The following is a 72089-nucleotide window of genomic DNA, read 5'->3' on the forward strand; positions in this document are numbered from 1 at the left end:
AGCACAGCCATCATTACTACCCCCCCGCCGCCGTGCCCCGGCTCCTCAGCGTTGTTTGATTCCGTCCCGGAGCCTGCGCTGTTATGTTATCCCGTGGCCAGGCACACTTAGCGCTGCCCATCTTCTGACATCATTTGGTGTCAGGCTGGCTGCGCCTGTGCGGCCGCGCTGGCCGAGAGCCCGCCTCGCAGTGTCTTCTGATGTAATCCCACTGGGGGCCTGGGATCCATGGCCATGCGCAGTGCATATCCTCGCCTCTCACTCCCCTCCCTACGGCTTCTTTTTCAGACTGTGCGGTGTCACGGCCGTGGCATGCTATTAGGGACCAGCTGACACCGAACAGTCTGAAGAAGCCATAGGGAGATGAGTGAGAGGTGGAGGTTCAGATATGCACTGCGCATGTCCATAGATCCCAGGCCCCCAGTGGGATTAAATCAGAAGACACTGTGAGGCGGGCTCTCGGCCAGCGTGGCCGCACAGGCGCAGCCAGCCTGACACCAAATGATGCCAGAAGACGGGCAGCGCTAAGTGTGCCTGGCCACGGGATAACATAACAGCGCAGGCTCCGGGACGGAATCAAACAACGCTGAGGAGCCGGGGCGCGGCGCCGGGGGGGTAGGAATGACGGCTGTGCTGCGTCATATTACGAAGGAAAGTCCCACCTCCGGGACGGTTTTACGGTATCAGTGGACACATTTTATAAGTGTTAAGTTTTGCGTGTGCAAGGAGCAAAACCAAAATAGCTACCTTTTTCCTTGTGCAGCATTACTGCTGCACAAGGTGGCTCTTTCAGTAACAAACGCCTTGGGGGGGGGGGGACAGATTCCCTTACATTTCAGTTGTTGTGTCAGCGTGGCGGTCGCATGACACATTGCCGGCTACACAGCTGGGGATCAGCTGACGTTACTGAAACCCAATAACACTGGGTCGTATGTTTTGACTGTGCAGACAGCACATCTGAGCCTCAACTGGCGGTGTTGGAGCCCAGGAATTTAAGTTCAGGTGGTAGAAAGATGAACACAACAGGAGACCTGGATAACGTATACAGTGACCTAATTATTTAATCAGGAGGAGGAGTGGCAAATTCCTGCGAGATCCAGGCCTTGTTCATTTTCAGGAAAGTAAGCCGGTCAACGTTATCGGAGGATAGTCGCATGCGACGGTCAGTTAGTACACCACCTGCAGCACTAAAGACACGTTCCGATAATACACTGGCCGCAGGGCAAGACAGCACCTCCAATGCATACTGGCTTAGCTCTGGCCATGTATCCAGCTTTGAGACCCAAAACTTGAAAGGGGAAGAGCCGTCTGGGAGTACAGCAAGAGGGCAAGACATGTAGTCTGTCACCATCTGACGGAACCGTTGCCTCCTGCTGACTGGAGCCGTCTGTGATGGTGTAGACTTTTGTGGCGGGCACAGAAAACTGTGCCACAGTTCGGCCATACTGGTCTTGCCTTGGGCAGAGGCACTGCTTCTGCTCCCTCTTTGTGCAGAGCCTCCACCACTGCCTGGACGCACTGAGCTGCTTTGGAATGCACTAGCAGCACTTCTCTCAGTTGGAATGGAGAAGATGATGGAACTGACCAGTGTGTCTTGGTACTCCCGCATTTTTCGCTCCCGGTTCAACGGTGTGATGAGGCTTTCTACGTTGTCCCGGTAGCGAGGATCGAGGAGGGTGAACACCCAATAATCAGACATGTTGAGAATGTGGTCGATGCGGCGGTCGTTTCTCAGGCACTGCAGCATGTAATCCACCATGTGCTGCAGACTGCCAACTGCCCAAGAAACGCTGTCCCCAGCTGGAGGCGTGATCTCTGCCCGCTCGTCATCACCCCACCCTCGCTGTACACACTGAGTACTGGACAATTCGGGAACTCCCTCCTCTGGACGGATGTCTTCCTCCTCCATTGACTCCTCCTCATCCTCCTCACAAACTGTCCCCTGCCTACGCGTTTGTGAGGAACCACGTGGCGCTGACTGTCCAGAAGATGATGGAAGTGGTGAATCCTCATCCTCCACCTCTTCCACAACATCATCCCTTAGCGCTTGCAGTGATTTTTCAAGCAGGCAGATAAGGGGGACAGTCATGCTGACTAGTGCATCATCTGCACTCGCCATCCGCGTGGAATAATCAAAGGGACGCAAAACCTGGCAGACATCCTTCATAGTGGCCCACTCTGTGGTTGTGAAGTCTGTACGGCGCTGACTGCGACTTTTTTGCGCCTGATACAGCTGGTACTCCATTACAGCTTGCTGCTGCTCACACAACCGCTCCAACATATGTAACGTGGAATTCCACCTGGTAGGTAGGTCACATATGATGCGATGTTCCGGCAGGCGGTGTCGGCGCTGCAGAGCCGCAATGCGCGCTTTTGCCGTGCTGGAACGCCGCAAGTGAGCACACTCTAGGCGGACCTTGTGCAGCAGTGCATCAAGATCCGGATAGTCCCTCAAAAAACTCTGCACGACCAAATTGAGCACATGTGCCAGACATGGGATGTGAGTGAGGTTGCCGAGGCCCAGGGCTGCCACCAGATTTCGGCCATTATCACACACTACCATGCCTGGCTGGAGATTCGCTGGCTCAAACCACACATCGCTCTCCTGCTTGATGGCATTCCAGAGCTCCTGCGCTGTGTGGCTACGATTCCCCAAAAAAATTAATTTCAAGACGGCCTGTTGACGTTTGGCCACGGCTGTGCTCATGTCGGTCGTAACAGGTACACGTTCATCACGGGTCCATGTGGAGGTGGACTGTGACGGCTCCTGCAGCGATGATTCTGAGGAACTGGTGTAAGAGGAGGAGTCAATGCGTACAGAATGGATTCCTGCAATCCTTGGAGTGGGCAGGACACGTCCTGCGCCACTCGCACGGTCTGTACCCGGCTCAACGACATTAACCCAATGGGCAGTGAGGGAAAGGTATCGCCCCTGTCCATGTTGACTGGTCCACGCATCGGTGGTGAGGTGGACCTTGCTACTGACGGCGTTCAGTAGCGCGTGTTTTATGTGTCCCTCCACATGCTTGTGCAGGGCAGGGACGGCTTGCCTGCTGAAGTAAAAGCGGCTGGGCACACTGTACTGTGGGACTGCCAATGACATCAAGTCACGGAAGCTGTCAGTCTCCACCAGCCTGAATGACAGCATTTCCAGTGACAGAAGTTTGGCAATGCCTGCAGTCAGAGCCTGTGCTCGTGGGTGGTTTGACGAGAAAGGCCGCCTTTTCTCCCATGCCTGTACTACCGATGGCTGTAGACTGGGCTGGGAGTGTGTGGTTGACTGGGAAAGTGGTGCTGCGGGTGGAATGACAGCGGGTCTCTGGACAACAGGGCCAGAGGTTCTTCCACGGCGATCCTGGGAGGAAGCCGAACCAGCTGCGTGTGAGCTAGAGGAAGAGGCAACACGAGCTGAAGAGGTGGTAGCTGCCGCTGTTGGTTGGCCTAGCTCTTCAGTGTGTTTGTCTAACTCCGCCGGGTGCCTGTTGCGCACATGTTTCCACATGTTGGAGGTATTGAGGTTGGCGACTTTTTGACCTCTTTTGATTTTTTGATGACACACCTTGCATCTGACATAGCAAATGTCATCTGCAACTGTGTCAAAAAAGGACCAGGCACTGCAAGTCTTGGGAGCCCCCCTTTTGACTTTTGGAAGAGACATGCTCCTTACGGGTGCCAAAGCGGAGGCTGCAGGATCCGCAGTCTTCCCCCTCCCTCTCCCTCTTTGGGCCGTACGGGGAATCTCTTCCTCAGAGCTGCTCCCACCACCTTCCTGTCCCTGACGCCAAGATGGGTCAAGGACCTCATCATCTACACTACCCTCTGCCCCCAACTGCTCCTCCTGGGTAGTCTCAGCAGCAGAGCACGCACCAGTAAGTGGCACCTGAGTGTCATCATCAGCTGATGCGGCCTGCGAGGTGGTGACCGGAGCCACTGGCCCACCCGCCTCTTCAGAGGAAGACAGAAAAAGCTGTTGGGCATCACTGCACCCTGCCTCTTCTTCCATTTCTCCAATGCTGCTTGGCTGGCCCCCTGTTTCCAAGCCAAGAGATGATTCAGAGAACAGAAGTAGAGACTGCTCCTGTCCTGGGATCTCTGTCTGCCTGGGCAATTTTGCAGGTGGTGAAGAGACAGATGGCTGCTCTCCAGTGCTCTGTGTCTGAGAGGATGTGGCACTAATGGAAGTTGATGCATTAGCTGCCATCCATCCCACAACGGCTTCAATTTGGTCTTCACGCAGCAGCGGTGTACGGCGCTCGGCGACAAAGCTGCGCATGAACGACTGTTCCCTTGTGAAAGTGGGTGCTGATGACTCACCGGTGCCCGCAGCAGGCACAGAATCCCCACGTCCCCTCCCTGCTCCGCGCCCACGCCCACGCCCACGTGCCTTACTCACTGCCTTCTTCATCTTGGTTGACTGATAAAGATAAGCAGAAAAGTACTAACGGCTTTGTGTGCTTATTCCTGAGCAACTCCTCCTAACAGGTATAAGACACACTAATTTTCTAAAGTGTGGACTAGACTTGAATATGAGCTAATGTGGCCTACACAAATGTAAAGTGGTGTAACTGGTGTGTTTGGTGAACTTTATTATTTATTTATTTTTTTGGGGCTGAACTGACAACGGATAGAGCTGCAATCACACGGAGACCGTGCAGACAGCCGTAAACGGCGCTGCAAGGCCCAAAAACCCTCCTCTACTTTATCCTATGTAGTGTTTTTCCACAAATTAGCTGGAGACGGGTGGAAAGACACTAATAGGATTTTTTAAAATAAATTAGCAGCAGACTACACTACTTTGAAAAAAAAGAAAATTGATTTGGCGGTATGACGCAGTGAAAAACCCTGAGCTGCAGACAACCAGGCTACGGCTGCTCACAGACTACAGGGCGAGCTGCAGTCACACGGAGACCGTGCAGACAGCCGTAAACGGCGCTGCAAGGCCCAAAAACCCTCCTCTACTTTATCCTATGTAGTGTTTTTCCACAAATTAGCTGGAGACGGGTGGAAAGACACTAATAGGATTTTTTAAAATAAATTAGCAGCAGACTACACTACTTTGAAAAAAAAGAAAATTGATTTGGCGGTATGACGCAGTGAAAAACCCTGAGCTGGAGACAACCAGGCTATAGCTGCTCACAGATTACAGGGCGAGCTGCAGTCACACGGAGACCGTGCAGACAGCCGTAAACGGCGCTGCAAGGCCCAAAAACCCTCCTCTACTTTATCCTATGTAGTGTTTTTCCACAAATTAGCTGGAGACGGGTGGAAAGACACTAATAGGAATTTTTGGAAAAAATGTGCAGCAGCCTGCACTACTTCAAAAAAAAAAAAAAAAAGGACAGTATGAGGCAATGAACCACCCTCCCTGAACTGAATACAACCAGCTATGGATGGCCTATGTGGCTGCACTCAGACTAGAGAGTGGGCTGCACTCACACACACACACAGAGAGACCTTGCAGATCGCTGTGAAAACAGCGCTACAAGGCAAAAGGAAGGTGAATAGTAGGTGAACACAGCGGTTGCTAAATTAGCCTTTGGAAAGCACAAAGAAGCAAATCGCTATCTCTAAACTGTCCCTCAGTCAGCAAACAGCGTCCTGTCACTAACTGAATTCACAGCAGAGTGATCGCAAAATGGCGCCAGCGACTTTTAAACTGCATCATGACATCATTTCAGCAGCCAATCACAGCCTTGCCAGTAGTTTCATGCCCTCCATGCTAAACAGGATGTGCCCACACTTGGAATCTTTCTCATTGGCTGAATTTCTGAATTTTGAATCATTGAACTTCCGATTCCGGTATCCGATACGCGCCAAGTATCGGAATCCCGGTATCGGAATTCCGATACCGCTAGTATCGGCCGATACCCGATACTTGCGGTATCGGAATGCTCAACACTAATTGTAAGTATTTTTTTATGAATGTGATAAACCAAAGGGATTATTGGAAGCTACTGGTAACCAATGAAAAACTGTAACGGGGTCACTGGTTATTATTTGCTGCTGATAATAGTAATATCTTCATATGTGGCAGTCGGGATGGCCGCATTTTTAGACACTAGGACCTTCGTGAAACTGCTACCTCTCCAGTCCTGATAGCTACACTCAGGAAATAGCTATTAGGGCACGTTCACATGTTCAGTATTTGATCAGTACTTTACATCAGTATTTGTAAGGCAAAATCAGAGGAAAAGTATAATAGAAACACGTCACCACTTCTGTATTTTTCGCCCACTCCTGGTTTTGGCTTACAAATACTGATGTAGCCTAAGGCTACATTTAATCTGCGTGACATGTCCAAGTGCTCTATATTTTTTTTCAGACACTAAACTGACCTATAGCGTTTCATTGATCCATACATATATCGATTTAAAAAACGGGTCCGTGTCTTCGGTCCGTGAGATCCAGGGCAGGTCCTATTCTCATCCAATTTGGGGATCAGACTCGGCCATCAAAGTCTACGGAGATCTATGTAATACGGATGACACACTCAGAGAATTTAGAGTTCCATCCGACTTCAATCCTTTTTCAATTATTTTTTTTAATTTAAAGTAGCAGTCTGGAGGCATTTAAAAGACATTGTCAGTGGTGGACATCCCTTTTAAGTATGGGTTTACACTGTGGATTTAGCACTCTTGCATCAAATCCTAAAAATGAGTGTTTAGGAAAGAAAACACAGATGCAGATGTCCGCTCACGAAAACTTATGCAGAAAATTCCTAAGAATTAATTCCCCAAAGATTTCCACCCACCCATGAGAACTTTTACATTTACGAAAAGTTTTTTTAAAAAAATTAAATAAAAGGGAAGTATCAAATTCTACAAGAGTGAATATGATGGTGCAGGACCAGTTTCATGGTGCTCAACAGGGTGGCGACAAACAAAGAAATATCAACTTTGATTCTCTTTTTGTGAAGGTTGGACAACAACCAATATTGCTTCCATTATAGCTTTTTAGCACAGAAAAGCTTTGATTCTGCACTTAAAAATAAAACTTTTTTTTTGCATGCGATTGTTCCGGTTCGCCTATAGAGAAAAAATGCACACAAAAAACGCACATTTCGACAGTATCTTAAACTTCATAATGGGCAGGTGTTTTCATGACATCGCATCCACTTTTCTTGAAGTGGTAAGCGCACCATACATGGTATTTAAGCACAACGAAGATACTCTATTAGCACATGAGTGTGCTCGGATATCACTTTATCTGAGCATGTTCACTTATCACGCAATCAAATAGTGATGGCATACCTTAAAGAAAAGCAATCATCAGAAATTGACCTATTGTTTAAATCAGATTTTTGTGCTATTTTTTTCCGTTTTTGTCAATGTTTTTTCTTCCCATATCACAATCGGTATTAAAAATTAAAATTTGAGGTCTTTCAATCTGTTCTTCACATTTTTCGCTTGAACTTTTTTTTTTAAGCTCTAACTTTCTGTTCTTTCCAGATATCCTGTCTCTGATGATAAGGAGGCGACTGAAAGCTCTTCTCGAAAGGACAGAAGTCTAAAAATGGAGCCCAGTATCCATTAATTATAATATAATAATAATAATAATTTTTATTTATATAGCGCCAACATATTCCGCAGCGCTTTACAACTTATAGAGGGGACTTGTACAGACAATAGACATTACAGCATAACAGAAATCACAGTTCAAAACAGATACCAGGAGGAATGAGGGCCCTGCTGCTCGCAAGCTTACAACCTATGAGGAAAAGGGGAGACACGAGAGGTGGATGGTAACAATTGCTTTAGTTATTTGGACCAGCCATAGTGTAAGGCTCGGGTGTTCATGTAAAGCTGCATGAACCAGTTAACAGCCTAAGTATGTAGCAGTACAGACACAGAGTGCTATTAACTGCATAAAGTGTATGAGAACATGATGCGAGGAACCTGATTGTGTTTTTTTTTTTTTTTTTAAATAGGCCACACAGGTATAGTTAGGTTAATGCGTTGAGGCGGTAGGCCAGTCTGAACAAATGCGTTTTTAGGGCACGCTTAAAACTGTGGGGATTGGGGATTAATCGTATTAACCTGGGTAGTGCATTCCAAAGAATCGGCGCAGCACGTGTAAAGTCTTGGAGACGGGAATGGGAGGTTCTGATTATTGAGGATGCTAACCTGAGGTCATTAGCGGAGCGGAGGGCACGGGTAGGGTGGTAGACTGAGACCAGAGAGGAGATGTAGGGTGGTGCTGAGCCATGGAGTGCTTTGTGGATGAGGGTAGTAGTTTTGTACTGGATTCTGGAGTGGCTGGGTAGCCAGTGTAATGACTGGCACAAGGTAGAGGCATCGGTGTAACGGTTGGTGAGGAATATGATCCTGGCAGCAGCATTCAGGACAGATTGGAGCGGGGAGAGTTTGGTAAGAGGGAGGCCGATTTGTAGAGAGTTACAATAGTCCAGACGAGAATGAATAAGTGAGACAGCAAGAGTTTTTGCAGAGTCGAAAGTAAGAATAGGGCGAATTCTAGAAATGTTTTTGAGATGCAGATAAGAAGAGCGAGCCAATGATCGGATGTGGGGGGTGAATGAAAGCTCGGAATCAAGGATGACCCCAAGGCAGCGGGCATGTTGCTTTGGAGTAATGATGGAACCGCACACGGAGATGGCAATGTCAGGCAAAGGTAGGTTAGTAGAGGGAGAGAACACAAGGAGTTCAGTTTTTGACAGGTTCAGTTTCAGATAGAGGGAGGACATGATGTTAGAGACAGAGGTAAGACAATTACTGGTGTTTTCTAAGAAGGTCGGAGTGAAAGCAGGAGAAGAGGTGTATAATTGGGTGTCGTCAGCATAGAGATGGTACTGGAAACCAAATCTACTGATTGTTTGTCCAATAGGGGCAGTATACAAAGAGAAGAGGAGGGGGCCTAGGACTGATCCTTGAGGAACCCCAACAGTAAGGGGAAGGTGAGAGGAGGAGGAACCAGCAAAACATACAGTGAAGGATCGGTCAGAGAGATAGGAGGAGAACCAAGAGAGAACGGTGTCCTTGATGCCGATGGAGCGGAGCATAGTGAGGAGGAGCTGATGATCCACAGTGTCGAATGCTGCGGAGAGATCCAAGAGAATTAGCATGGAGTAGTGACCATTAGATTTAGATCCATTGTGAAAAACAGCAAGATTACCAATTTTGCTTTTTTAATGAAGTCGTAATTAAGACAAGGAAACATTGTAAAATATGTTTTAAAAATACGAGTGACATCAAAATTTGATTTAACCAATAGGTCATTTTCTGACGATAGCTTATCTTTAAGGATCGGCCCGTTTGGGGCAACTATATTGGACACCTATCTTTCCCAGAGACCCTTAGAATTATAAAATAGTTGACTACAATAATTCATATTTCAAGGTTTTTGGATATATATCTGTGATGGTTTTTTTTTCTATATTTGATGATATATCAGATATTTCCATACTTTTTTCTGTAATGTCTACAATCGTGGCCACAAGTTTTGAGGCTGACGCAAATTTTGATTTTCACACAGATTGCTGCTTCAGTTTTTATAATGGCAATTTGCATTATCTCAATATTATGAACAGTGACCAACTGAATGGCATAAAATTGTAAAATGAGCTTAGGGTACTGTCACACAGTGCAATTTTGATCGCTACGACGGCACGATTCGTGACGTCGCAGCGTCGTATGATTACACTGGTCAACAGCATTTTTGGTGCCAAAGATATTTCATCGAATTTAGGGTATTTTTGGGGTGCTGATTCTGAATATGTCATCAGTTTTGCCAGATTGGCTCAAGTTTTTGAGATTTTTGGTATCTTATTTATAGCACTTGTTGGTAAATGCGACGCATCATCTCATTAATTTCTTTGGATTAGTACTTGAACTGAGCAGTTCTCAATATAGTTTTGTGTTAATTAGTGTTCTAAAAGTTTGTTCATAGCTTGATTTTTGCACTAACTTTATGTTGTTGTCTGTTTTCCAGTGAAAAGCATGAACTCATCAAGAAGAAGTTGTCTTAACGATCCAGACTCATTCTGTTACATTTGTGGTGAATACACACTGCCAAAACATAGAAGAAACATAACAGACTTCGTAAAAAAAGTGTATTTTGCCTATTTTGGGGTTATGCTTGGGGACCAAGACAAGTTTTGGGCACCACACATAGTGTGCAAAGCATGTATCGAATTATTACGAAAATGGAGCAAAGGACAAAGAAAAAGCTTCAAATTTGGTGTTCCAATGGTGTGGAGAGAGCCAAAAAATCATCATGATGACTGTTATTTCTGTGCAGTGCAAGTGCAAGGATTCAATAAGCATAAGAAACGAAAATGGGAGTAACATGGAATCTGCAAGAAGGCCTGTCCCTCATTGTGAAGATGTGCCTGTACCTGTGTTTACCATAAATAACAGTCATCATGATGATTTTTTGGCTCTCTCCACACCATTGGAACACCAAATTTGAAGCTTTTTCTTTGTCCTTTGCTCAATTTTCATAATAATTCGATACATGGTTTGCACACTATGTGTGGTGCCCAAAACGTGTCTTGGTCCCCAAGCATAACCCCAAAATAGGCAAAATACACTTTTTTTACGAAGTCTGTTATGTTTCTTCTATGTTTTGGCAGTGTGTATTCACCACAAATGTAACAGAATGAGTCTGGATCGTTAAGACAACTTCTTCTTGATGAGTTCATGCTTTTCACTGGAAAACAGACAACAACATAAAGTTAGTGCAAAAATCAAGCTATGAACAAACTTTTAGAACACTAATTAACACAAAACTATATTGAGAACTGCTCAGTTCAAGTACTAATCCAAAGAAATTAATGAGATGATGCGTCGCATTTACCAACAAGTGCTATAAATAAGATACCAAAAATCTCAAAAACTTGAGCCAATCTGGCAAAACTGATGACATATTCAGAATCAGCACCCCAAAAATACCCCAAATTCATTAAAATATTTTGGACACCAGAAAAAATTTTTTTTTTTGTTGACCTGTGTTATCGCTCCAGCGTCGTAGACTGCGGTCACACTGTGCAATCACGGCGCTGGAGCGATGCCGAAGTCCCCGGGTAACCAGGGTAAACATCGGGTTACTAAGCGCAGAGCCGCGCTTAGTAACCCGATGTTTACCCTGGTTACCAGCGTAAACGTAAAAAAAAACAAACAGTACATACTCACATTCCGGTGTCTGTCCCCCGGCGTTCTGCTTCTCTGCACTGTGTAAGCACCATAGCCGGAAAGCACAGCGGTGACGTCACCTCACCGCGTCACCGCTGTGCTCGCTTTCCGGCCGGCAGGCGCTCACAGTGCAGAGAAGCTGAGACGCCGGAGGACAGACACCGGAATGTGAGTATGTACTGTTTGTTTTTTTTACGTTTACGCTGGTAACCAGGGTAAACATCGGGTTACTAAGCGCGGCCCTGCGCTTAGTTACCCGATGTTTACCCTGGTTACAAGCGAACACATCGCTGGATCGCTGTCACACACAACGATCCAGCGATGTCAGCGGGTGATCAAGCGACGAAAGAAAGTTCCAAACGATCTGCTACGACGTACGATTCTCAGCAGGGTCCCTGATCGCTGCTGCGTGTCAGACACTGCGATATCGTATGGATATCGCTAGAACGTTACGAATCGTACCGTCGTAGCGATGAAAATGGCACTGTGTGACAGTACCCTTAATTGAAAACCTAATCACAAAAAAAACATTTCCACTGAATTTCAGCTCTTCCACAAGATCACCTGCTTATATCATTTTAGTGATCTTGTTAGCTCAGGAGAAAGTGTTAACAAGTACAAGACATCTGATATTATTCAGTCATGCTGATTGAATTATAAGAGCAGACTGGTTGCTTAAAAAGTAGGCTGGTGCTTGAAATAATTGTCTTCTTCTGTTAACCATGGCTATCTCCAAGGAAATATGTGCAGATATGCTTTGCATCTAAAAGGTTTTATAGTAAAGGACATTGCCCATAAATCAACCATCAAGAGCTTCAAAAAGGGAGGTTGCTGTGAAGAATGCTTCATTGAGCCCAAGAAAGTTCCACAAGTGCCAGGAACCTCTCCTAAAGAGGAATCAGTTACTGGATTGGTTCAACACCTGTGCAGAGTTTGCTAAGGCATGACGTCAGGCAGGTGTCAGTGCAACTGCAAACAGTGAAGCGAAGGCTTTCGGAACCTTCCTGGAGTCAATAAGAGCAGTAAAGAAGCCAGTTTTATCTAAGAATAAAATCAAGCACAGACTAACATTCTGCAGTAAGTACAGGGATTCAACAGCAGAGGGCTGGGGTAAACTCATTTTCTCCAATGAAGCCCCCTTCAGACTATTTGGGACATTTGGAAAAATGATGGAGAAGAAAAGCTAAGGGCTACCATGAGTCCTGTGTCATGCTAACAGTAAAGCATCCTGAGATCATTCATGTGTGAGGGCTTTTCATTCATGGATGTGGCTCCCTCACAATTTTGGCCCCTGAGAGAGGTCCAAAGGCCTCTCTGCCACCAGCATTATTAATAGCACATGTTAAGTTCTTGCCTTTAGTTGCACCATTTTGACAGCAATTCCCATTACTAACACCTAAAGAACAGTTAGAGACAAACTGTAATTTAGGTTATTGACCAACTGAAAAGTTACATTTCGATATGTTTTTATTCAGTTGATCTTGAAGATATGTGTATATCAGCTATCCTAAGACAAGTACCTCCTACCAATGTCGCAGTGACACCAATTCTTTGCCCCTAGTGCAGGGGTCCCCAACCTGTGGCTCACGAGCCCATGATGTGTGGCTTGCAACTGTCTGACAGCTTGATGCTTAGCACCAGTTCTAGCAAGAGCTAAGAAGAGCTGGTTTCCAGATGGTGACTTTTATGAGAAGCTAGGCACAGAAGAGAAGATCTGGATGAACACATACTGGCCTTAGGGGTTTATAGATCATTTAAGAATGGTACCCTGGAGACAGGATGATACTACATGTCATAGCCGGTGCTTGAAGCTGGATGCAGTGGGAGGACTTGATGCAGGAATACTGAGTGAGGGTAATGCTGGAACCCCTGGCTTGGTGTGATTTCATTGGAAAAGCATTGTTTGCCATTGTACCAGTAATGGGGGCTCTGGGTGTCAGTACTGTGAGGGGGGCAGGAGCTGGATGTGGCTCGCGATCCTCTCTCAGAGCTGAATATGGCTTTCAAGATCAGAAAAATTGGGGACCACTGCCCTAGTGTTTAAGATGGCCCAATTGTCTATTTGACAGATGCAAAGACACCGAAATTTAAACAGCATGTGGTAGGTGGGGGTTCCGCTACAGATTGTGCTTTAGGGTCCAAAAAGATTCCAGTTGCTGATCTGCACTTGTCAGTAAAGTCCCTGTTACGTTTTTGCAAGTGCAATAAAACTAGAATTACCTGCTCTGCTCCCTTTTGGCTGGTTTCCATAAAAATGTCTTTCATATTCAATAAATCAGAATCAGAATGTCAGAACTCAACCATAAATCCTCAAGAAAAATTTGATAATACATGTATCCATTGTGCAGTTTGTGAAGACAGAGACGGACAGGGGAGGGGCGATCAGACTTTTTTTAATTTCTAGATTACCACATATTTTACACAGATGTAAATTCCATAGACCTGGCATTTGTTCTTTCTATGCACAAAGACGCTTTGTCTTGGACACTTTAGACATTTTAAGCTTCAAAAAGTTTTATAAAGGTTATTTTTCATAACTCCTCAAATTATGCTGAGGAACTTATATCATGGATATATATTTTATTTTTAATAAAATGGGATAGTTGACACATCCGTTAACTATCAATTGGACCCACCTAGTGTTAGGGCTAGCGGAACGCACCAAATAATAAGAAAGATAGAGTAAGGTGCGTTCGCAGCCCGGGGTCCACCGTGCAGAGATGGAACCTGCTGCCAAGTAATGACGGACTATATGGCGGTACAATGTGGATACACACACGAGACTGGTGAGTGCTTTGGCGTTCCACTACTATTGTTTCTACGATGGATTACTTGTTTCCACGCTAGCACCTCCGGTCTCTTGCCATATATTTTGGTATCTTCTGACACATTCCATATTGCTGTGCTTTTATGTCAAGTTGAGCTGTGCTGCTCCTGTTTCTGTTTATTCTCCTGCTACATTGTTGATATAAGCACGCACGCTCCTTCTGAAGCCAGCGTGGTTTTTTAGACTGTCAGTTTAATTGTGCGTTAAACACACATCATGGAACCAGAATCGGCACCTGTGAGAGGCAGTTTACAAGCCGGCCGGGAGGACGCTATAAATTATTTTAATGAGTGCGAACAAACGGACGAAGTGCACATGCTCAGCACAAAGTTTTTGGAACATAAATTAATCAATCTCTCGGAGAGAGAGATAAGACTGTTTTGGACGAATAACTCGCTACAGTCCTATGTGGACAATAAGCGGGTTCCTAGAGGTCTACGTGTTTGGAAAGATATCTCTCACCACAGTGGTGATGCATCGTTCAAAAATGAATGGGAACAGATCATGTTGAAATGTTCTGAGGATTTATTAAAACTGGTATTAAAATCTAACATGCAAAATTATGAATCACTCAATGCAGACATTCTGAAAACACAAACCGAGTTGCGCACTAGACTGTCTGATATCCAATGGACTGCCTTTAACAAAAAATTGGACTCGAGGCTTATTTTAATACAAGCCGATACCAAACAGAGGAAAAGGGACAAGTTTGTGCGGGACAAAAACGACTATGAGTCCGGCAATGTATTTACCTGGGGGAAAATGTTAAGAGAAAATCGCATTAGACAAACCCCAGGGGTTAACACCAGACAACGGAAACGAAATCAGAATAAGAAGAGAAATTCTTTTCAACAAAGTAAGAGAGACTACTTAACTACCGAGTCGGACTCAAGTTTAAGTGATGGTACTTCCATGAATCCTGAATCCTCGGAAGACGTTTCTCTTGATAATCAGACTATCACCCCGGTCCCTTTAGGAGGAAGACACGGAGGGGCAAACGGAAATCCCGGTCCAGAATGGCGACGCAAGAGAAAATGGGTATCGTGGAGACAGGAACGTTATTAAACACCTCTGATGACGACTTGGTGGTTAATCTGACGCCTCGGGTGTTAGACTCTGTCCAATTGTCTTTACTAGCTAAAGGCTTGAATTTTTGTGTACCTAATAATTTTGATTTCGTTTCTTTCCAAATTGATTTATTTAAAGCCACCAGAAAAATGCACCTGTATAAATTCTTTAAATCCAATACGATGACATCAGCATCCCTAGAAGGAGAACGTCCCTGCAAGGTAGGACCTCTGGGTTTTATGGCGAATGCTCAGGAAGATGTTTTGGCTGATGTATTTGAGGATGCCAGATGTCTACTCAGTCTGAATAATCCGGCAATAGATGATGAGATATCTATACACCAGGATAATACTCCGTTTTTAGGTGGTGTTCCCTCTTCCTTCATGCCCCCTACTTCTCCGGGCAACATGATTGATCTATTTGAAACTCTTGTCTTAAAAGACATGGAAGCCTTAGTATACAAACAGGCTCCTTCTAATTTAACTTCTGAAGAATCTAAGGCCCTGAAAGATATGGCAGGTTGGAGTGATGTTATCTTCCGCCCTGCTGATAAGGGCGGCAAGACTGTCCTGTTGCCCAGAGAAGTTTACATAGCTGAAGCTGTACGGCAATTATCAGACAATTCTATATATTCGAAGTTACAAAGCGACCCTACCATAAAATTTAAGGGGGAATTATGCACCTTTCTTAGGAAGGCAGTGGAAAATGGAATCATTTCCCAAAGGAAAGCTGAGAAGTTGCTTCCCAGCTTTCCGACTAAACCTCATTGGTACTACCTTCCCAAAATCCACAAATCTCTCACATCTCCCCCAGGGAGACCTATTGTAGCGGGTATAGGTTCTCTCACAGAACCTTTATCCCAATACATAGATTGGCTCCTACGCCCTTTGCTGGTTAATGTCCCGTCTTACATCAAGGACACAAATTCTTTCCTGAGCCTAATACAGGGTTTCGAGTGGCGGCCGGGGCTCTCCATGGCTTCCATTGATGTGGTCAGCCTATATACCAATATCCCTCAGAGACTTGGAGTAGACACCATAAGACGCATTCTGCGCACTACTGACAAAAGCCAGGGATATATTGATTTTGTGTGTGAGGGTTTAGACTTCATACTCACACACAATGTCTTTACTTTTGCAGATAATTGGTATAGGCAGACCACCGGGACTGCCATGGGGACCCCGGTCGCATGCACGTTCGCGAACCTGTATATGGCTGTTTTCGAGGAGGATTATTTTTATTCGGGCAAAAATGGTTTCTTGAAACACATCCAATTTTTTGTGAGATTTGTGGATGATCTATTTGTGATATGGGATGGTACAGAAACTGAATTTGTTTCTTTTGTTACCTATCTTAATGATTGCAATACGATGGGTTTGTCATTTACCTATAACTTCGGGGGGTCTAGTCTTGATTTTTTAGACGTTTCGGTTGAAGCGTCAATGGATGGTTTAAGGACCTCTGTCTTTAGAAAACCAACTGCGGTTAATTCACTTTTACACTACAAGAGTTTTCATCCTTACCACACTAAGAGGTCTTTGCCGTACAGCCAGCTAGTAAGGACTCGTCGCACCAATAATACACAGGAGGGCTATAACAAACAATCCATGGAGCTCCTAAATAGATTTTCAGAAAGAGGGTACCCCCAGCATTTACTGGAGTCAGCGGTGAGTCGCGTCGAGGCCGGTACGTCGTCCCCCTCTCCCCAGACCTCTGCCGGCCCCGGACAGCGATTCACTTTTTGTTTTCAATATAGCCCACTAGACCGGGAGGTGAGATCCGTGATCCGTAAACACTGGCATGTCCTGGAAAGAGATAGAGAACTTGCAGACAAAACCACAGGGGGCCCATTAGTCTCTACGAGACGAAGTACTCGTCTTAGAGACATTTTGGTTCAGAATCGACTAACCAATAATCATGGTACTTGGCTGGAACGTTCTGTCCCCAAAGGCAACTTTCGTTGCGGCCACTGTCGATATTGTCGGTTTCACATTACAGGCCAAATTATTAACATCGGCCCCGTTACACATACTGTGCAGCAATTCATCTCCTGCAAGACAGATTATGTAGTTTACGTTCTGTTCTGTCCTTGCAGGAGATTTTACATCGGTAAAACCATCCGTAAATTACATATACGGTTCAGAGAACATCTGAAATCGATTTCATCAGGGAAAGGTGTCCCCAGACTTATCCAGCACGTTAAAGAGCAACATGGTGGAAACCCTGAGGTGTTAACCTTTGCAGGGGTGGAAAGAGTTTCACTCCCAATTCAGGGAGGCGATCTCCATAAAATATTATTGTGCACTGAGGCCAAATGGATCATGCGCACCCGAGCCATGGGCCCAGCTGGGATGAATGATAGGATAGACATGTCCATTTTTCTGTGAGGCTTTTTTGATACAAGGAGACACTTACTCCTTTTATGGTGTTATTCTTTCCTCTTTGTATATATTTGTTTGTGTTATGTTTTTTCGCTGGTGTTGTTTCGCTTTTAAGCAGTCATGTTTTGCAATAGTGATTTATATATTGTGGATGTCTTTCTTTCCTCAACAGAGTCTTTTGAGACGTTTGAACGTCATATATATAAAAAAGAGAAAACAACAAAACAGAAAAAAGAAAAAAGACGCTTCACATGATGTTTATATGCTTGACTATTGGCGTTGCATGAGAGAGATATAGACTCGGATATGGTCTGATTCTGATATTTAACTTATTTCCCCGTAGACATTTATATATGTTCTTTGATACACTTTTGTGCTGTAGACATGGTTTTACTTTGTTTTTAATCACACTATGCACTTTTCGTTGGTCAGGTGGGAATTTGACACAGGTGGTTATTGATTATACTCACCTATGTATACTGGCGTCATTTCCTCCCTGACTTAGACCCGTTGAAGCGCTGTTACTGGGCGCGAAACGGCCGTCGTCTTGTCCGTAGCACTCCTGCACTTTATCCGTCCTCCCTGTGTGCCGTGAAGATGATTTATGTATGAAGCAATAAAGCATTTCTAAACTGCGAGACTGGTGAGTGCTTTGGCGTTCCACTACTATTGTTTCTACACACACGGGTTAACTTCACCCTGTGTGAAGGAAGCGAACCCTGTTGCGTCACAGGGCCGCGGTACCGCACCAAGAGAGCAAGCAAGGAGTCTCAGAACTCAATCCCAAGACACAGGATTTGAGTTCATATAGACCTCTTGCGCTCGACACCGCAACTGGGGTGTCAGAGTGAAAGAAATAATAATAAAGATGCACGAGAGTGCGTGCGGTGCCGCACTGGCGAACGCCACTAACCACCCAGGCTTGGGTCAGGAAAGCGCTGTAAAAGCGCACGGCGCCGCACTGGCGGTCACAGCAGTTAGACGCTGTATCGTGTGTCACGTGCTGATGGCTAAGTCGGGCGCTAGATAGCAATCATCCACCGTACGCGAGCAGTCATACACAATGGAGGGGATAATTAATGAACGACTTTCACACATCAACACACACACGTTTACACGTTTACACTAGCGCATGGCCGTGCGGTCATGCGAAGCTTATATAGCTGCAGCATGAACAGGACCTTCCAAAAAAGGAGCAATGGGAAGCTGCCACAGAAGTTGAGCACCTTCAGGACCTTCCTGGAGGACCAATGGGATCTGCTGCAGTATCTGAGCATGTGACCCTCGATCTCCAACGGGAGATCTTGCCCTGGGCATGCTCAGAAGGGGAAAAGCAGGACTTCCAAAAGCGTCTGCTCGCCGCTGCCCAGCACTGGCTTCAATGGCAGAAGCTGGAAAAGCAGTAGTAACCCTATGCACAGAGTGGGACTGAGCAATACGCTGGGACCGACGTCTCTGCTGAGCAGACTCCGCTGCGGCTGGAGAAGAATGAGAGACTGCAGCAGACATGGTTCGAGATTCCCCCTGTGCAGCGATGGGAACTCAACTCCCAACACCTAGAATCACATCTCTGAGCTGTCCTCATATAGGTGGCCTTTCCATGTCAAACAGATCGCAGAAAAAAGGCCATACTTAACAATACCTGATCACTATGTAGGAGTCACACAAGCCAAGGTGTTCAGTGACCATAGTCACCAGTGAGAGGGGTTCCTGTGGGTTTGTGTGTGATATTATTTCCTTCAGATTTATCCCACACAGGCCTCATACCCTCATTTAATACAGAAGCCCCAGATGTAAAGCAATTGCAAGAAAGAATTCAGTCCACTATAAAAATAAAGGGAACTTTGCTGGTGGAACTGGTGAGACATATGTAATAATTTTTATTTATATAGCGCCATCATATTCCGCAGCGCTTTACAACTTATAGAGGGGACTTGTACAGACAATAGACATTACAGCATAACAGAAATCACAGTTCAAAATAGATACCAGGAGGAATGAGGGCCCTGCTCGCAAGCTTACAAACTATGAGGAAAAGGGGAGACACGAGAGGTGGTACAGTAAGTAGCAGGTACAAAGGTTGTTGTTCTCATCTTCTGGTTTACACAGAGGCAGAGACATAGCCGTCACAAGTGGTGTGGTACATCACTTGTTAGTAACAACATGCCTGACTTGAAAATTACATTCAACTAACTGTCCTTCACCCACCACAACACACTTCCATGTGGTTCCCGTGCTCTGGCCTGGCAAGTCTTGTTTTTCTTCAGTAAGACTTTGAGGTCTGGCCTACACATTGCCTTTTCAGACCCACTTGGTCTGTGCTATCTCAGGGTTCCCATAAACCCACACCTATACCTCCTTGGCCTCCTGGCCGTACCCACTGCAGCTGAACTCTCCTTCCTTGTCTGTTCAACTTCCCAGGATCCAGGATGTTCTGGCCGTAATAAAATCCAAACTACTACTTTATCCAGTAGAACTACAGGGCTTGTTGCCTCAGAAAACCTTCTCCTTGCACTCGCACCCAAATACGCGGCCTAGTTTGTCAAACTCACTCTTTACACTTTACTTCTAATTGCTGACTCCCTCGTACTAGGAGGTATCACTCTCCTTACTCCCAAAAATAGGTACCCAAAGTGATGCTAATAAGAACTACAGCTTGTTCCAATAAAAACATTCAACAGATCAATAGAAGAAAGCAAAAAACTTTATGGCAAATATGATTTTTGTTCCAATTAAAAGTGCAAAAGTAGCAAAGTATGAAATAAACTATATTTCATATTTATCTCTGCAATTTAAATGCCCTGTAGAGAAATAAATAAATCATGTTATTTATACTGTGTGTTGCTTGCTTTAAAAAAGACAAATAACTACAGGTGATTTGCTGTTTTTTCTTTCCAACCCACAGAACAAAAGAATGAAGTTAATGAATTATACGTAACCCCAAATGGGGATGTTGACAAATGGTCAACAGGAAGATAAAAAAGTTATGGCTGTTAGAATGCTTAAAGAAAAAAAAAATGAAAGCAAGACATAGATCTGTATTCTAAACGCTCCCAAATATAAGGGTAATGTTCATATTTGATTTAAGTGCCTTGTTTGGGTTTTTATATTCATAATAATGTATGTGCATATTTGTTGTCCAAGAAAAAGTTGCTCTTATCCAAAAATGAGCTCCACACCAGTCCATGGCCTTTGTTTGGGGTGGGGCTGGGTTGCTACCCTACACACAACCTCTAGATGGGTGTGGAGCTTTTTTTTGGAAGAAAACACCCATAGTTCTCTAGTCCTAGACAACTTAAAACTGACCACTAGTGATGAACGAGTATACTCATTGCTTGGGTTTTTCGGAGCACGCTCGGGTGGTCTCCGAGTATTTGTGAGTGCTCGGAGATTTAGTTTTCGTCACCGCAGCTGAATGATTTACAGCTGCTAGACAGCTTGAAAACATGTGGGGATTCCCTAGCAACCAGGCAACCCCCACATGTACTCAGGCTGGCTAGTAGCTGTAAATCATGCAGCTGCATCAACAAAAACTAAATCTCCGAGCACTTACAAATACTCGGAGACCACCCGAGCGTGCTCAGGAAAACCCGAGCAACAAGTATACTCGCTCATCACTACCGACCACATATATAGCAGCTAGTAGCATTCTCTAATTGGAGAGACGTGGCTCCTTTAAACAAAGTAGTCCAACTTGATAAAAATCGACAAAAAGACAGCGTCCAAGGAAAAGGCAAGAACCATATATTCTGCCTAATACATCATTGCCATATTTTGACCTAGTGTTGGTCTTGATCAACCCATTTAAGCTGCTCACAGGCATGAGAAAACCGTTGGTTATAACTTACAATTAGGTTTTTCCTACTTGTTGGCCAATATTTGGACATAATCTCCACTATGTGAGAGTTATTTTGTCCATCTGAAGGTTATTTGCAAATAGGCAATTTGTAAGTTTTCAAGGGTTTTGAAAGAGAACCCACTAGGAGGTTTCATTTTGCATCAGATGACCCTTGTCAACAACAAAAAAGTTCTGTGAAACAAGTGGTTGATCACCTGGTCTTGTCTTTGGGTATCTTTACTCTCTAGGAGAGTCCCCATAACACTCTTTGCCACCATCAAAAGGTGTAGAAACCTTTTGATGGTGGCGATACACTCTAGATATACTAGAGACCTGCTATCTTGAACGGTGGAGTATTCCATATATACTGTATTGTATATATAACTTGTGGCTACTTTCTGCCCTTGAAGAGAAGTTCAGGAGTATGGGAGTACCCACTAGATTAGCCTTCTGCTAAACTCACCTGGTGAGGTGGATCTCCTCAGTCTCAGGTCCGGGTGGGCACACGGACCCGGGCTTTGATGCAGCAAGCAAGAAGACATGTGAGCTGCGAGGACTTGGCATACAAAGGAATCTCAGGAGCAGAAGGATGGGTGAAGTGGAACCCTGCAGGGATGGAAGCAAGATAAAGCACATTATGCACAGAAGGTGAGGAACACCAAACATAGAAGCATATGTGTCTTAATGAGCCTTAAATAGGCCTAAGGAGATGTCATTAATCCACTGTGGGCAACATGCAAAAGCTAACGTGGAGCACAACAGAGGGAAGTGGACCCAAGGGAAGGAAGCAGAGCCTAGGATACCAGGGACAGGTGTGTAACACATTCTCATTGTAACAAACACCTCATTACCAAAAGTCTATGCATTTAAGTTTATTTATGTATTTTACTTATGTAGCACCATCATATCCACAACACTTCATCATCATCACTGTCCCCCTTGGAGCTCACAATCTAAATTTGCTATCGGCGTGTATTTAGAGTGTGGGAGGAATTCCAAAACAAACTCCTTGTAGATGTTGTGTTTGTTGGGATTTGAACCTAGAATCCCAGCACTGCAAAGCAGTAATGCTAACCACTGAGCCACCGATGGAGGGTTTGATAGCTGACTATTATACATTGTTCTTTGGTTAATCCTACTGATGAAGTCAGTGTTGACAGACAGAAGTGACTGACCCAATGATCGATGGTTCCAGTGGAAGACATATTTTTTAGATTAGTATAGGAAAATCATAAAGACCATAAGCGAGTTAAGATAATTTTGCTATCTGTAATTCTTCCATGTGTGTCTTTGTGTATTAAGATGTAATACTGAGTATGGAGGAAGAATCTACATAGGGATCTTTAATGGTCCAAGAGAATTTCAGAGAGAGGGTGCAGCAAGGAATAAGTGGGCGAGAGTAACAAGAGGTTACGGAGTCCTTGGACGGGTGTGAAAGGAACCTTTGGAGCCGAATATGAAGATGTATGGGAAATTTTACCTTACATTAAATAATTCTCCCTTTCATCGCCCACTTTGCTATGTCTATCCCATCTCATCAGTTTGCAGATTTGCTACTCTTATGAATGACTCTGTGTCTGGAGTCTTGAGACCGCAGTACATAACTGCAGAATGTATCATTGACCAGATCAGTATTATGAATGGGCGTGCAATGGTTGAGTAAAGCACATCACGGAATCCTATTCCAGTGTCGCAAACTGAGGAATGTTATTACAGAGCTGTGTACAGAAAATGCAAAGGAATTATTTGTATTTGTGCCCTATAAAATATACTTACATTTTACATTCTGATCCATAAGAGCTTTCTATTTATATTTCCTACCATACAAATGTTTACTGCACTTATTAGCACATTCTCGGATGAGTCCCCAAAACAGGAAACCGGACATGCCGTAAAATTTCCATGCTCAGTGTTCGGCACTGGACACGGTACGAACCCCGATCTTTCTGGTTTGGGTTCGCTCATCCCTAATAATAATGAATGTGTTTCCATTTATTGCACCTTCAAAATCACCCGTTTGAGAGCCGTAGTAAACTTCCTCCATTTAACAGTGTATCAGAGTTCTCCCCTATCAGTAGTGCCATCAGACTAATATGTGCCTTCTATAACAATGGCCTCCAGCCTGACATGCTACAGTAATAAGACAAACTTAGAAATTAGGCAGATTTCATAATAAGAACCTTAATTCAATAAAAAAAAGTACATGTAATCCAATAGAAAATTACTCTGCATTCCTGTAAGTGTCCCAGCACAAGAACTGCTCAGGGCTCTGCAAAAAAGCTGACACCAACTAGACCTTCTCGACCAAAGAACATTAAACCCTTAAAGCAAATTTAGAGATGATTGAATCTGTGTTCCTGGTTGATGCGACAATGTCTTTGTCCCAGCACTTGATTTAAAATTACAGTAATTTCTTAAATTTTTGGAAAGCTGTTATTCATTTGTCATTCCACCTACATAATTAGAAATCGGCAGTTAATAGTTGCAAAACAAGATCATTTTTGAACTGTAAAAGTATTGGTAGCTTTTGAATATAGACATCAATTCACAATCCCAAATTAAATATTATACAAGTATCACATATCTGCTGGATGGATCGATTTGGGTAACCCTGTTTCACCCTTGTCTGTAAAACCAATCGCAGGAGGAATCAAATGAAGCGGCAGATTGCGCATGTGTCCTGCTGCTCCATTCAGGACTTTGACATTAACAAAGACAAGTTCAATGATTCAAAAGGGGATGTTCTCCAGCAACACAGGAAAGTAGTTAAAACGTAACCTATCTTCTGATTGGATTAAAAAAAATTCAGAATGTGCACAAAATAAAAAAGTTCCAGAATGCGAACACTTTTTAGGTAGAAAATCTGGAAGCCAAACCAGTGCACTCTCTGTGCTCCTTTTGGTGCTGTAAAATATCCCCTTTTGGACCACTAAGAGCTATTTGACCTAGAAGCCAAAGAAGTGCACATTCTATACTCCTTTGATGCTGTAGAACATCACCTTTCGGACCACTGAGAGCTATGTGACCTGGAAGCCAAACAAGTGCACTCTCTGTGCTCCTTTGGTGCTGTAGAACATCCGCCTTTTGGACCACTGAGAGCTTTGTGACCTGGAAGCCAAACCAGTGCACTCTCTGTGCTCCTTTGGTGCTGTAGAACATCCGCCTTTTGGACCATTGAGAGCTATGTGACCTGGAAGCCAAACCAGTGCACTCTCTGTGCTCCTTTGGTGCTATAGAACATCCGCCTTTTGGACCACTGAGAGCTATGTGACCTGGAAGCCAAACCAGTGCACTCTCTGTGCTCCTTTGGTGCTATAGAACATCCGCCTTTTGGACCAATGAGAGCTATGTGACCTGGAAGCCAAACCAGTGCACTCTCTGTGCTCCTTTGGTGCTGTAGAACATCCACCTTTTGGACCACTGAGAGCTATGTGACCTGGAAGCCAAACCAGTGCACTCTCTGTGCTCCTTTGGTGCTGAAGAACATCTGCCTTTTGGACCACTGAGAGCTATGTGACCTGGAAGCCAAACCAGTGCACTCTCTGTGCTTCTTTGGTGCTGTAGTACATCTACCTTTTGGACCAATGAGAGCTATGTGACCTGGAAGCCAAACCAGTGCACACTCTGTGCTTTTTTGGTGCTGTAGAACATCCGTCTTTTGACCACTGAGAGCTATTTGATCTGGATACCAGTGCACACTCTGTGCACCACACCCAGACCACAGACTGTCTACCTTGGAAGTTTCCTGGGATACTTATCGCTAACACATAAGTGATAACTGATAAGCTCAAATGACATTTTTATTTTATGCACTAACGAAGACAGTTGAGCACCTCATTGTCCTTGTTGAGACTTCCAACGGGGATGTAATAATTATAGGGGATAACTCAGGAGACTGTTTGCGTGGAACAAGACAACTACAGGACACAGTTTTATAAGTGGTGAAGTCTATATTATCACTCTCTGCACCTATTCAAACAGGTGCAGAGAGAAACTCAAGTCCACAACACTTGGTGCAAATAATAAACGCAGCTTAGCAGTCTATAGGAAACTTCAGAGGAAAATGCAATCAAGCAGAAAGTCTATGAAGCATAGTTATTCTTGAGGATACTTGACACGAATAAATCCTTGTCTTAGTCCAGGCACAGATAGATATGCTTATTAGGCAGTTCAAATCATATCTTAGCTCAACCAGGGAGGCCTGATTAATAGTCTCAGGTCATTGCAAAGCAGCAACAGCTTACATGTCCAGCAAATGCAGATGGAAGTAAACACGAGCAGCAGATGAAGGAGGATTACTGGAAACTTGTGTATGCAGCAGGAACTCAGAGCAGAGTAGCAGGATCACCACACAGGTTCACAGGAGCAGGTGTATAGCCAGGGAGTAATCAGAGTTCAGGAGCTGGTTGCAAGGAAGAATACTCTAGCACAGACTGAAGGCTGGGGTGGAGTTTTATAGCAGGAAGACACAGTGCACATGAGACCAAAGACGCCATCTTGAAAAAGGGCAGTAATGCACAAAAGGTAAAAAATGAGTCCTGACAGGGGATGCTGGAACTCCAACAATTTTAAGATTAGGGAACTTGCATACACCACTTTCTCCTAGTTCTCCCCTTGTGGCAAGTCATCCAGGCCACTCCATTAATCCAGGATTACTAAGGCTAGCTAAGCACAGTACTGTGGTCGATTATTTTCAACAGTGTCTCAGACTTGAATAAAGTGGAGTTTAGAAAAACTCACACCCTACTACTAAAAATAGAAAAATAATTAAAATTAAAATATCCCCTGTCCCTTCAATAAACCTGTCCCCTGTCCCTTCAATAAACTTTGCTTAAATCAATAGTCCCTCCCCCAAAAAAAGGTTTGTTCAGCTTGCCACATGTTTAAAAACATTGTAAAAAGAAGTACTCTCAAGATGGGCACGTATAATAAATCCTGATTGGAAAGGATGGATACAAAGTATTTGGAAAATTGGTAGTTTGTCCAGCACTCAGTCACCAGATAACAACAGTAGACATTTTATCAGTCCATTTATAAATAGGGAAAATACACAAAATAGAAAAACAGGGCATCCTTAAAAAAAAATCTCACGATCACCGACGCGTTTCGAACCTAGATGCATAAGAGATTACACATCTAAGTTCGAAACGCGTAGGTGATCATGAGATTTTTGCTCAGCATGTCCTGTTTTTAAATTTGTGTATTTTAAAATTGTGTATAAAAGAAGAAAATGAATCCTTCCCTCTGTATGTGCTATCTATAGGAGACATTGTAGAAGCTAATCTAAGTTCAGAAGGAAGAAGGACAGAAACAACTAAAAATGAGGTCCACATAGTGAAAAACAGGTGACAAAATGGCCAGATATGGGGTTATTCCACAAGAACACATATGACATGTAATTCTTATCTGAAAAGTTACCTGAAGTTACCACTATTCTTTAATCAGCACAAAATATTGGACCTTTTAAAAGTTAAGGAAAACAAATAAGTGTCCAAGAGTCGACATTTAGTTTTAGTAGTTTTTTTCTGTGTCGATTGGAAGTTTTTCTTGCTGGCCATAGAAGCCAAGTGCTCAAACAAATGTAATGCAGATTGTTTACTAAGACGCACAGATCCATTTTAAGGAAGTTTCATTTAATACCCAATTATTATTTTTTTTTAAGAATTTTTTTTCTGTTTAATTTTTAAGGTCAAATTCTGCCGTTAGAACAAATTTCTTGAACAAATGTTGTGTTTGGCTGAATGTATTGCCGTCCATTTAATATCATTTGTCCTCTAAAGTGCTACCTTGCAATATCCCCAAATATGCCATGAAAGAGTACAGTGTATTCAAGAAGTAAAATGCCCGTACCACGGCTGGGCTGTTCTAAAAACATTATTTTGCTAACGTTAACTTAGCTGCGAGTGTGGTTTGGAGAAGGACGTATTTAGATTGCGTAGGCTTGTTTAGTGTTTCTGATCTAACGACTAAGATATACAATTTAAGAAAACAGACAGGTTCAGACTCTTTGAAATGGTAAAATAGCTCATTTTTTCCAACCTGCCAACCATTTTTGTTATATATATATATATATAATTCAAATGAATGACTGGGTGTTCCTATACTACGCTACGTAGGAAGCAGCTGTCGAAATAACTGGGTTTTGCTGAGTATCTGTTGAACATTCTTTAGACAGTGCTATCTTGTGTTGCTAAAATCTGCAGGTCTGTCCAAATGTAGAGCCGTAGTGAAAATTCCTGAAGCTCACTCCAAAATTCCCTTTATTCCAATTCAGCCATCAAAAAGAGACTTTATTAACGCAGTTCAAGATAGAAGAAGACAATCTCAAAAATCACAGACCAGTAGTAAATCTTTAGTACCTCCAGAGAGAATAGGATTACTAGTGGGTGAAGGTGGCCACCTCATTTATCCTAGACCACAACAAGACATCAAAGTATCAGCAGAAAGTACAATTTTCTAAATCTGCCAACAGTTTGGCAAACAACCCTTATTAATAGGAAACTCTCACCAGGTTTTCCCAGTATAAACTAAAGTCACCACCTTTAAAGCGGTTATCCAGGACTATATTTTTTTTTACTACGGCCTAAGAACTAAGAGGTAGGTATTTTCTACCTACTTGCCTGTAGACCGCTTCTGCCAGCGATTTAGTGGCTTCCGCTGATGTCATGTCTCCAGAGCAGTGGCTTCCCATCCGTTCTGCTCTGTTGACGGGCTTGACTGCCAATGTCATACTGATTGACAGATGGCTCCCTGCTGCTTAACTGCGGGGAGCTGGCAGTCAATAGGCATGACTTTGGCAATCGACAAGGCAGCCTGGCAGAGGAAGAGCTGCTCTGTTGACTTGGAGCAGCTGAACCGCTTGTAGAATTGATAAGTAACTGCTCTGAGCTTGCGCCGGGTAGAACAGGCAGTTAGTTGCCTCTGTTGCCCCCAACTCCTCTTGCATATCCCCAAAAAATAGCTTTTACAAGGTCCAGTCAAATGGGCGTTTGGTAGTGTGTGGTCTGGGTCTCCTCTACCTGCCGAGATTGAGATTGGTGATGCGTCCTATGTCATCCATAGATCCCAGTGACTCTTGCACCTAGTCAGTCGATGCACACACCTGTTTAGGGGTCTGGAAAACCTTATTGGTTATCTCTACCTGTTATGTCTTTAGGCTCAAATCAAGTGACATCACTGCATTAAATGGTGACATCACCGACAGAGCTCCGATTAGAGAAGTCATCCAAAAGTACATTAAGGGTAAGATCACACAGGGCGTTTTTGCTGCTTTTTTCTGCAGCAAAACCTGACCTTCTTGGCAGGAGAGAAGCTGCGTCAAAAACGCAGGTTTAGGTGCATTTTTGTTGCGTTTTTTTGTTGCGTATTTGGTGCTTTTTTCAGTGTATTTTTTTTCTCTTTGTCCATGCTAATGTCCTTGAATTTTCAGCAGCAAAAATGCAGCAAAAAATGATACCTGCGTTTTTGCTGCGTTTTTGCAACACCCATTAACCCCTTAATCCCGTATGACGTACTATCCCGTCAAGGTGACCTGGGACTTAATTCCCGGTGACGGGATAGTACGTCATACGCGATCGGCCGCGCTCACGGGGGGGAGCGCGGCCGATCGCGGCCGAGTGTCAGCTGCCTATCGCAGCTGACATCCGGCACTATGTGCCAGGAGCGGTCACGGACCGCCCCCGGCACATTAACCCCCGGCACACCGCGATCAAACATGATCGCGATGTGCCGGCGGTATAGGGAAGCATCGCGCAGGGAGGGGGCTCCCTGCGTGCTTCCCTGAGACCCCCGGAGCAACGCGATGTGATCGCGTTGCTCCGAGGGTCTCCTACCTCCTTCCTTGCTGCAGGTCCCGGATCCAAGATGGCTGCGGCATCCGGGTCCTGCAGGGAAGGAGGTGGCTTACCGAGTGTCTGCTCAGTGCAGATGCTGGTAAGCCTGCAGCCCTGTCAGTGAGATCGGTGATCTGCCAGAGTGCTGTGCACACTATCAGATCATCGATCTGTGATGTCCCCCCCTGGGACAAAGTAAAAAAGTTTAAAAATTTTTTTTCCACATGTGTAAAAAAAAAAAAAAAAAAATCCTAAATAAATAATAATAAAAAAATATATATTATTCCCATAAATACATTTCTTTATCTAAATAAAAAAAAACAAAACAATAAAAGTACACATATTTAGTATCGCCGCGTCCGTAACGACCCAACCTATAAAACTGCCCCACTAGTTAACCCCTTCAGTAAACACCGTAAGAAAAAAAAAAAAACGAGGCAAAAAAACAACGCTTTATTACCATACTGCCGAACAAAAAGTGGAATAACGCGCGATCAAAAAGACTGATATAAATAATCATGGTACCGCTGAAAACGTCATCTTGTCCCGCAAAAAACAGGCCGCCATACAGCATCATCAGCAAAAAAATAAAAAAGTTATAGTCCTGAGAATAAAGCGATACCAAAATAATTATTTTTTCTATAAAATAGTTTTTATCGTATAAAAGCGCCAAAACATAAAAAAATGATATAAATGAAGTATCACTGTAATCGTACTGACCCGAAGAATAAAACTGCTTTATCAATTTTACCAAACGTGGAACGGTATAAACGCCTCTCCCAAAAGAAATTCATGAATAGCAGGTTTTTGGTCATTCTGCCTCACAAAAATCGGAATAAAAAGTGATCAAAAATGGTCACGTGTCCGAAAATGTTACCAATAAAAACGTCAACTCGTCCCGCAAAAAAAAAAGACCTCACATGACTCTGTGGAGCAAAATGTGGAAAAATTATAGGTCTCAAAATGTGGAGACGCAAAAACTTTTTTGCTATAAAAAGCGTCTTTTAGTGTGTGACAGCTGCCAATCATAAAAATCCGATATAAAAAACGCTATAAAAGTAAATCAAACCCTCCTTCATCACCCCCTTAGTTAGGGAAAAATAATAAAATTTAAAAAATGTATTTATTTCCATTTTCCCATTAGGGCTAGGGTTAGAGTTAGGGTTAGGGCTAGAGTTAGGGTTAGGGCTAGGGTTCGGGTTGGGGCTAAAGTTAGGGTTAGGGCTAGGGTTGGAGGTAAAGTTAGGGTTAGGGTTGGGGCTAAAGTTAGGGTTAGGGTTTGAATTACATTTACGGTTTGGATTAGGGTTGGGATTAGAATTATGGGTGTGTCAGGGCTAGGGGTGTGGTTAGGGTTACCGTTGGGATTAGGGTTAGGGGTGTGTTTGGGTTAGGGTTTCAGGTACAATTGGGGAGTTTCCACTGTTTAGGCACATCAGGGCTCTCCAAATGCGACATGGCGTCCAATCTCAATTCCAGCCAATTCTGCGTTGAAAAAGTAAAACAGTGCTCCTTCCGTTCCGAGCTCTCCCGTGCGCCCAAAAAGGGGTTTACCCCAACATGTGGGTTATCAGCGTACTCGGGACAAATTGAACAACAACTTCTGGGGTCCAAGTTCTCTTGTTATCCTTGGGAAAATTAAAAATTTGGGGGGCTAAAAATCATTTTTGTGAGAAAAAAAAGATGTTTTATTTTCACGGCTCTGCGTTATAAACTGTAGTGAAACACTTGGGGGTTCAAAGTTCTCACAACACATCTAGATAAGTTCCTTGGGAGGTCTAGTTTTTAATATGGGGTCACTTGTGGGCGGTTTGTACTGTTTGGGTACATCAGGGGCTCTGCAAATGCAACGTGACGCCTGCAGACCAATCCATTTAAGTCTGCATTCCAAATGGCGCTCCTTCCCTTCCGAGCTCTGTCATGCGCCCAAACAGTGGTTCCCCCCCACATATGGGGTATCAGCGTACTCAGGACAAATTGGACAACAACTTTTGGGGTCTAATTTATCCTGTTACCTTGTGAAAATACAAAACTGGGGGCTAAAAAATCATTTTTGTGAAAAAAAAAAGAATTTTTATTTTCACGGCTTTGCGCTATAAACTTTTGTGAAACACTTGGGGGTTCAAAGTTCCCACAACACATCTAGATAAGTTCCTTTGGAGGTCTAGTTTCCAATATGGGGTCACTTGTGGGGGGTTTGTACTGTTTGGGTACATCAGGGGCTCTGCAAATGCAACGTGACGGCTGCTGACCAATCCATTTAAGTCTGCATTCCAAATGGCGCTCCTTCCCTTCTGAGCTCTGTCATGCGCCCAAACAGTGGTTCCCCCCCACATATGGGGTATCAGCGTACTCAGGACAAATTGGACAACAACTTTTGGGGTCTAATTTATCCTGTTACCCTTGTGAAAATACAAAACTGGGGGCTAAAAAATCATTTTTGTGAAAAAAAAAAGAATTTTTATTTTCACGGCTTTGTGTTATAAACTGTAGTGAAACACTTGGGGGTTCAAAGTTCTCACAACACATCTAGATAAGTTCCTTGGGAGGTCTAGTTTCCAATATGGGGTCACCTGTGGGGGGTTTGTACTGTTTGGGTACATCATGGGCTCTGCAAATGCAACATGACGCCTGCAGACCAATCCATTTAAGTCTGCATTCCAAATGGCGCTCCTTCCCTTCCGAGCTCTGTCATGCGCCCAAACAGTGGTTCCCCCCTACATATGGGGTATCAGCATACTCAGGACAAATTGGACAACAACCTTTGGGGTCTAATTTATCCTGTTACCCTTGTGAAAATACAAAACTGGGGGCTAAAAAATCATTTCTGTGAAAAAAAAAAAAAAATTATTTTCACGGCTTTGCGTTATAAAGTGTAGTGAAACACTTGGGGGTTCAAAGCTCTCAAAACACATCTAGATAAGTTCCTTAGGTGGTCTACTTTCCAAAATGGTGTCCCTTGTTGGGGGTTTCAATGTTTAGGCACATCAGGGGCTCTCCAAACGCAACATGGCGTCCCATCTCAATTCCAGTCAATTTTGCATTGAAAAGTCAAATGGCGCTCCTTCCCTTCCAAGCTCTGCCATGCGCCCAAACAATGGTTTACACCCACATATGGGGTATCAGCGTACTCAGGACAAATTGCACAACATTTTTTGGGGTCCAATTTCTTCTCTTACCCTTGGGAAAATAAAAAATTGGGGGCGAAAAGATAATTTTTGTGAAAAAATATGATTTTTTATTTTTACGGCTCTGCATTATAAACTTCTGTGAAGCACTTGGTGGGTCAAAGTGCTCACCACACATCTAGATAAGTTCCTTAGGGGGTCTACTTTCCAAAATGGTGTCACTTGTAGGGGGTTTCAGTGTTTAGGCACATCAGGGGCTCTCCAAACGCAACATGGCGTCTCATCTCAATTCCAGTCAATTTTGCATTGAAAAGTCAAATGACGCTCCTTCCCTTCCAAGCTCTGCTATGCGCCCAAACAATGGTTTACACCCACATATGGGGTATCAGCGTACTCAGGACAAATTGCACAACATTTTTTGGGGTCCAATTTCTTCTCTTACCCTTGGGAAAATAAAAAATTGGGGGCGAAAAGATCATTTTTGTTAAAAAATATGATTTTTTATTTTTACGGCTCTGCATTATAAACTTCTGTGAAGCACTTGGTGGGTCAAAGTGCTCACCACACATCTAGATAAGTTCCTTAGGGGGTCTACTTTCCAAAATGGTGTCACTTGTAGGGGGTTTCAATGTTTAGGCACATCAGGGGCTCTCCAAACGCAACATGGCGTCCCATCTCAATTCCAGTCAATTTTGCATTGAAAAGTCAAATGGCGCTCCTTTCCTTCCGAGCTCTGCCATGCGCCCAAACAGTGGTTTACCCCCACATATGGGGTATCAGCGTACTCAGGACAAATTGTACAACAACTTTGGGGGTCCATTTTCTCCTGTTACCCTTGGTAAAATAAAACAAATTGGAGCTGAAATAAATTTTGTGTGAAAAAAAGTTAAATGTTCATTTTTATTTAAACATTCCAAAAATTCCTGTGAAACACCTGAAGGGTTAATAAACTTCTTGAATGTGGTTTTGAGCACCTTGAGAGGTGCAGTTTTTAGAATGGTGTCACACTTGGGTATTTTCTATCATATAGACCCCTCAAAATGACTTCAAATGAGATGTGGTCCCTAAAAAAAAATGGTGTTGTAAAAATGAGAAATTGTTGGTCAACTTTTAACCCTTATAACTCCTTCACAAAAAAAAATTTTGGTTCCAAAATTGTGCTGATGTAAAGTAGACATGTGAAAAATGTTACTTATTAAGTATTTTGCGTGACATATGTCTGTGATTTAAGGGCATAAAAATTCAAAGTTGGAAAATTGCGAAATTTTCAAAATTTTCACCAAATTTCCATTTTTTTCACAAATAAACGCAAGTTATATCGAATAAATGTTACCACTAACATGAAGTACAATATGTCACGAGAAAACAATGTCAGAATCGCCAAGATCCGTCAAAGCGTTCCAGAGTTATAGCCTCATAAAGGGACAGTGGTCAGAATTGTAAAAATTGGCCCGGTCATTAACGTGCAAACCACCCTCGGGGCTTAAGGGGTTAAAGTCAATGGGTGAAAAACGCTGAAAAAACTCAGCAAAAACGCTGAAAGAAGTGACATGCCCTATGTCCAAAAAACTCAGCAAAACACAAAATACTGATCACACAAAAACCCAATGTGGGTGCATGAGATTTCTGAAATCTCATAGGCTTTGCTGGTACTGTAAAAAGCAGCTGAAAATTAGCATAAAAATACGCAGCAAAAACGCCCTGTGTGAACTTACCCTAATGGAGTAATTAATTTATTGTTTTTATGTGCAGTTCCCCTTTATAAATCCATTTTCCGTTTTGCATTCATGTGTATGTGCCTTCCTTGTACTCACATCCTACAAGAACATTTCACACAGTGTTAGACAATAGTGGATCACAACGCATGCCATGCACTCATTAACGCAGACTGGCACAGATTGCCCTGTGCTATTTGCATATGTAAGGTTATGTGGGAATAGCACACACACCTGTATTATATTCCCACTGGGGATAATTCGCTTCTGGGAAAAAATAACATTAATTAAAATCCTTGAGATCCTGAGAAATACTGAATGCAAATGTTTGCTCAAACTGCCTGTAAAATGTGCAGCTGGGCTTGTAAACAGGATGTTATAGTGGAAATACAATCCCATCACAAGAAAGAAGCCAGTACGACATTTTTTTTCTATTATTTCAGCCATGATTTTCTTTAAAGGGATATTTTATCTTTAATTATACTATTTTACCTTTAAGGGGAGGGGGGTATAGTATTGGAATGACACGGCTGCTTTCTTCCAGAAACAGGCGTGCCACTATATTTTGGACCGACCAACCATGTTTCTCTAATTTTGTGCAACTCTTTTAAACACTGCTTAATTCATTGATTATATATTGTATGTTCACTTGTTCCCAGAATTGTCTACCTGGATACCATGTTGATTAGCCAAGCACCATAGGAGATGAATAGAAACCTTAGCTAATTACATTAGGTGGGTGTCTGCTGAACGATGCTTCGCCCAATTGTTTGGCCAACAGCCATCTCAGCAATCTCTCCCACATGCAGGAGTGGAGTGCTCTCTCGGCCAAATGTTCCTATGTTCTTTATGAGAAAACTGCCAAAAGATACATCAGCTGGGGGCTTATCTCCAGAAGAACATTGTGATCTGCAGTCTCAAACAGGACATATGCGATCGACATCTCTCACAACCATCAGTTGACCGGTGTCTCCTTACCCATTGGTCTAACATGTATGGAGACTTTTAGGCTTAATGCTAAATGTATTGCATAATATAGTGCACAATGGAGGTTTAAGACATTAGCACAGAGCGCTTATGGCTCTGTACCTCCACACAGGCTCAGTATGCTAGTCAATGGCTCGTGTAGGAAGTAGAGGAGCATGACATAATCACCATCCACCATGCCTTGTGGCACTGTAATGTTATATTTTCTCAGGAGGACGCCTCCATGGCCAGTAAGTTTAGTCTACTACAGACAGACAGACAAATTAGTGTTGTCTGTCGAAAGTGTCACCTACTGGATTTCACTACCCTATAAATCAATATCTGGCCCTTTAACAAGCCTTCCACCATGACTTGAGATATTCACAAAATCAGGCTCTCAACTATAGACAGCTGTATCAGCGTGCCTGCCCTGCATTAACACAGAGCAGAGTTTGGATAGTTGAGGTGGGCTACCTTGACCCAACTTTAAGAATGACAGATGTTACCCTAATTATCAATAATTTATGGGAAAATAGTTAGCAATTTAGCTCTCTTGTAGAATGAGGGAGAACTATCTCTCAAGAGGCACCTAGTCAATCCCAAAGCCAACAGCAGGCAAAATTCACATTTAAAATTTTGCCTATAAAAATTCGAAAGCAATTGGTCACCTGCCCGATAGCAGCACACACCATGAGTCTAATTCATCATTTGTGTCATATTTTTCAGTCGCTTTCTTTATCTTGCGGTATTCGCTCCAAATTCATCAAAATGATGCACCCTATCAATGAATTTTGCACAAATTCAAAAATGGTCTTTTTTTATGAGCAAAAAGTTGCATCTTTTTCAAAATATTGCAAAAATTGCTTGGTGTACATAAAATTGCTCTAGGGGGAACAGGAGTACATTTGCATCAATATTGTTCACTATTGAAAAGTCAGAAATGATGAATCAGGCCTACACATATGAAGACCCTTAACCGCTTCCACAGTGGTGTGTTGTAGGTGCACTGCGTAGTAGTTGGGTCAGTACAGGAAGTATTTTTGTTGCAGAGAAGAAGTCAGTTCAAGAGGAAGAGCAAAACCATCGGAGGAGTGAAGACAAATTACTGGTTACCGCTCATCATGATGAAAGGCATCTTTACCTAGGCATTTAATACGAAACCTTCAAGACTTCCATGTTTCCCAGTAAGAGAGACGACTGGGCAGATCCTAAGAACTTACTAAAGCTAAACTAAAACCACTGAAGAGGAACCATGTGGTGTTGATAGGTCCCCTGGTGTACCAATTGTCATGACTCAGTTGTTGGTTGTCCCGGGACTAGGGGTTTCATCCCTGTCCCTAACACTAGGGGCACCCTAGCTTGCCTTGTTCCCCAGATTACTTCTGATGGTGAAGATGCCTGGCCAAGCACATTACCTCAGCTCTTGAATCTGCACCAAGTATGTACCTGGAGCGCCCCCACACCGCCGCAGGGCCAAGGGGTACCCGGAGCCGGGCCTCTAGGTCTCAGTCCTGGGGTTGTCACGGTGGCTAGACCCGGTCCGTGGCCCTGTCTGTCAGTGGGGGACGTCCGGTGCAATAAGTGATGTTGTAGCGGTGCAGTTGTGGGGTGCAGGTCGCGGTAAATAACGAGGACACCAGGTTGCAGTCTCTTTACCTCTTTACTGAAGCTCTCTGGGTCCTCAGTCCGGAATACGGCTCACCAGGCTGCGCAAGTCCGGCCGGTCCAATGGCACTTCCAGAGCTCTCCTTGCAGGTGGAAATCGGTGCCTTCCTTCTAGCGCTATGTGTTGCAGTCCTTCCCTGCTGTGCTTACGGAAAGTACCCCACAACTGTTGTGTCTGTTTCTCGTGTTCCCTCACAACAACTTAATTCGCAATGATCTTCCTCGTCCCTCCAGATACTATGGTAGGAACGCACCCGTATGACGGGGAGGCTCGGAGATCTTCCGGGACTCTATCTGCGCCCCTCTCCTGTTGGTACCCCCCTTTGCCTTCCTGGGTGATGCGTGAGACAGTCCGCCTCAAGCTAACTGCCCTGCCGTAGGTCTGAGGTATGGCTTGAAACTCTTTACCTCCTCGGCGTTCCGGCCACCGGTAGTGCGCCTCAGTAAGGTGCTGCCTCTTTCAGCACAACCCTCACTGGTATCTCCTTTCGCTTGATTTCGTTTCTCACTCAGCACAATCTATCTCGCTTCTTAGTCCTTCCTTGGGCACCGCCGCTATGCTGAGCAGGCACGGTCCCTTTACGTTCTTTCCATGCCAAGCCTCTGCCAGGATCCCACCCCTGGCAGAGACCCTACAGTCTCTCCCTTCACAACACCCTCTGCCACCAGGTGTTGCTCCGTTCAATCCCGTCAGCGTTCTCTCTAACTTCCTGCCTGACCCCCAGTTTACCCACTATGGTGGGGAGTGGCCTAATGAATAGCACCCTTAGCTCCCCCCGGAGGCCCAGCTGTGAAATGTATTGGTGACTGTGATACCTGCTCAGAGAACTCCTTCCGTGCCATCGAACGCAGCATGGCCCCCCTTAGTGGCTGAACCATGCTACTGCAACGACCAGGACTCTGGGGCGCTGCATACCCTTCCCCCACCCAGGGAAGAGGGTACTAGTAGTGTACCGTAACACACTAACCAGACTAACAATAATAGTCTGGTTGTAATAAAATGTAATAGTTTGTAGTAGCAATAAGAACAGGGGTAACAAAAAAATACCAAATATACAAATATACTCACACAAACAACAGAGGAATGCATCGGGAAGTGGAGGATGGAGTTAAACCAAAGTAGAAGAAGAAAGGGAATTTTCACAGACTCAAAACCTAGCAACAGACAAATCCACCTTCTCCAATAATTACCAAATAACCAAAAACAACCTCCAGCCATGCAGTATAAGCTAACTCTGACAATGAGTGCTAGTCAGGGCCCAGATAATATAGGAGATGGAAGTGGCTAACAATGAACAGCTGAGAGCTTTGATGCAGGAAAGCTTTCAGGAGCTCTCAACTGAGCAGATTAACCATTGCACTTCTAAAATAAATTTACACCATTTAATATGAAGGTGAAGTGCTTTTAATCAGTGCAGCAGTAGGAGAAATCAGACGCTGCGGTCTTCTGGCTCCTCTCTGTCCTGGTAAACCCATGACACCAATGATTAACAGTCAGACTTTAAGATTGTGTGGCTCCACATTGCTACTACAGAACTGTTCATGATAACATTCTAGTTCTGCTGAATACCCACCATCATTGTGCAAAGTATGTTAACCATTTATTTCCAACTGATCATTGAGTCCCAGTGGGCACACAGGCTGTCTCCAAGAACATTAGGTTATTGTCAGATTCTAACTACACTGGATGGACCTGTTGACAATTGTCTACTACATATTGGTATTTAGCCAACTAAACATTATTAGATATTAGTGGCTCCCATCAATTATTTTGCCCAGGGCTCAAATAACAATAAATTCCAAAGGGCTTTTAACTGATCATTGTGTTCAATAAATTACAATAGTTGAAGGTGCAAATTGTATCAGGATTCAGGGGCATTGAAGGAGGCAAAAATGTTAGAATTTAATTGGTGATCTAGATGCAAAAGCCTCCTTAGACCGATTGTTGCGACCAGTTCAAACTTGGTGGAGAGCCTTGGGCAAAAGGTTGCTGGAAGCAAGGAAGTGGAAACTTCCTTATCAATAACAATGACATTCCAAAGGGCCATTATCGAGTCATTGTGTTCAATAAATGACATTTGTTCAATGCCAGGTTTATTACTGCTGTGTGTGGGAATCCTTGACTTCTTTAGTAATTGTGCTCTGTTTGGTGAAAATTGACATCTATCCAAAAAGTCCTGGGAATGAATATAAGAATAGTCCCCATAGTACAATACACTAGAGGAGTTTGTGAGAACCAAGGAAGCGCTCAACTTATTATATATTAAAAAGGAAGCAAGGTTTCCTCATAGCTACTCATCGTGGAAAAGAACATGTAGAACCCAAAGTTGGATTTTTTTAGATTTTGACCTTACAAGCTCCAGTATGAATAGCTTTTAAGTAATGAGATTATTATTCTTTAATAAACACTGAACCTGAACTTATTATTTTTTTCCATGCAAGTCTTTAATGTAGTAACCCACATCTGCATGAAGGTGTAAGATGGCGGATAAAGAATATATTGTGAGAGTCTCCTTTTTCTTAGCGAGTCCAGGGCTCTATAATCTATATATATAATTGTCTAAGGGTCACTTCCATCTGTCCTTCTGTCTGTCTGTCACAGATATTCATTGGTCGCGTCCTCTGTCTGTCATGGAATCCAAGTCGCTGATTGGTCTCGCCAGCTGCCTGTCATGGCTGCCGCGACCAATCAGTGACGGCCACAGTCCGATTAGTCCCTCCCTACTCCCCTGCAATCAGTGCCCGGCGCCCGCTCCATACTCCCTGCAGTCACGGCTCACACAGGGTTAATGCCAGCGGTAACGGACCGCGTTATGCCACGGGTAACTCACTCTGTTACCGCCACTATTAACCGTGTGACCAAGTTTTTAATATTGATGCTGCCTATGCAGCCTCAATAGTAAAAACATCTAATGTTAAAAATAATAAAAAAATAACAAATCATTATATACTCACCTTCCGCCTCCTTTCCCGCTCCTCGCGACGCTCCGGTGACCGGTCCATGCAAGCGGCAGGTTCCGGTGCTAAGTATGGTATGCGACAAGGACCTGCCATGACGTCATGGTCATGTGACCGCAACGTCATCACAGGCCCTGCGTGCCTGCGCGAGAAGGACCTGCCATGATGTCACGGTCATGTGACCGCAACATCATCACACCCTGGGACCGGAAGCTGCCGCCTGCACCGCACACAGGCGACAGAACTACAAGGGTACCCTCGGAAGGTGAGCATATGTTTATTTTTTATTTTTTAACCTGTGACATACGTGGCTGGGCAATATACTACATAGCTGGGCAATATACTACGTGACTGGCCAATATACTACGTGGCTGGGCAATATACTACGTCAGTGGACAATATACTACGTAACTGGGCAATATACTATGTCACTGGGCAATATACTACGTGACTGAGCCATATACTACGTGGCTCTGTGCTCTATACTATGTCGCTGTGCAATATACTACGTGGCTCTGTGCTGTATACTACGTAACTGGGCAATATACTATGTCACTGGGCAATATACTACGTAACTGGGCAATATACTATGTCACTGGGCAATATACTACGTAACTGGGCAATATACTATGTGGCTGGGCAATATACTACGTCACTGGACAATATACTACGTAACTGGCCAATGTACTATGTCACTGGGCAATATATTACGTGACTGAGCAATATACTACGTGACTGGGCAATATACTTCGTGGACATGCATATTCTAGAATACCCGGTGCGTTAGAATCGGGCCACCATCTAGTTGGATATAACTCTCTTAGTTGCAATACAATTATTAGGGTGTTAGTTGTATGTGAATACTGTACCTTAAATATTATTTAATGATTTTATCCAATAACCACTACAATGAATGGTTCTGGCTTTAATGGTCTTCCAGTGTTTTAACGTATCTTGCCATCCTTCACCTGTATTTATTACGTCTCCCACCAGCGTTGTGGATCCTTCCAGCAATATTTGGATTGGCGCTGACCATAATGGGATCTGGAGTCTAAGGAGAGTACGTTCACACTGAAGTTTTAGAAGTTTTAGAGCACAAACTCTCCAAAAACTACGAGGTGTTAAAAAAACCTCCACAAGTTTTAATTGGAGAGTTTCTGCTCTTATCAGCAAAAAGACTCATTAAGCACAAACCCTTAGGCCATGTGCACACGTTCAGTATTTTTCGCGTTTTTTAGCGTTTTTCCGCTGTAAAAACGTGATAAAAACGCGAAAAAAACGCTTACATATGCCTCCCATTATTTTAAGTGTATTCCGCATTTCTTGTGCAAATGTTGCATTTTTTTCCGCGAAAAAATCGCATCGCGGAAAAAAAGCAACATGTTCATTAAATTTGTGGAATTGCGGGGATTCCGCACACCTAGGAATGCATTGATCTGCTTCCATGCGGGAAGTAAGCAGATCATGTGCGGTTGGTACCCAGGGTGGAGCAGAGGAGACTCTCCTCCACGGACTGGGCACCGTATAATTGGTAAATAAAAAAGAATTAAAATAAAAAATAGTCATATACTCACCTTTGATGGCCCTCGGAATCTTCCCGCCTCTCAGCGGTGCATGCTGCCACTTCCGTTCCTATAGATGGGGTGTGTGAAGGACCTGTGATGACGTTGCGGTCACATGACCGTGATGACGTCGCGGTCACGTGACCGCGACGTCATCGAAGATCCTGCACACACACACCATCTATAGGAACGGACGCCGCTGAGGAGATCGGCTGTCTGCAGAGGGTGAGTATAACCATTTTTTTATTTTTTTATTATTTTTAACATGATATCTTTTTACTATAGGTGCTGCATAAGCATCATCAATAGTAAAAACAGTATGTTTGACAAGTGTGATCAACCTGTCAGTGAGTTTTCCAAGCAATGCTACAGATCGCTTGGAAAACTTTAGCATTCTGCAAGCTAATTTCGCTTGCAAAATGCTAAAAAAAACGCGAAAAAAACGGGAAAAAAACACAAAAAAAAAATGCGGATCTCTTGCAGAAAATTTCCAGTTTTCTTCAGGAAATTTCTGCAAGAAATCCTGACGTGTGCACATACCCTAATTAGGGTTTATGCAAACTTTAGGACTGGAGTAGCAATCTTAATGATTCCTCATCATTGTTTGGGTTTGCACCACATCATGGCGGGAAAGAATGGTGTCCAATGCAGTATCTATTTTGATGCCCCATTAGCTATACCTTAACATAGACCAAACATTTCCCAAATATTACACAATGCCTACATACTGTGTACTGTAAATGCCTATAGTGAGATTAAGGTGTCTAGGCTCGCACACATCCCTAAGGTCAGCAACCAAAGAGATAGCTCTTCACATGAACAGGCCAGTCATTAGCAAATTAGATGGTCCATACAGATATATAGATTTTGACATGTACATCATTGTAAGAGCGATTTCCGGCTCATACCTAGAGCGCAGTGTGATCGGGTTGGTTAGAATTGTAATCTTGTAAATGAGAAGATGACCGGAGGAGCGCTGGAAACTGGTAAAGACGACAATCGGTTTACACATATTTACACAGATTTAGCAAATAAAAATATTAACGAAACGGCCTCTTTGACAATATCTGGGTGAAAATAAGGATGTTAGATACAGACAATATATCTATTTGTAATTTCAGCAATATTTTTATCCTTTAGGGGTAGGGCTGTTTTTGAGTTTCTCTATGATGCTCTGTAATTTCTGTGTACACCCCTATCTAATCATTTATGATCCTCTTTTACATTTAGATAGTTAACTATAACCGTTCCTAGCACGATCACATTTACCCTGTACTAATCGCTTTCCACCCTCAGGCTACACTTTTTACACTAGTAGCACATTTGTGATTTTTTTGTAGTTTTTCTTTTCACCGCGATAATTAGATTAGTATAATATTTCTATACGAAGGTTATGGTGGTGTAAAAGGGGTAATAATTTCTTCGACTGCTGACAATCGATGCACCTAGGTCAACTCTATTGGATGGTCATGTGAACTGTACGACGATTTATTAACAAATTAGTATAATAGTAATTCATTTAATTGCATGAAAGGGAAGTTGTATAAAGAAATTCACAGGCACAGACTTTTTGTTTAACTGTGAAGTTTAATAACTTTACTACTACATAATTTTTTTTGAATTACAAACCTGTATTATACTGCAGAGCTGCACTCATAATTCATCTTAATTAAAAACAAGCCTTTACTAGTGCTACTGTCCAACCAATAAGCCTCCACATAGTTGTGAAATTCTTCAGTTTTTAAAATTAAAGAGGTGCTCCAACATTTATGTTGTTTTTGATTAAAAAAAATAATGACTGTTTATTGCAATAAACTAATCATTTTTCTAACATACTTAAATTAAAAAAACTCTGTCTAATATATCTAACTGTTTTTTTATGGTTTTTTTTACCTAGTTCTGTTCAGATGACGCTTTGTTTGAGCATGCCGGGATACTAAAATGGGATTTTGTGGGGGGGCAGAGGCTGAAGTCATCACCGCAGCCTCTGTCTCCAACCTGAAACAATGTATCATCAGTGAAATCTGTTTTAGGGCTGGGCTAGTCCCTGCTCTACGTCGTCAATTCCAATGTATGCCCAGTAGGATCTTGTACATTCTACATTCTTATTAATGCTCTGGATGGTGGCCCGATTCTAACGCATTGGGTGTTCTAGAATATGCATGTATGTACGTCGCGCTGTGAGTGGGGGTTAAATTCCGCGCCAATATCGCTGGTCGCGGCCAGCTGGCCGATCAGCGAAGCGTGGTTCAAATCTGGCGCCAATTCGCAGCCGGACTGCGCCTGTCGCTGATTGGTCGCAGCCGGCCGGGCACGAACAATGACCGAAGCGGTGTTTAAATACCGCCCCAATATCGCTGATTGGTTGCGGCCGGCTGTGAGCTACCAATCACTTAAGCAGTGTTTAAATCCCGTGCCAATATCGCTGATTGGTCGCGTGACCAATCAGTGAAGCGTGGTTTAAATCCCTCGTCAATTCACGGCTGGACTGCATCTGTTGCTGATTAGTCGCAGGATGTCGGGGGTTCAGGGTGCAGGATATAGTACAGCCACGTAGTATATAACACAGCCACGTAGTATATAGCACAGCCACGTAGTATGTAGTATATAGCACAGCCGCGTAGTATATAGCACAGCCACATAGTATATAGCAGCCACATAGTATATAGCACAGCCACATAGTATATAGCACAGCCACGTAGTATATAGCAGCCACATAGTATATAGCAGCCACATAGTATATAGCAGCCACGTAGTATATAGCACAGCCACGTAGTATATAGCACAGCCACATAGTATATAGCACAGCCATGTAGTATATAGAACAGCCACATAGTATATAGCACAGCCATGTAGTATATAGAACAGCCACATAGTATATAGCACAGCCACGTAGTATATAACACAGCCCATGTACTATATAACAGACAGCCACGTAGTATATAGCACAGCCACGTAGTATGTAGCAGCCACATAGTATATAGCAGCCACATAGTATATAGCAGCCACATAGTATATAGCCGCCATGTAGTATATGGCACAGCCACATAATATATAGCAAAGCCGCAAAGTATTTAGCACAGGCCTATGTACTATATAACACAGACAGCCACAGAGTATATAGCAGAGCCACGTAGTATATAGCACAGCCACACAGTATATAGCACAGCCACATAGTATATAGCACAGCCACGTAGTATATAGCAGTCACATAGTATGTAGCAGCCACATCGTATATAGCAGCCACATAGTATATAGCACAGCCACGTGGTATATAGCAGCCACGTAGTATATAGCAGCCACGTAGTATATAACACAGCCCACACAGTAAATAACACAGCCCACACAGTATATAACACTGCCCACGTAGTATATATCAGTCACGCAGTGTATAACACAGCCCACGTAGTATACAGCAGTGTGGGCACCATATCTCTGTTAAAAAAAATTAAAATAAAAAATAGTTATATACTCACCCTCCGGCATCCACCAATGCGCGCGAGTGGCGAGGCTGCCGCCAACTTCCATTCCCAGTGATGAATTGCGAAATTACCCAGATGACTTAGAGGTCTCACGAGACCGCTAAGTCATCTGGGTAATTTCGCAATGCATCTCTGGGAACGGAAGCTAGCGGCAGCCTCGCCACTCTCGCGCATCGGTGGACGGCAGAAGGTGAGAATAGCACCATTTTTTATTTTTTTAAATTATTTTTAACATTATATCTTTTTACTATTGATGCTGCATAGGCAGCATCAATAGTAAAAAGTTTATCACACAGTGTTAATAGCAGCGTTAACAGACTGCGTTACACCGCGTTATGCTACGGTGTAATGCAGTCAGTTTAACGGACTGCTAAAACGCTATGTGGGCTGTGGGCGCTGACTGGGGGGAGTATGGAGGGGGCACTGATTGCATGGGAGTAGGGAGCCGCCATTTCGCGGCCGGACTGTGCCCGTTGCTGATTGGTCATGGCCAGCGGCCGCGACAAATCAGTGACTTGGGATTTCCGTGACAGACAGACAGACAAACAGATGGAAGTGCCCCTTAGATGATTATATATATAGATAGTGACAGTATGTTCCTTAACCGGCTCTAATGAAAAGTGACGGGCCAGCAAGAGAGCACATGTAAGGAGATTATTCAGCAAGTAAGGAAAGCAGAGATCAGCCCCACTCCCAAAAGTGACATCACCGGTGGGGACGGGATAGTCTCTGTTCATCGGGTTTTCTCCTTACAATGTGCACTGACAGTGCACTCTCTGGCCGGCTTGTTACTTTTCATCAGAGCGCACTATCACTGATAGATTAGTGAATGGTAAGGATTTTTTAAAGTGTGTAAGAAAAATGATTCGTTCATTACAATAAATAGATAGCCATTTTGGATAAAAACAATATTTGTTCGAACCACCTCTTTAAGGTACATATACACAGGCCAATCTGCGAAGTTAAATGAGTAACAGTCGGTAGTCATTTAATATCTTGTTTACACAGGCAGACTGCACTTCAGATGCACGTTGAATGCTCAGTAACAGGCAGTACACAACTTTGGTGATTGTGCAGCGCCCCAGAGTCCTGGTCGTTGCAGTACTGATGCTCCGCCGCTAAGGGGGGCTATGGTACGTCTGATGGCACTGAAGGAGTTCACCTGACCAGGTATCACAGACACCAATACACTTCACAGTCTGGCCTCCAGGGGGAGCTAAGGGTGCTATGTATTAGGCCACTCCTCACAATCTGGTAAAACTGGGGGTTAGGCAGGAAGTTAGACAGAAGCTGACTGGGAATCGAACAGGCAACATCCTGTGGCAGAGGGTGTTGCGGGGAGAGACTCAGGGGGGTCCCTGTCAGGGGTGGGATCCTGACAGAGGCCTAGCGAACTGAGAGAACGTTACAGGACCGCGCCTGCACCTGATCGCGGCGGTACCCTAAGAAAGGACAAGAAGCGAGGTTTATTGTGCTGAGTGAGAAACGAGATCAACGCAACAAGGAGAAACACCAGTAGGAGTCGTGCTGTAAGATGAGGCAACATCCTACATAGAGCTCCAGGCCCAACTTCAAACCTACGGCAGGACAGTCAGCTATAGGCGGGCTGTCTCATACAAATCACCTATGAAGACACAGGGGGCAATGTCATGAATCCCCAATGGCTAGGGATAGCACAGGATAAGCAAAGTATAATAAATATCGGACGAGCTCTAGGGTGATGGAACCTGGGCTGACCGCTGCCCTACGCCTGACAAACGCAACTAGAGATAGCCAGGGAGCGTGCCTACGTTGGTTCTAGACGCCACGCACCAGCCTAAGAGCTAACTAGTACTGCAGAGAAAACAAGACCTCACTTGCCTCCAGAGGAATTAACCCCAAAGATATAGTTGCCCCCCACATGTATTGACGGTGAAATGAGAGGAAGTCACATACATAGAGATGATGTATATAGCTTTAGCAAATAGAGGCCCGCTGAAAACTAGAAAGCAGAATGACACAAAAGGGGACTGAGCGGTCAGCAAAAAACCCTAATCAAAAAAAACCATCCTGAGATTACAAGAACCCATGTGCCAACTCATGGCACATGGGGAGAACCTCAGTCCACTAGAGCAACCAGCTAACAAAGAGACATTCTAAGCAAGCTGGACAAAACACCAAACAACTGAAAATCAGCACTTAGCTTATCCTGAAAGATCTGGGAGCAGGTAGGCAGGAACCAAACAGAGCACATCTGAACACATTGATAGCCGGCAAGGGAAATGACAGAGAGGCCAGGTAAAATAGGAAACACCCAGCCTCTGATGGACAGATGGAAACCAAAGGCCGCAACCCACCAAAGTCACCCAGTACCAGCAGTAACCACCAGAGGGAGCCCGCAAACAGAATCCACAACAGTACCCCCCCTGTTGTGAATTTGGATTCTGGGCTCCCCCGGTGGCTACTGGTGGAATTGAACTGGTGTCTTCATCTTCTCTGTTCACCTGTTCCCATCAAGATGTGGGAGTCGCTATATAATCTTGCTGCTCTGTTAGTTGCTTGCCGGTCAACAATGTTATCAGAAGCCTCTCTGTGCTTGTTCCTGCTCCTAGACAACTACTAGATAAGTTGGACTCTTGTCCATGTTTGTTTTTGCATTTTTGTTCCAGTTCACAGCTGTAGTTTCGTTACTGTGTCTGGAAAGCTCTTGTGAACAGGAATTGCCACTCTGGTGTTATGAGTTAATGCCAGAGTTTTAAAGTAATTTCTGGATGGTGTTTTGATAGGGTTTTTAGCTGACCATGAAAGTGTCCTTTCTGTCTTCTGCTATGTAGTAAGTGGACCTCAAATTTGCTAAACCTATTTTCATACTACGTTTGTTATTTCATCTTGATTCACCGCCAATACATGTGGGGGGCCTCTGTCTCCTTTCAGGGTATTTCTCTAGAGGTGAGCTAGGACTAATATTTTCCTCTGCTAGCTTTATTTAGTCCTCCGGCTGGTGCTGGGCATCTAGAATCAACGTAGGCATGCTACCCGGCCACTGCTAGTTGTGCGTTAGGTTTAGTTCATGGTCAGCTCAGTTTCCATCTTCCAAGAGCTAGTTCCTATATATGCTGATGCTATGATCTCTTGCCATTGAGATCATGACAGTTTGACCGGCCCACTAAAGGGTTAAAATCCTTGGCTGAGAAAGGAGAGAAATAAGTAGTCTGCTGAAATTTTTTTTTTTTTTTTTTTTTCTCTCCTTTGAATGGCTCTGTGTTTACCTGTTTGCAATGGATCTTCAGAGTGTAACTGCAGGTTTGAATAATCTCGCCACGAAGGTACAAAATTTGCAAGATTTTGTTTGTCATGCACCTGTATCTGAGCCGAGAATTCCTTTGCCGGAATTTTTCTCGGGGAATAGATCTGGGTTTCAGAATTTTCGAAATAATTGCAAATTATTTTTGTCCCTGAAATCTCGCTCTGCCGGAGATCCTGCACAGCAGGTCAGGATTGTGATTTCCTTGCTCCGGGGCGACCCTCAAGACTGGGCTTTTTCATTGACACCAGGGGATCCTGCGTTGCTCAATGTGGATGCGTTTTTTCTGGCCTTGGGGTTGCTTTATGACGAACCTCATTTGGAGCTTCAGGCAGAAAAAACTTTGATGTCCCTATCTCAGGGGCAAGATGAAGCGGAAATTTACTGCCAAAGATTCCGTAAATGGTCTGTGCTTACTCAGTGGAATGAGTGCGCCCTGGCGGCGACTTTCAGAGAGGGTCTCTCTGATGCCATTAAGGATGTTATGGTGGGGTTCCCTGTGCCTGCGGGTCTGAATGAGTCCATGACAATGGCTATTCAGATCGATAGGCGTTTGCGGGAGCGCAAACCAGTGCACCATCTGGCGGTGTCCACTGAGAAATCGCCAGAGAGTATGCAGTGTGATAGAATTCTGTCCCGAAGCGAGCGGCAGAATTTTAGACGGAAAAATGGGTTGTGTTTCTATTGTGGTGATTCTACTCATGTTATATCAGCATGCTCTAAGCGTACTAAAAAGCTTGGTAAATCTGTTTCCATTTGCACCTTACCGTCTAAGTTTATTCTATCTGTGACCCTGATTTGCTCTTTGTCATCTATTACCACGGACGCCTATGTCGACTCTGGCGCCGCTTTGAGTCTTATGGATTGGTCCTTTGCCAAACGCTGTGGGTATGATTTAGAGCCTTTGGAGACTCCTATTCCTCTGAAGGGGATTGACTCCACCCCATTGGCTAATAATAAACCACAATACTGGACACAAGTAACTATGCGTATTAATCCAGATCACCAGGAGATTATTCGCTTTCTGGTGCTGTATAATCTACATGATGATTTGGTGCTAGGATTGCCTTGGCTGCAATCTCACAACCCAGTCCTCGACTGGAAAGCTATGTCTGTGTTGAGCTGGGGATGTAAGGGGGCTCATGGGGATGTACCTGTGGTTTCCATTTCATCATCTATTCCCTCTGAAATTCCTGAGTTCCTGTCTGACTATCGTGACGTCTTTGAAGAATCCAAGCTTGATTCGTTACCTCCGCACCGAGAGTGCGATTGTGCCATAGATTTAATCCCGGGTAGTAAATACCCAAAGGGTCGTTTATTTAATCTGTCTGTGCCTGAACATGCTGCTATGCGTGAATATATAAAGGAGTCCTTGGAAAAGGGACATATTCGTCCATCGTCATCTCCCTTAGGAGCCGGTTTTTTCTTCGTGTCAAAAAAAGACGGCTCTTTGAGACCATGTATTGATTATCGGCTTTTGAATAAAATCACTGTTAAATATCAATACCCATTGCCGTTGCTGACTGATTTGTTTGCTCGCATAAAGGGGGCCAAGTGGTTCTCTAAGATTGACCTTCGTGGGGCGTATAATTTGGTGCGAATCAGGCAGGGGGATGAGTGGAAAGCCGCATTTAATACGCCCGAGGGCCACTTTGAGTATTTAGTGATGCCTTTTGGTCTTTCAAATGCTCCGTCAGTTTTCCAGTCCTTTATGCATGATATTTTTCGCGATTATTTGGATAAATTTATGATTGTGTATCTGGATGATATTCTGATTTTTTCGGATGACTGGGACTCTCATGTCCAGCAAGTCAGGAGGGTTTTTCAGGTTTTGCGGTCTAATTCTTTGTGTGTGAAGGGTTCTAAGTGTGTTTTTGGGGTACAGAGGATTTCCTTTTTGGGATATATTTTTTCCCCCTCTTCCATTGAAATGGATCCTGTCAAGGTTCAAGCTATTTGTGATTGGACGCAGCCCTCTTCTCTTAAGAGTCTTCAGAAATTTTTGGGCTTTGCTAACTTTTATCGTCGATTTATTGCTGGTTTTTCGGATATTGCTAAGCCATTGACCGATTTGACTAAGAAGGGTGCTGATGTTGCTGATTGGTCCCCTGATGCTGTGGAGGCCTTTCGGGAGCTTAAGCGCCGTTTTTCCTCTGCCCCTGTGTTGCGTCAGCCTGATGTTGCTCTACCTTTTCAGGTTGAGGTCGACGCTTCTGAGATCGGAGCTGGGGCAGTGTTGTCGCAGAAAAGTTCTGACTGCTCCGTGATGAGGCCTTGTGCCTTCTTTTCCCGTAAATTTTCGCCCGCTGAGCGGAATTATGATGTTGGGAATCGGGAGCTTTTGGCCATGAAGTGGGCTTTTGAGGAGTGGCGCCATTGGCTTGAGGGGGCCAGACATCAGGTGGTGGTATTGACTGACCACAAAAATTTGGTTTATCTTGAGACTGCCAGGCGCCTGAATCCTAGACAGGCGCGCTGGTCATTATTTTTCTCTCGGTTTAATTTTGTGGTGTCATACCTACCGGGTTCTAAGAATGTTAAGGCGGATGCCCTTTCTAGGAGTTTTGAGCCTGACTCGCCTGGTAACTCTGAGCCCACAGGTATCCTTAAGGATGGAGTGGTATTGTCAGCCGTTTCTCCAGACCTGCGGCGGGCCTTGCAGGAGTTTCAGGCGGATAGACCTGATCGTTGCCCACCTGATAAACTGTTTGTTCCTGATGATTGGACCAGTAGAGTCATCTCTGAGGTTCATTCTTCTGCGTTGGCAGGTCATCCTGGCATTTTTGGTACCAGGGATTTGGTGGCAAGGTCCTTCTGGTGGCCTTCCCTGTCACGAGATGTGCGAGGCTTTGTGCAGTCTTGTGACGTTTGTGCTCGGGCCAAGCCTTGTTGTTCTCGGGCTAGTGGATTGTTGTTGCCCTTGCTTATTCCTAAGAGGCCTTGGACGCACATCTCGATGGATTTTATTTCAGATCTGCCTGTTTCTCAGAAGATGTCTGTCATCTGGGTGGTGTGTGACCGTTTCTCTAAGATGGTCCATTTGGTTCCTCTGCCCAAGTTGCCTTCTTCTTCCGAGTTGGTTCCTCTGTTTTTTCAAAATGTTGTTCGTTTGCATGGTATTCCTGAGAATATCGTTTCTGACAGAGGGACCCAATTCGTGTCTAGATTTTGGCGGGCATTCTGTGCTAGGATGGGCATAGATTTATCTTTTTCGTCCGCTTTCCATCCTCAGACGAATGGCCAGACTGAGCGGATTAATCAGACCCTGGAGACATATCTGAGGTGTTTTGTGTCTGCTGACCAGGATGATTGGGTTGCTTTTTTGCCATTGGCGGAGTTCGCTCTCAATAATCGGGCCAGCTCTGCCACTTTGGTGTCCCCGTTTTTCTGTAATTCGGGGTTTCATCCTCGATTTTCCTCTGGTCATGTGGAATCTTCGGATTGTCCTGGAGTGGATGCTGTGGTGGAGAGATTGCATCAGATCTGGGGGCAGGTGGTGGACAATTTGAGGTTGTCCCAGGAGAAGACTCAGCTTTTTGCTAACCGCCGTCGTCGTGTTGGTCCTCGTCTTCATGTTGGGGACTTGGTGTGGTTGCCTTCTCGTTTTGTCCCTATGAGGGTCTCTTCTCCTAAGTTTAAGCCTCGGTTCATCGGCCCGTATAAGATATTGGAGATTCTTAACCCTGTTTCCTTCCGTTTGGACCTCCCTGCATCCTTTTCTATTCATGACGTTTTTCATCGGTCATTATTGCGCAGGTATGAGGTACCGGTTGTGCCTTCCGTTGAGCCTCCTGCTCCGGTGTTGGTTGAGGGTGAGTTGGAGTACGTTGTGGAGAAAATCTTAGACTCTCGTGTTTCCAGACGGAGACTCCAGTATCTGGTCAAGTGGAAGGGATACGGCCAGGAGGATAATTCTTGGGTGAATGCATCTGATGTTCATGCCTCTGATCTGGTTCGTGCCTTTCATAGGGCCCATCCTGATCGCCCTGGTGGTTCGGGTGAGGGTTCGGTGCCCCCTCCTTGAGGGGGGGGTACTGTTGTGAATTTGGATTCTGGGCTCCCCCGGTGGCTACTGGTGGAATTGAACTGGTGTCTTCATCTTCTCTGTTCACCTGTTCCCATCAAGATGTGGGAGTCGCTATATAACCTTGCTGCTCTGTTAGTTGCTTGCCGGTCAACAATGTTATCAGAAGCCTCTCTGTGCTTGTTCCTGCTCCTAGACAACTACTAGATAAGTTGGACTCTTGTCCATGTTTGTTTTTGCATTTTTGTTCCAGTTCACAGCTGTAGTTTCGTTACTGTGTCTGGAAAGCTCTTGTGAACAGGAATTGCCACTCTGGTGTTATGAGTTAATGCCAGAGTTTTAAAGTAATTTCTGGATGGTGTTTTGATAGGGTTTTTAGCTGACCATGAAAGTGTCCTTTCTGTCTTCTGCTATGTAGTAAGTGGACCTCAAATTTGCTAAACCTATTTTCATACTACGTTTGTTATTTCATCTTGATTCACCGCCAATACATGTGGGGGGCCTCTGTCTCCTTTCGGGGTATTTCTCTAGAGGTGAGCTAGGACTAATATTTTCCTCTGCTAGCTTTATTTAGTCCTCCGGCTGGTGCTGGGCATCTAGAATCAACGTAGGCATGCTACCCGGCCACTGCTAGTTGTGCGTTAGGTTTAGTTCATGGTCAGCTCAGTTTCCATCTTCCAAGAGCTAGTTCCTATATATGCTGATGCTATGATCTCTTGCCATTGAGATCATGACACCCCCCCTTGAGGAGGGGTCACCGAACCCTCACGAGAACCCCCAGGGCAATCAGGGTGAGCTCTATGGAAGGCGCGGACCAAATCAGTCGCATGAACATCGGAGGCGACCACCCAGGAATTGTCCTCCTGACCATAACCCTTCCACTTAACCAAATACTGGAGTTTGCGTCTGGAAACACGAGAATCCAGGATCTTTTCAACAACATACTCCAATTCTCCCTCCACCAGCACCGGAGCAGGAGGCTCGACCGAAGGAACAACAGGCACCTCATACCTCCGCAACAACGACCGATGGAACACATTATGAATAGCGAACGATGCTGGGAGATCCAAACGGAAAGATACAGGGTTAAGAATCTCCGAGATCCTATAAGGACCGATGAACCGAGGCTTGAACTTAGGAGAAGAGACCTTCATAGGGACAAAACGAGAAGACAACCACACCAAGTCCCCAACAAGAAGTCGGGGACCCACGCGGCGACGGCGATTAGCAAACTGCTGAGTCTTCTCCTGAGATAACTTCAAATTGTCCACCACCTGATTCCAAATGTGATGTAGCCTGTCCACCACCACGTCCACTCCAGGACAATCCGAAGACTCCACCTGACCAGAGGAAAAACGAGGATGAAACCCCGAATTACAAAAAAAAGGAGAGACCAACGTGGCCGAACTAGCCCGATTATTAAGAGCAAATTCGGCCAGTGGCAAAAAAGCAACCCAGTCATCCTGATCAGCAGAAACAAAACACCTCAAATAAGTTTCCAAGGTCTGATTAGTTCGCTCCGTCTGGCCATTCATCTGAGGATGGAATGCAGACGAGAAAGACAAATCAATGCCCATCTTGGCACAAAACGTCCGCCAAAATCTAGACACAAACTGGGATCCCCTGTCAGAAACGATATTCTCCGGAATCCCATGCAAACGAACCACGTTCTGAAAAAACAAAGGAACCAACTCAGAGGAGGAGGGCAACTTAGGCAAAGGCACCAAATGAACCATCTTAGAAAAGCGGTCACACACAACCCAGATAACGGACATTTTCTGTGAAACCGGGAGATCAGAAATAAAATCCATGGAAATGTGCGTCCAAGGCCTCTTCGGGATGGGCAAGGATAACAACAACCCACTAGCCCGTGAACAGCAAGGCTTAGCTCGAGCACACACTTCACAAGACTGCACAAAGGTACGCACATCCCTAGACAAGGAAGGCCACCAAAAAGACCTGGCCACCAAGTCTCTTGTACCAAATATTCCAGGATGACCAGCCAACACAGAAGAATGGACCTCGGAGATGACTCTACTGGTCCAATCATCCGGAACAAACAGTCTTTCTGGTGGACATCGATCCGGTTTATCCACCTGAAACTCCTGCAATGCGCGTCGCAAGTCTGGGGATACGGCGGACAATATTACCCCATCCCTAAGGATACCAGCAGGCCCAGTGTCCCCAGGAGAGTCAGGCACAAAACTCCTGGAAAGAGCATCTGCCTTCACATTCTTTGAACCTGGCAGGTATGAAACCACGAAATTGAAACGAGAAAAAAATAACGACCAACGAGCCTGTCTAGGATTCAAACGCCTGGCAGACTCAAGGTAAATGAGATTCTTGTGATCAGTCAAGACCACCACGCGATGTTTAGCACCCTCAAGCCAATGACGCCACTCCTCAAATGCCCACTTCATGGCCAAAAGCTCCCGATTACCCACATCATAATTGCGCTCGGCGGGCGAGAATTTTCTAGAGAAGAAAGCACATGGCTTCATCACCGAGCCATTAGAACTTCTCTGTGACAAAACCGCCCCCGCTCCAATCTCGGAAGCATCAACCTCCACCTGGAAAGGAAGTGAAACATCTGGTTGACACAACACAGGAGCAGAAGAAAACCGGCGCTTAAGTTCCCGAAAGGCCTCCACGGCCGCAGGAGACCAATCAGCAACATCAGCACCCTTTTTAGTCAAATCAGTCAAAGGTTTAACAATACTGGAAAAATTAGCAATGAACCGACGATAAAAATTAGCAAACCCCAAGAACTTCTGAAGGCTCTTAACAGATGTAGGTTGTGTCCAGTCACAAATAGCCTGAACCTTAACGGGATCCATCTCAATAGTAGAAGGAGAAAAAATGTACCCCAAAAAAGAAATCTTCTGGACTCCGAAGAGACACTTTGAGCCCTTCACAAACAGAGAATTGGCCCGCAAAACCTGAAACACCTTCCTGACCTGTAGAACATGAGACTCCCAGTCATCAGAAAACACCAAAATATCATCCAAATACACAATCATAAACTTATCCAGATATTCACGGAAAATATTGTGCATAAAGGACTGAAAGACTGACGGAGCATTGGAGAGTCCAAAAGGCATTACCAAATACTCAAAATGGCCCTCAGGCGTATTAAATGCGGTTTTCCACTCATCACCCTGTTTTATCCGCACCAGATTATACGCACCACGAAGATCTATTTTAGTGAACCACCTAGCCCCCTTAATGCGAGCAAACAAATCAGTAAATAATGGCAATGGATACTGGTATTTGACTGTAATCTTATTCAGAAGGCGATAATCTATACAAGGCCTCAGGGAACCATCTTTTTTTGCCACGAAAAAAAAACCTGCTCCCAGAGGGGACGAAGATGGACGAATATGTCCCTTTTCCAAGGACTCCTTAATATAATTCCGCATAGCAGTATGCTCTGGCAGTGACAGATTAAATAAACGACCCTTAGGGAACTTACTGCCAGGAATCAATTCTATAGCACAGTCACACTCTCTATGGGGAGGGAGCGAATTGAGCTTAGGCTCCTCAAAAACATCCCTATAATCCGACAAAAACGCAGGGATCTCCGAAGGAGTAGATGAAGCTATAGAAATCGGAGGTGCATCATCATGAACCCCGTGACATCCCCAGCTTAGCACAGACATTGTTTTCCAGTCCAGGACAGGATTATGAGTTTGTAACCATGGCAGACCAAGCACTAGTACATCATGTAAATTATACAGTACAAGGAAGCGAATCACCTCCTGATGAACGGGAGTCATGCGCATGGTCACTTGTGTCCAATACTGCGGTTTATTCATAGCCAATGGTGTAGAATCAATTCCTTTCAGAGGAATAGGGACTTCCAGAGGCTCTAGACTAAAACCGCAGTGTTTAGCAAATGACCAATCCATAAGACTCAGGGCAGCGCCTGAATCCACATAGGCATCGACGGAAATGGAAGACAGTGAAAAAATCAGAGTCACAGACAAAATGAACTTAGACTGCAGAGTATCAATGGCAAAAGATTTATCAACCCTTTTTGTGCGTTTAGAGCATGCTGATATAACATGAGCTGAATCACCACAATAAAAACGCAAACCATTTTTCCGCCTATAATTTTGCCGTTCACTTCTGGACTGAATTCTATCACATTGCATAGTCTCAGGTGCCTGTTCAGAAGACACCGCCAACTGGTGCACGGGTTTGCGCTCCCGTAAACGCCGATCAATCTGAATGGCCATAGCCATAGACTCATTCAGACCTGTAGGCGCAGGGAACCCCACCATAATATCCTTAATGGCCTCAGAAAGACCATTTCTGAAGTTTGCAGCCAGGGCGCACTCATTCCACTGAGTAAGCACCGACCATTTCCGAAATTTCTGACAATATATTTCCGCTTCATCATGCCCCTGAGAGAGGGCTAATAAAGCCTTTTCAGCCTGAATCTCTAGGTTAGGTTCCTCATAGAGCAATCCCAATGCCAGAAAAAACGCATCCACACTGAGCAATGCAGGATCCCCTGGTGCCAATGCAAATGCCCAATTCTGAGGGTCACCCCGTAGGAACGATATAACAATCTTGACCTGTTGAGCAGGGTCTCCAGAGGAGCGAGATTTCAAAGAGAGAAACAATTTACAATTGTTCCTGAAATTCAGGAAGGTAGATCTATCTCCAGAAAAAAACTCTGGAATAGGAATTCTAGGTTCAGACATGGGAGTGTGAACAACGAAATCCTGTATGTTTTGAACCTTTGCCGCGAGATTACTCAGGCTGGAAGCCAAACTCTGGACATCCATGATAAACAGCTAAGATCAGAGCCATTCAAGGGTTAAGAGGAGGTAAGAAGCAGCTAGACAGCAATTAAGGGCTAGGCAGCAAAACTCTGAAGGAAAAAAAAAATAAAAAAAATTTTCCTTGAACACTTCTTTTTCTCCTGCTTCAGCCCAAACAATTAACACTTTGTGGGCCGGCTATACTGTCATGAATCCCCAATGGCTAGGGATAGCACAGGATAAGCAAAGTATAATAAATATCGGACGAGCTCTAGGGTGATGGAACCTGGGCTGACCGCTGCCCTACGCCTGACAAACGCAACTAGAGATAGCCAGGGAGCGTGCCTACGTTGGTTCTAGACGCCACGCACCAGCCTAAGAGCTAACTAGTACTGCAGAGAAAACAAGACCTCACTTGCCTCCAGAGGAATTAACCCCAAAGATATAGTTGCCCCCCACATGTATTGACGGTGAAATGAGAGGAAGGCACATACATAGAGATGATGTATATAGCTTTAGCAAATAGAGGCCCGCTGAAAACTAGAAAGCAGAATGACACAAAAGGGGACTGAGCGGTCAGCAAAAAACCCTAATCAAAAAAAACCATCCTGAGATTACAAGAACCCATGTGCCAACTCATGGCACATGGGGAGAACCTCAGTCCACTAGAGCAACCAGCTAACAAAGAGACATTCTAAGCAAGCTGGACAAAAAACCAAACAACTGAAAATCAGCACTTAGCTTATCCTGAAAGATCTGGGAGCAGGTAGGCAGGAACCAAACAGAGCACATCTGAACACATTGATAGCCGGCAAGGGAAATGACAGAGAGGCCAGGTAAAATAGGAAACACCCAGCCTCTGATGGACAGATGGAAACCAAAGGCCGCAACCCACCAAAGTCACCCAGTACCAGCAGTAACCACCAGAGGGAGCCCGCAAACAGAATCCACAACAGGGCAACAACAGGAGAAGGGCGACACTAGAGTCCAGGAAGAGCTCCGAGCCTACCCGTCATACGGGTGCGTCCTAGCCATATCATCTGGGGGACGAAGCAGAACATCAGAATCGAGTTGTGAGGGAACTTCAGAAACAGACACAACAGTTGTGGGGACTATCCCGTAAGCACAGCAGGGGAGGACCACAACACACAAGCGCTAGAAGGTAGGCACAGATTTCCACTTGCGAAGGGAACTCTGGAGGTGCCATCGGACCGGCCGGACTTGCGCAGCCCGGTTAACCGTATTCCGGACTGAGGATCCTGAAGCCTTCAGTAAAGAGGTAAAGAGACTGCAACCTGGTGTCCTCGTTATTTACTGCGACCTGCACCGCACCATAACATCGTCACCATACCTCCACCTTTATTGTACGCCCCTCAGCAGGGTCACGGAGCGGGTCTAGCCACCGTGACAACCCCAGAGCAGAGACTTAGAGGCCCGGTACCGGGTACCCCTCGGCCCTGCGGCAGTGGGGGCGCTACAATTGCATACAACAAAGCAGGTCCTGCTTCTACAGAACAATGCAATCGAGAATAATCATCCTTTAGACAAACCAATATACTGTATAATTTCACCTGACTGATGAACATTTTGCTTGTTGGGCGGGTGATTGGCAGGCTGTTTATGGAATGCCCGCTAAGGCTATGGGGTACTCGGGCCGGGTCCGGTGGTCCTTAAAGGGGGTGGTCACAGTGGCAGGGACCCGGTCCGTGGCCCTGGACATCCAAGTTAAAGGGAAGATCTTTAAAGGGAATGGTTTGTAAGAAAATAAAGAATGTTCATGACGACACCTGTGGTATTCGGTCAGGGATGACTGACGCTGCTGGTACTGCAGCAGGGATGGTATGGCTTCCCACAGGTGAAGCTTAGTCCCCAGTCTCTTTACCTTTTACTGAAGTAGTTCACGTACCCTGATTACAGGTGGTCTTTAGAATCCGGGCAGCCTGGAAGTGATTTGGAATCCCTTTAGCCAGGTGGGGTTGGGAGCCTTCCTTACTGCGCTGTAGTGTGCATCCCTTGCTGCCTGAGGCTTCAAACAAGGTTCTCTTTCTCTGTCCTATATGTAGGACAGTACCCGGATGGCAGGCAACGCAAGCCTTTTTACAGGTGTCCCTACTTGCGGCGACTCCGGGCTCTATATGCTGCTGTGCCTGCGGGTGTAGTTTTGGACAGGTGACTTGAAATCTCCTGCCCTCCGATTTCGGCTGTGGGGCATACATTCCCACACAGCTTTGGAGGGAGCTCAGTCACAGCTACCCTCCAGCTCCTCACTTCTCCTTTGCTCCTTCTCCCCTCACACTCTCCACAGACTAACTACTCATTGACTCTCTCACTAATAGACTAACTCCTTCCCCAGCCAGAATATATCTAGGAAAGCTCCCCTAAAACTGGGTCTAGAGCTCCCCCTTCTGGCCTGGAGTCAGAAAGTGTTGAATATGCATGTTACCTGTTAAAGGGTTCCTCCTCGCTTCCAGGTATGGCATCACCCTCCCCGTGAGGAAGGCAATACCACTGTCATACCCGGACTCCTGGGGTGCCACATTTACATTGCAATATTATTGGGAAACGAAGGATCCTATAAACTGTTCTCAAAAATTGCGCAGTATAAATGTCCGTTTAGTTAAGTATAATTTAATCTTGGCCATTAGCTTTGCCTTAACAACTTTACGTCAAAAAGTTCTCTAGCGAGTATCATCAACGCCTAGTCTTTATCTCAATGTGAGCCGTTTTAACAGCGCTCCAGCAAAGCCAGGGAACAATTATGATATGAAAAATCTGTGTGCCCCAGCAGTGCAGCGCTGTTAAGGAGGACTATTTTAGAAGTGCTCCATCACCTTTGATGTCAGTGTATAGCGGGAAGTGTGATATCCACTTCCCAGAGGTAAAAGATTCTTAACCTTCTCACCTCCAGAGTGCTACTCACAAACAATCTAATGACTAGATATAGCACTATACAGTATATTACCAATGTATACAGTTTTCTTTACAGAATGTTATTCCTCCTTTCATATATGAGTTTAATAGTTAAGTAAAAACTTTCCTAAAAACTTTAGAAATAAATGATTAAAGAGAGAGTATAAATTTTCATAATTTTTAAAAAATATATATTTTATATGCAAAAATAAATAACTTTTTAAAACTTGTAAGTCATAAAAAGTTAATAAAAAGATTATAAACAAATCGAGAACATAGTTGTAATATTATTCTGGTGGCCTCTGTGTTTTTATCAGTCAACAGAATTATTTACATTTATTTAATTTTTTTATTTTATTCACTTATATAGCGCCATTAATTCCCCAGCACTTTACAGACATTATCATCACTGTCCCCATTGGGGCTCACAATCTAGGTTCACTATCAGTATGTCTTTGGAGTGTGGCAGGAAACTGGAGAACCTGGAGAAAACCCACGCAAACAAGGGGAGAACATACAAACTCCTTGCAGATCTTGTCCTTGGTGGGATTTGAAATCAGGACCCCAGCGCTGCAAAGCAACAGTGCTAACCACTGAACAGTCATGTAAAAATACAGAAGAGAATAATTTCCTACATCATGCTGAAGAAAAGAAGGATGTATCTGGCATTTTTTAACTTTTTTCATATGTTTTCATTGTTTAAGATTTCTTGACATCATTAGCTCAAAATCAGGTGCACAACAGGTCAGATGGAGAGCATGAAAAATAGTTAGCGCCTGCATCTCTGTTCTCTGCCTCCATTCCCCAGCAGAGATGCCGACTCACTCACCGATGCCTTCCCACACTTCCTCTCTCCTCTCCTGCTGCTAATGTCTGGGGATCGATGGGTACTGTGCTTAGGGTGCCCATGTACACCAACCTACAGTGTCCCCAATCAGTGGCTAGGAGACAAGTACTATTTAAGGCACCTCCACCTGCATGGAGGTGCCTGTGCAATGTTGTAGTTTGTTTCTTACATGCTTACTAGTTCTCAGGTCCCAGTGCTTGTATCCCAGTATACCTGCACTGTACATCAGCCCGCCTGCCTATCACCGGGCCCACCTGCCTGTCTGTATATTAGCCATGCCTGCCTGCCAGGATTCCAGTCATGCCCATCAGTACTTCCTGCCTGTGTGTCTGTCGTGCCAGTCACTATACCATCCATGCCAGCCTGTACTTGATAAATCTACCATACTTGGCTGTTCCAGCCTCCTGTCACGTGGGGTCAGCTGCCATCTACTCGAGGTCAATTCTGGTGTAGCACCGAGTTCCGCCGGCCCTTGTCCCTCCTCGGATTGTGGTGTCACCAGCCGCCGTGCATCCGAGGTCAGATTTCGTGAGGCACCTAGTCACGCCCCTCCAAGCTCTCCTCGGATCACTGCACAGTGGTTCCAACACCTAGTCTGTTACACATATATAGTCTCAGTATTGAAAATGGATACTCCCATGAAAAAATGAGCTCAAAATGGTAAATGTTAAGCTTACAATAAGAATATATAGCAAAAATATAGCAAAATAGCAATACATAAGGGTGGAAAAAGATTTCATATATAAGTAAAGACGCACAGTGGCATATAAAGAACCTCACCAATCAAGAAAAACCCACTTGATGCGAGTTTCGCATGTAGCTTTGTCAAGTATGAATTTAATCCGTAAGAAATAATTATTATAAGTTCATTCCCACCTACAGCTCTGGCAAAAATTAAGAGACCACTGCAAAATGTTGAGTTTGTCTGATTTTTCTCCTTATAGGTATATTTTTGAGTAAAATGTAAATTGTTCATTTATTCTATAAACTTCGGACAACATGGCTCTGAATTTCCAAGCAATAAATTTTGTATTTTGTTTCTGAAAAGGAGAAATGGTCAAAATTTAAAAAAATCCCAGTGCTTTCAGACCTCAAATAATGCAAAGAAAACAAGTTCATAGTCATTTAGAAACAACAATACTAATGTTTTAACTCAAGAAGAGTTCAGAAATCAATATTTTGTGGAATAACCATGATTTTTAATCACAGCTTTCATGCGTCTTGGCATGCTTTCCACCAGTCTTTCACACTGCTTCTGGCACTAAAATGTAAGCAGTTCTTCTTTGTTTGATGGCTTGTGTCTATCCATCATCCTCTTGATTAGATTCCAGAGGTTTTCAATGGGGTTCAGGTCTGGAGATTGGGCTGCCCATGACAGGGTTTGGATGTGATGGTCTCTTAATTTTTGCCAGAGCTGTGTATCCCGAGCCCAATGAGCTGTAATACCGTACAATAAGACTTACAAGTATTCCTGAATTTCACAGACATGACTTTGTCCATAGAAGGATATAACATTGATTAATTATTACTTGGCTTCATATTGAACCTATTAGGGCACCATGATGAAGCAGCAGGCACACTACTATGGTATGCAGGCGGCCATAAGGTAAGAGAAGTGTTATCTTACATCACTGTAATCTCAGCATTCCACAAAACAGCTACAATCCCACGTGAAAGGCTCGTGACTCACCGGCATGAATGAAAAAACAGATTTCCTTCCTACCAGCTAAGTAATTTAAGATTAACCAATGATTCTTACATAACACAAATTCCTGTAGGATGTTCAGCTCAGGAATTTTATCAAAGCGTCTGGTAAGATGTCAACGGGGCTTTATTGGAAGAAACAAAATCATTTAAAGGTGAGAGAGGTCTTTGAACACTCTTGTTTATTATATGCGTTAATCACAGGGACTCTTGCTGTTGGAATCCACCAATAATCAGCTGTAATCTGTAAATTAACCTGATGGCAAGTGTTCAATTTCTCTTCAGTGCCCCCACAGGTGAGATCAGGCATTACACAGTGTGGTGAAATATGTGTATATATATCTATATGTGTGTAGTGACATATGTCTAGGGTTATATGTGTGACTAGTGATAATGTAACATCTGTCCTGAAGGCAAGTTGCACCTAGGTGTTAATAGGTACTTCCTTGGGACTAGTAGAAATTGTGTCTCCATATCTCACCAGGAGGTCCAGCTAGAAAGAAGAAGAAAGGTAACATTTTTTACCTCCTAGGTCTTGGAGGGGAGATGCCAATTGCGACCTGAGGGGTATCTATTCCTAAGAACCTTTTCACAAGTGTCTCAGGAGAAAAATAATATATTCATTAGTAGCGCGGCCATGGCCAATCAACAAGCCTTGTGAGCCTTATGAGTGATAGACATATTTTTATTAGTATTATTATTTCCGGGACTCATCGCCCGTGTATTCGATGAGTGGTGGCAGCGTGTATGAGCGGGTGTGTGGCCTGGGTCGGTGTGTGATTTATGCTCCCATTACAGCATAGGACAGAGGTTGAATGCTGGACTGAGAGTGGGGAGACAGATTAACCCTTGCAGGCACAACCCCAAGTCACGTGTGAGAGCAGGCACGTGACGAATAAGTGACACCACGGAGAAGGGATCCGTGACACACAGTTTTTAATAAAGCCCCTAACACACAGTAGATAGCTGGAGGCTAAATGATGGTTCAGCTGATCGTCAGCTATCTCAACCATTTCTCCCATACACTGTTGCGCTCACTCGGCCATGAGATCCTGTCTTCTCTATGAGACATCTCTGGTGGTGGTTTATTTCAGGGAGAATAAAAGGATAGGTAGTCCAAAACTAGACATGCTAGAACCTTAAAGGGAATCTTTCGGCAAGTGTTTGCTATGTACTCTGAGGACAGCATGAGGTAGGGGCTGAGACACAGATTTCAGGGATGTGTCACTTATCAGGCTGTGTGCTGTTGTTTCAATATAATGAATGTTTTATCACCAGGAGATTATCACTGTCTGGACTACACCTCACGTGAGCCTTGGTCCAACCACACAACCTCCTCTTATAAGTAGATCACTGTCACTATACAATGTACACAGAAACCTGTGGTATGGGCAGTTTAGCTTTTTGAGTTCTGCAACATCTGAAAACTCTGATAAAAAAAAGCCTGGTAACAGATTCCCTTTAACTCCTAAAACATTCATCTGTCTACGGCACACATACATTTTAAACTGTCAGTCGAAACCATTAAAACTAATGTGTACAGGGGACTTAAAGGGGTTATCCAGGACTATTTAACTTTTTACTTTGTGCCTAAGAACTAACAGTCAGGTGGTTGCCAACCACCGCCTGCCTGTTGTGCTCGATGCAGATCTCTGCCAGAACTGAGCGGTCACAGATCCATCTTGTAGGTGATTCTGTGGCTTTCGCTGATGTCACTAGCAGAACAGTGGCTTCTCTTTCACTCTACTGTGATGACGGTTTGTGACTGCCATCGTCATGCTGATTGACAGCCGTCTCCCTGCTTTCTAGCTGGGGGAGCAGGCTGTCAATCATCACCACGTCGGCAGTCACACTCCTTCAACAGAGCAGCCCGGAAGAAGAAGAGTCCTCCTGACATTCTTTATGGCCACTCTCCGCTCAAGGCTCTTGATCCAGAGACCTTACTCTATTAGATATAAAAAAAATATTTTATAATAAAATTTGATCCCACTGACATTATGTGTAAATCCCAGCGTATAAAAGCCACATAAAACAGGAACAATTGTATGTTATATTTATGCTGAGATCCCTTTCAATACTACAATTTAACAACAGACTGCCCGGTAAACCGGAACACGAAGTAGTGAGACTATTGATTAGCTCCATCAGCCATGCCATCACCTACCCTGCAGCTAATGTCATATGTGCCAATGAACCCACAAGTATGTTATATGGAGTGTGAAAATAAAGGAAACCCACACACTCACTGAATGAATACACAAACTTCATGTTGATGTTGCTCTTGGTTGGATTCCAAACCAATATCCCATTTTTGTATTTCAGCAGTGCCAACCATGGAGAGAATCATTAATTTATTAGCGTGCCCGATGGTACACAAAGATACAAGGATGGCCATCGACCAAACATAGGACCAGTCAGTAACCCCAACAATCATGGTTGAATCCCCAACTACCATCCAAATCAACTAAATTGTAGTAGGATTAATAAGTTGTTCCTCAGTCCATGTGAATCATCGTGAACCAAGTGACGAGATTGGCTCCATGGTCAACTCCAAATGGTGTTGTCTTCTGCTGGACCATTGGGACCAATTACTTTATCAGAGCTAACATCTTCTGGGACATTAGTCAGGTCGACCTAATGAACAACTCTGCTTCATATCATCATGAGTGGACAAAACCTTAGTACACAGTGTGACTTTTACAGTCTATGAATCAACAAGAAGTATCTCAAGGTTCAAAATATCAACGAGTGATGAAATGAGATCCTCGGCACACTACTATGGTATGCAGACAACGGTGAGGTAACTAGCATATTGTATTACATCACTACAACCAAGGAATTCACGTGATTCACCCATATCTATAGGAAGTACTAATTTAAAAGGGGTAAAGCAAATGTTAGTTCTGACGAGAAGACGGGCTTCATGACGTTAAATCCTGTGAGAAGGTGACTCATGAAGAGTTCTTTGCAAAGGGAAGAAGTATCACCAAGTTTCACAATATTTCGTATGGACGTAAAGATGAAAGCAACATCATGGATAAGCACAGTGTGATCATGCTATGGTCATCCGTCATGTCAACTATATACTGCATACAGGAGTAGTGCAATATGTAGAAAAAGCAATCATAGGTTCAAGCCCCACAAAAAACTACAAAAAAATAAAGTAAATAATAAATACAAAATGCATATAGAAAAATTTGAGTCACCTTTTTGCCCTACAATAATAAAGAAATATAAAAAAAAAATTTTTGGGTATTGACACTGAAAAAGGCTGATCTACCAAAATATTTATTTATTATTAATTATTATATAAATATATAAAATATAAAATTAGTGTAAGATTAATTAATCCATATGGTAGACGTCTTAGAGAAATTTTTTTTTTTTTTTTTTTTTTTTTGGGGGGGGGTTCTTGTACCTCCCTAAAAATGCTATAACAAGTGATCTAAATGTCATATGTACTCCAATATACAGGGTGGGTAATTTATATGGATACACCTAAATAAAATGGGAATGGTTGGTGATATCAACTTCTTGTTTGTGGCACATTAGTATATGGGAGGGGGAGAACTTTTCAAGATGGGTGGGGATCATGGCGGCCATTTTGAAGTCAGCCATGGGAATAGGGTCATGTGACACATCAAACCGCAGAAGAAATGCTAGCACAGGCTTCCAGTATTCGTTGTTTCAGATGCTTTGGGGTCATCTAAAGGCAAACTTGTAAATAACTCATGAAAGAATAAAGTTATGTTAAAACCAAGCACATCATTGTTTTTCTTGTGAAATTCTCAATATTTTTGACGTGTCACATGACCCAATTCCCATTGGAAAAAATAAAGTTGGATCCAAAATGGCCGACTTAAAAATGGCCGCCATTTTCACCACCCATCTTGAAAAGTTTCCCCCTCCCATATACTAATGTGCCACAAACAGGAAGTTGATATCACCAACCATTCCCATTTTATTTAGGTGAATCCATATAAATGGCCCACCCTGTAGTATCAATAAAACTGAGTGCTCGACACACAAAAAAAGCAATCTGTTATACAGCTCCATTGAAAAAAAATGTAAAAGTCACAGGATTCATAATATGGCATCCCAAACCACAATTTTTGTTTTACAAATTTCCAATTTTATTTTTCACCACTTAATAAGAAAAACTACGTCAGTTTGGTTTCACTGTGATTGTACCGACCTGGAAAAGTAATGTTCTCAAGTCATTTTTACAGCGCAATGAGCACCTAAAGCCATAGTAGATTTGTTTTTCCCTTTCACCACACCTGGGATTTTTTATCCATTTTTAGGTACATTAAGTAGTGAAATAAAGGGTTTCATTAAAAACTATAAATGAACTTGCCAAAATCAATCCTTCAGGGCTATGTTGATGGAAACAAATTAACAACTGTGGCTTCGGGAAGAAAGGGTGGAAAAAATGAAGGCTCAAAAATGAAAAATTCCAAAAAGAGGAAAGCATAGTAACTGTCATTGTTGAAATGTGTGGTTTACATGCACTTTTTCTCTATAAGCTTCTATGTGGAGCCTGAAAAAAACCACCATTGAATTTTTTAAGCACAAATTTAACCCATTTGCCCACCAAATCCCGTTTTCACCTTCATGACCAGGCCAAATTTTACAATTCTCACCAGTGTCCCTTTATGTGGTAATAACTGTAGAAAGCTTCAACTTACCCCACTGATTCTGAGACTGCTTTTTTCATGACATATTGTACTATATGATAGTGCGAAAATTTGTTCAATATGACTTGCGTTTATTTGTGGAAAAACAGGGAAATTTGGTGAAAATTTTGCAATTTTCAAGGTTTAAATTTGCATGCCTTTAAACCAGAGAGAGTTATGTCACACAAAATAGTTAATAAATAACATTTCCCACATGTCTGCTTTACATCAGCACAATTTTTGAAACATAATAATTTTTGTAAGGAAGTTATAAGGGTTAAAAGTTGACCAGGGATTTCTCATTTTTTCAACAAAATTTTCAAAACCATTTTTTGGGGGACTTTGGTGGGCTTATACGACAGAAAATCCCCCAAAGTGACATCATTCTAAAAACTGCACCCTTCAAAGTCCTCAAAACCACAGTCAAGAAGTTTATTAACCCTCCAGTTGTTTCACAGGAATTAATGCAATGAGGAAGGAAAAAATAAACATTTTGCTTTTATTCAGAAAAATTTAGTCCCCAATTTTTTATTTTCACAATGGTAATGGACCCCAAACCTTGTTGTGCAATTTCTCTTGAGTATGCCAATATCCCATATGTGGGGAAAAACTGCTATTTGGACGCATGGAAGGGCTCGGAAGGGAAGGAGCACCGTTTTACTTTTTGAACGCAAAAATGTCTGGAATTGAGAGCCGATGCCATGAAGCATTTGGAGAGCTCCTGATGTAAGCAGGGACAATCTTCCTCAAGTGACCCCATTTTGGAAACTAGACCCCTCAAGGAATTTATATAAATGTGTGGTGAGCATCTTGAACCCCAAGTTACAGAGGTTTTTAACGTAGAGCCGTGAAAATAAAAAGTGAACATTTTTCTCATAAAAATGTTCTTTTAGCCTCAAATTTTCAATTTTCACAAGGGTGACAAGAGAAAATGCAACCTACAATTTGTTGTGCAATTTCTCCTGAGTATGCCGAAACCCTATATGTGGAGGGAAACTATTGTTTGGAGGCACGGCACTCCTCGGAAGGGAAGCATTGAGTTATTAGAGGACAATATGTCACGTTTGTGATTTTTAAAAAAAATATTTTTACAATTATTTTTAATTTTTTAATTAGTCTCTCTATGGGACTTTCACTTTTTGCAGTTTGATCACTGTTATAATTAATGAACATTGCAATTATTTATTACTGTCAGTGTGCACTGACACAAGCTTGTTAGATCATGCACTGTACAAGATGTAGCAAGTTGCTAGCCCTGGTGGCCCGGATGTCATCATGACGACGTTGGGTCACCATGGTAACAATCGCCCCCTTGCAATGACGTTACGTGGACGCCGAACAGGGGGGAAAGGGAGCTCACTCCCGCTCCTTGCCTTCTAAATGCTGCCATCGACATCAATCACAGCATTTAGGGATTAAACTGCTCTGAGAGCAAAATCCACAAGGATGTATCCATATGTCCAATGTCGGGAAGTCCTTCCCAACCTGATACGCCTAAGGTTATAAAGGGTTTAAACTTTTCTTTACTATTTAAAAAAAAACATTAAAAACACTGCTTCACATCTGCATAAAAAATGCATCAAATAAGGGGAAAATGGCAGAAAAAAGGCAGAAAAATGCAATGATTGAGTCGTTTGGTGAGGACACCGCAGAAAACATTCAGATAAAAAGCTGAAGCTGATTTTATGAAATCCCATCTCCACTATGCATTTAAAGATGCAGGGGGCAGACCTACGTAAACGGACATGCGGCGCGTCTTTATAGACTGCAGCATGTCTATTTACACAATTTAAATGACACAGTCTATGTATAGGATGCAGTGATTCCGCATGTGTTCAATGAACACATACGGAATTAACGAGCGTACAAAAGCCAGCAGCGCTTTGGGCGGAGCTGTGTCCAAAGCAATGCAAACACGGAATGTGGAAACATACCCTAATATGAATACCATATATGATTGTGATATTTGCTGACTTGTAATTTTTTTTATTAATGTGCATTATAAAAATATATTTATTGTATTTTTTTTTCATTATTTTTTAGTAATTTTATATGAAGAAAAAAAATCTGAATTTTATTTTGCCTCTAGAATACAGAGACATAGAAATACACTGGCATATAGACATGTATCACTATGTACCAGTACAATCTGCCTGATACTTAGGAAACTTCGATGCACATTCAAGTAGAGAAAAGTCGCACTAAGTTGTCAGTGCAGCCTGTGGTTTTTAGCTTTTGCTACAGCCTACAATGATGCAGGTTGGGAGTTTGAATCATGGAGAGACCAGATCCCAAGACAAGAAGAGAATGAGTTATGTAATTGAATGTAGGTATGTAGACAGCACAGAAGTCATCCCTGAGATGACATCGGGACAGACCTGCTGGATCCAGGATGGTTGGGAGCTATGCAGTGGTCATGTAATAAGAAAAATGTAATAAAATGCAAATAAATGTATTTTGTTTTGTTTCACTTCGTATTTTTACCCATATAATCTGCAGTGATAAATTTCATTGATTCACCTGTATACCTACATTTGGGCCTCCCTCTATATGCGCTACTCTGAGGACAGGAGATATAAATGCCGGTCTCTACTGCTGCCGCACCCTAACTGCCAGTGCTAAGTAACATAGTGCTGCACTGATTGATATTGAGATTCTAACATTTTAGAGCTTTTCAAAACAGGACCATCAAAACTGGGGGAGAGAGCTGCTCTCATTTTCTTTGGCGCTACTTTTGCAAATTAATAGCAAAACTGCAGAGTTTTGTATGATTTGGAAGTATGGCTGCAGGGAGAAAATGAAGTTATATTCTCTCTTGTTTTCTCTGCAGCCGCTCGCTTCCAATCATCTGGGCGGTGCCAGGATTTGTGCATGGTCAGTGCTCACTATGAGTTGAGCGTCCTGTAATCACTCCCCTTCACAATGATTGATAACTTGGTCTGGGGCGTGTATGCCTAACGATCACTGTGTTTTGAGCACTGACCGTTCACAGTACCCGACTCCACCCAGATGATTAGAAGCGAGTGGCTGCATAGAAAACAGGAGAGAATATAATCTCCCTTTGGGCACAATTAGATGCATGGACTGGTTGGCGGCTCTCCCGACCCAAGAATGAAAGCTTCATATATTTCTATGTTTGCCTCACATTTCAGTCGTGAGAGCCGCGGCAAGTCCGAGCATTGAGGTCCGATCCTGGTCTGATTTATACTGGCATTTGACTGCACCCTTCTCTCTGCAAACACACTTCCAATTAGCACACGTTTAAAAAGTATTTTCCTGCAGATTATCACTGTGACCAAATTTATTTTTTTCTGACAGGTTCCTTTAGCAAAAAAGCACAAAATGTGATTTATTTATTTTTTGGTGGGGGGAGGGGGTTGTGGCAAGTCTTGCCGTGCCTTCTTAGAAGGAGCAAAAAAATACTAATAGAAGTAAATGAATACATTAATTTCATGAGACATACACAGGGAACAGGTTTGCTGCAGGTGAGTTAAAAAAAAAGAAAAAATCAGCAACTTAGAATTTTGCATGAAAAATGTGAAGTGCTTGCGTCACTGCAAATTCCAACCTCTCAGAAACACAACCTTGTTTTGTTAATGATACACCCAGTGTTTGTGCATTTTGTTTAATCGTATGATCCTTTGTGCTGCAGAACATCCTGTCTCTCTGGCTGGAACTGGTTTATAGGTAAAGTATTTTGGACAATGTCCAGATATCACTGTCATTCATTCTATTTACATAGTGTGGAAACATGCTGTCCTTACACAGGTGACCCTGCCGCACTGTACCTGTACAATGCAGCGCCTGGAATGTGGAAATAATCAGAATACTGAGAATAATAATACTGCAGTAGGTGTATAACACAACATTAGTCATCACATGCATAAGAAGAAGAATCGTGCCTAATACTCGCAGTAATCATAAAAGAAGAATCGCATTTGCCATGAGAGTAGTAATAGCAAATAGAAATGTTGAACTTGATGGACCTAGGTCTTTTTTCAATTGTTAAAATTTTACATTTCCTTAAATCATCATTAAATTATGTAAAACTTTTGCCCAATAATATATATATATATATATATATATATATATATATATATATATATATATATATATACAGTACAGTCCAAAAGTTTGGACACACCTTCTCATTTAAAGATTTTTCTGTATTTTCATGACTATGAAAATTGTACATTCACACTGAAGGCATCAAAACTATGAATTAACACATGTGAAATTATATACTTAACAACAAAGTATGAAACAACTGAAATTATGTCTTATATTCTAGGTTCTTCAAAGTAGCCACCTTTTGGTTTGTACTGTATATATATATATTTATAGATATATACTAGATGGTGGCCCGCTTCTAACGCATCGGGTATTCTAGAATATGTATGTATATAGCAGCCACATAGTATATAGCACAGGCCACGTACTATATAGGAGCCATGTAGTATATAGCAGACAAATAGTACGTGGCCTGTGCTATATAGTATGTGGCTGCTATATACATACATACATATTGTAGAATACCCGATGCGTTGATACAGGCCACGCAGTATATAACACAGCCCACATACTATATAACACAGCCCACGCAGTATATAACACAGGCGACATAGTATATAACACAAGCCACGCCGTATATAACACAGGGCACGTAGTATATAGCACAGCCCATGCATTATATAACACAGCCCATGCAGTATATAACACAGCCCACACAGTATATAACACTGCCCATGTAGTATATAGCACAGCCCCCGCAGTATATCACACAGCCCACGTAACATATAACACTGCCCATGTAGTATATAGCACAGCCCCTGCAGTATATTACACTGCCCACGCAGTATATCACACTGCCCATGTAGTACATAGCACAGCCCCCGCAGTATATCACACAGCCCATGTAGTATATCACAGTGCCCATGTAGTACATAGCACAGCCCATGCCGTATATCACACTGCCCACACAGTATATAACACTGCCCATGTAGTATATAGCACAGCCCCCGCAGTATATCACACAGCCCACATAGTATATCACACTGCCCACGTAGTGTATAGCACAGCCACGCAGTATATCACACAGCCCACGCAGTATATCACACTTCCCATGTAGTATATAGCACAGCCCCCACAGTATATCACACAGCCCACGTAATATATCACACTGCCCACGTAGTATATAGCACAGCCCACGCAGTATATCACACTGCCCACGCAGTATATAACACTGCCCATGTAGTATATAGCACAGCCCCTGCAGTATATCACACAGCCCACGCAGTATATCACACT

This window comes from Ranitomeya variabilis, chromosome 4, assembly GCF_051348905.1.
Source record: "Ranitomeya variabilis isolate aRanVar5 chromosome 4, aRanVar5.hap1, whole genome shotgun sequence".
In the NCBI taxonomy this organism is placed as follows: Eukaryota; Metazoa; Chordata; class Amphibia; order Anura; family Dendrobatidae; genus Ranitomeya; species Ranitomeya variabilis.